The sequence below is a fragment of the Cajanus cajan genome, chromosome 4 (assembly GCF_000230855.2).
Source record: "Cajanus cajan strain Asha chromosome 4, NIPB_CcT2T_4, whole genome shotgun sequence".
Lineage (NCBI taxonomy): Eukaryota > Viridiplantae > Streptophyta > Magnoliopsida > Fabales > Fabaceae > Cajanus > Cajanus cajan.
In genome coordinates this window covers 18,423,016-18,495,104 of record NC_138520.1, presented here as the reverse complement: position 1 = coordinate 18,495,104, position 72,089 = coordinate 18,423,016, and the positions used below count along the sequence as shown (strand labels likewise).

Here is a 72,089-nt window from a genome sequence, read left to right as displayed (position 1 = left end):
CTGTAACCAATTATAAATTCATGGAGTCAAAAAGGTGTGAGCATTGTTAGTGATTGGGGGAGTGTTACGTAAGAATCAGAAACGAAAGAAGAAAAACTGTTATATGAATTTTATTGTATGTATTATTATTCAAAATTAGTTACAGAGCTGAATATATATAAGACCAATTACAACAATCTCCACCTTGGTCTTATATTCAGTAACATTATAGTTTTAACCAGTATCTGTAACATTCAGTAACTTCAAACAAAACTCAAATTTATTTGAAGGTAACGCTTTTGTAAGCATGTCCACTGCATTTTCTTCTGTAGCCACCTTTTCAATCTTTACAACATCACTTGCAACCACATCTCTGACAAAATGGAACTTCACATCAACATGTTTAGTTCTTTCATGATGCACTTGATTCTTTGTCAAACATATTGCACTCTGATTATCACAATAAATCAAAGTAGTTTCAAGCTCCTCACCCAATAGCAATTCCGAAACTAACCCCCTTAACCATAAGGCTTCCTTTACTGCTTCGCATGCTGCCATGTATTCAGCTTCAGTAGATGATAAAGCAACCACCCCTTGCAAATTTGCTTTCCAACTAACTGTGTTTCCAAACACTTTGAAAACATATCCAGTTATGGATTTCCTTGTATCAATGCTCCCCGCAAAATCAGAGTCAACAAAACCTTCTATCTCTGGAACTCCACCTTGACTAATATACTTCAGCCCCACATCAGTAGTTCCACAAAGATATCTCAAGACCCATTTTATAGCTTCCCAATGTGGTTTACCAGGATTGGCCATAAACCTGCTAATGACACTCATAGCATATGTCAAATCTGGTCTGCAACACACCATTGCATACATGATACTCCCAATTGCAGAAGAATAGGGCAGTCTTTGCATGTAAGCTAATTCTTCATCTGTTTGTGGCTCTTGCTCCTTAGATAACTTGAAATGTTGTGCAAGTGGTGTTACCACTGGCTTTGCAGCTGTCATCTCAAATCTGTCTAAGACCCTTTTGATGTAATTTTCTTGAGACAGATACAACACTTTACTGTCCCTTTTCCTCTTAATTTCCATGCCAAGTATCTTCCTAGCATGCCCAAGTTCCTTCATTTCAAATTCAGAATTTAACAACTCCTTCAATCTTTCAATTTCACCAATACTTTGACTCGCCAATAGCATATCATCAACATATAACAACAAATAAATTGGTTTCTCAACTGTATGACCTTTAAAATAAACACAGCAGTCATACTTGCTCCTTCAGAATCCAATCTTCTCCATATACTCATCAAAACGCTTGTACCACATCCTTGGTGATTGTTTGAGACCATAAAGGGATCTCTTCAACAAACATACTTGATTCTCTGTACCCTCCTTGATGAACCCATCTGGCTGTTTCATATAAATTGTCTCGTCCAACTCTCCATGGAGAAAAGCTGTTCTAACATCCATTTGTTCAAGCTCCATATCGAAATGAGTCACCATTGCAAGTATCATTCTTATAGAGTTGTGCTTGACTACGGGTGAGAAGATTTCCTTGTAATCCAACCCTTCTCTCTGTGTGAATCCACGTGCAACCAACCTTTCTTTGAATCGTGCTTTCTCAATTCCAAGAATACCCTTTTTCCTTTTAAAAATCCATTTGCTTCCCACAATCTTTTGTTCCTTAGGCTTGTCCACCAAAATCCAGGTCTGGTTCTTCTCCAGTGAACCCATTTCCTCCTTCATAGCTTTTAACCAACTATTTTTGTCTTTACTCCTCATGGCTTCAGAATACGATTTGGGTTCATCATGATCTTCAAGATCTAATCCCACTGTGAAAGCAAATGAGACGAGATCAGCATGCCCATATCTCTGTGGTGCTTTATGTGCCCTTCTTTCTCTGTCCCTTGCCAAGCTATAACTTTGAATGGACCTTTCTTCATCGTCTAGTTCTTGTTGGAGTATATGTTGCTGCCTTTGAGTTGCAGCTTTAGCCTCTGTTATAACTGTAAACTCCACCTCAATTTTAATTGTTTGATCTTGAGACTTCTCATGAATCTCTACCTTTGATGGCTTCACCAAATTCGCCATCTCAATTTCATTGAATACTACATCCCTACTAATCAAACACTTCTTGTATCCAGGCTCCAAGCACCATAATCTGTAGCCTTTAACTCCTTCGGGATACCCAATGAAAATGAATTTTAAAGCTCTTGGTTCAAGCTTATCTTGCTTAATATGAGCATAAGCAATGCAACCAAAAACCCTCAGTTCAGAGTAATCAACCTTTCTTCCACTCCAAACCTCTTGCGGTGTCTTAAACTCCAAAGCTGTAGATGGACACCTGTTAATACAATACACTGCTGAACTTACGGCCTCTGCCCAGAAACTCTTTGGTAATCCAGCATGATTCAGCATACACCTTACACGCTCAAGGATAGTTCTATTGAACCTCTCAACTAACCCATTTTTTTGAGGTGTGCCTCTCACTGTTTTATGCCTTGCCACTCCATTTTCTCTACAAAATTTACTGAATTTCTCATCACAAAATTCAAGGCCATTATCAGTCCTTAATTTCTTCAAATTCCTTCCTATTTGTGTTTCAACCAGGACTTTCCATTCCTTAAACCTGTCAAACACTTCATTTTTCTGTTTAAGAAAATAGACCCAGACCTTCCTTGAGAAATCATCAACAATGGACAGAAAATACCTTGCTCCTCCGTGAGATTCAGTCCTGGATGGCCCCCATAAATCTGAGTGCACATAATCAAGAACTCCTCCACTCGAGTGTGTGCTTGTTGAGAACTTCAATCTACTTGCTTTACCCATCACACAATGCTCACAAAACTCCAATGGCTCTATCTTATCTCGTCCAAACACACCTTGTTTAGCTAGTTCATCCAGTCCTCTTTGGCTGACATGACCCAATCTGTGATGCCATAGTTTGGTAGCCACATCTGATGTAATAGTTGCATTGGATGATCCTATAACATTAGAAGATCCTACAACTACAGTTTGACCAACAAGAGAGTAAAGCCCATTCTTCCTGACCCTCTTTAATATCACTAATGAACCTTTGAACACTCAAACTTCCTTGATCACACTTGTAAGCATATCCTCCTTGATCCAGAGTTCCAAGAGAAATTAAATTTCTCTTGAGTTCTGGAACATGTCTTACATCTTGTAGCACTCTGTCCATGCCGTCAAACATTCGTAGCCTTACGAAACCAATTCCTATCACCTTACAAGCTTTATTATTTCCCAACAAGACTGTGCCTCCATCAACTTGGCTGTAAGTTTTGAACCAGTCCTTATTTGGGGTCATGTGGAATGAACAACCAGAGTCCAAGATCCATTCTTTGTGTGTGTCTTGGTCTGTAATGGCCAACACCTCAGCACTTTCATAACCATCTTGAGCTACAGCCACATCTCCAATGTGTTTGTTTCGTTCATTGGACCTTTCTCTGTTTGGACAATCTTTCTTGAAATGTCCTTCTTTGTCACAAATAAAACACCTCTTGTTCTTACCTTTGGATTTTGATCTTGAAGATTTCTTTTGCTTGAAGTCTTTCTTTTCTTGCCTTCCTCGTGTGAATAGGCCCTCAGCGACTTGTTCCCCTTTTGAGTCACCGTTTCTTTGGATTTCTTTCGAGTTCAATGCTGCCTTAACTTCTGCCATTGTAAGAGATGCCTTCCCATACAACATTGTATCAACAAAATGCTCGAATCTCTTTGGCAAAGAACTCAGCAAGATGATTGCTTGATCTTCATCATCAATCTTCACATCAGTACTCTTCAAATCCAGGATGATTTTATTAAAATCATCCACGTGTTTCTTCAAAGATTTTTCTTCCTCCATTTGCAGCGTATACAAACGTTTCTTGAGATATAATCTGTTGGCTAAAGATCTCTTTAAGTATAGAGACTCTAACTTCTTCCAGATTTCCATGGCGGTCTTCTCCTCTGCAACTTCATGAAGAACTTCATCTCCAAGGCTGAGCAAGATTGCACTGTAGGCTTTCTTTAAAACCTTAGTGCGCTTCCTCTCCTCCACCTTCATGATGGCTTCATCCGACAATGCAGCATCCAAGCCTTGATGAACCAGCAACGCATTCATCTTTACTCGCCAAAGACTGAAATCATCTAAGCCTGAGAACTTCTCGATTTCCATCTTAGCCATCGCCATTTTTCTCAAACTCAACCAAAGCTCTTGATACCACTTGTTACGTAAGAATCAGAAACGAAAGAAGAAAAACTATTATATGAATTTTATTGTATGTATTATTATTCAAAATTAGTTACAGAGCTGAATATATATAAGACCAATTACAACAGGGAGTGATTCTCAAAGAAGACCTCTTATCAATTTCATGGATGTCACTAAGAGTTATCAATGTTTTTAAAGGTAATAAATTGCTCTAGTGATCTAAAAGACAAGGATTTCATTACTAAGCACAAGAGATGTAATTATAGAGATTGTGCCATCAAATGTGCAAATTGTGACTGATAATGTAGATGTTTGTAAGGTAACAAGTTTGTTCATAGAGGCAAAGTTTCTTCCATATATTGAACTCCTTGTGTAATGCACACTTTGAACCTTGCATTGAAGAATATATATGCAATCAAGAACATTGAAATAAATATTATTTACGAACAATGCTCTTGGATCACACAAATTGTGAATAATGAATCTTATATTAAAAACTATGTCATGGAACATTCTAAGAGATTTTCAAAATGTTCAACAATTTCAACACATTGAAATCTTTTTATTGCTCTGACAAGATTTTCTTCAACCATATTAATGCTTTAGGAGGATTAGAAAATTGAAAATAGTGATCAATTGTCTTCTTATAGGGAGGATGATGTTGACAAAACAAAATTTGTGAAATAGACATTGTTGGATGATATTTGATGGGACAAATTCAATTATGATCCTATCTATGAGTTTCTTAGAAAAAATGATACAGATGCAATTTTTCTTCACTTGGTGTATGAAATGTGGAATCAATGATTGAAAAAGTAAGAAAAGCCAGATACCAACATGAAAGAAAGGAAGAAGTTGAAGAATCATCCTTTATAAGGTAGTAAAGAAAGGAAGAAGTTGAAGAATCATCCTTTATAAGGTAGTATGTTATATATATATATATATATATATATATATATATATATATATATATATATATATATATATATACTTAAATATAGTTATTTTATTTTCAAAATCTATTTTTTTAAATGCATTTTTATAAATTAGTTATATTGATTTATGATTATTTTTTAATATTGTAGATATTATAGTCTTGAATGGCTAAGTGAAGATTCACAGACTGCCCCACATCAAGGATTGGAACTTATTTACTATTGAAAGGAACAAATGTTTTAAAAGGTACTTTGTTGATGTGGAAAGAGACAAGTAAATTTGGAGTTTGCAAATTTTTCCAATGAAAGAGAAAGCTTTGATGATGTTGACTCTTTAAGGGATAGGGGTCAAATTGATGCAAAATCTTGGTGGCTAGTTCATAATGTTCATGCACCAACACTTCAAAAGATTGTCTTTAAGATACTTGGACAATTATGTTCATCTTTATGTTGTAAAAGAAATTAGAGTATGTATTCTTTCAAACATTCTTTGACAAGAAATAAGATGACACTTCAAAGAGCACAAGATCTAGTATTTATTCTTAACAATCTTCATCTCCTTTCTAAAAATTTCACACAATACAATCAAAAGGAGACTAAAATGTGAGACACTGCTAGTGATAAATTTGGTTCTCTTGATGACCATGAAATTTTTAAAGTTACTAACTTGTCTCTTGATTAACCATCTTAAGTCGTGTTTTTTTTAACAATGATGGCCATTAATGATAATTACTCATTGTATTGCTTTATTTGTGAATCTTTATTATGATGCTTTATGTTACATTTTTTGGTTTGGACTATAATATCTCTTAACAATTCATTTATGAGACTTGTTGAGTTATTGACATATCAATATATAATTTTCTTGTTACATTATTTATATTATATTATATTATATTATATATATATATATATATATGTTTTATGTTTTATTTTTATTTTTTTGTATCTTTATGTTAGTGTCGTGTTCGAATTAGTACTAAATAGATAATTCAAATATATAAAACACACATCTAGATTGAGTATTGTGGAAGATGTTGAAGTGAGGATATACTTTAGGAAATTTTTTAAAATGACAGGTGTATGGAGCCAAAGGAACGGGGGGACGGGGTGCAGGAAGCAATTTTCCACATGCTCTTACAACCATTGGTTAGTTATCCACAAGAATATGTGTAATACTAATGATAAAACGAAACTAGTTTGCTTCTAATTGATCACGTTGCTTTTCAGTTTTCATCCAAACTGAACAGCAACTTCTGATTCCAATTATGCAAACCAATCTGCAACTCATCTCATCACCTCATGTGAGAACTTCAATCAAAATTGTGAGCACTTTAAACGAAAGCCACCAAAGCAATCATCAGCAACAACCCTTGTCATCAGGAAAAATTAAACGTCTTGTTCTCACCCAAGAAGGTAGAACAAAGCTCAACATTTACCCCGATAGAGACTTCTATTCATATCCACGATTTGTGACCCATGTAGATGATGGCTTCATTTCTACACTCACCAACCTTTACAGAGAGAGGTTGAGACCTGACACTGAGGTTCTTGATCTCATGAGCTCTTGGGTCAGCCATCTACCCAGTGATGTGAAGTACAAAAGAGTGGTGGGGCATGGGTTGAATGCACAAGAGCTTTCAATGAATCCAAGGCTGGATTTTTTTGTTGTCAAGGATCTCAACCAGGATCAACGGTTTGAATTTGAGAGTTGCAGTTTTGATGCAGTGTTGTGCACGGTTAGTGTGCAGTATCTGCAACAACCAGAGAAGGTTAGTTTAGATTCTCCATGAACCTCTTTATACTGTGAATTTAGGTCAAGTTTGTTTAAGTTTTTATGTTAACACTTGGTAAAGAGAAAGGAAATAGAGAGGAGAGAAGGAAAGAGAAACAACTTGAATAGAAAATAAAATAAGAATTGTGATTGTTTGATAAAAAATAAAAATAAAAGAGGACATGAGATAAATTTTTTAATTGGTTTATAGTAGATTAAATAAAAAATAAAAATTAATATTATCAATTAAATTACATAATTACCTTTTATATACTATTAAACTTATTTCAATAGGAGGGCAAAAAAGTAAAAAAAAAATAACTTTCCACCTAATCTTCTCATATTAAGATGTATAAAAAAAACATGGGAGTCCCACCACAAAATTCCCTCACTCCCCCCTCAAATCTATTACACTAAGTACCCACTAGAGTCATCCTATCAGTGAAGGAGTTGGAGTAGAATACATAAATTCTTAAATTTTTATTTTTGATGCTATTCTTGTAATTTTGATAAATAAAAAAATTATTGCTAAAAACTAAAAAAAAAATCAACTATCGCCCTTTTCCATTCTCTTCTCTCTCTCCTAAATTTCATTACACCAAACACACTGAGAAGAAGATAATCAAAATGTAAAATAAAAATAAACTTCATTACACGAAATACATAATTAATGAAGAAGGAAATTAGAGTAACTATAATGGGAGTTGCTTGTTCCATGAAACAACTCAAGCTCCAGTTTCTTGTCATTGGAAGACTTTGACGTGACAACATGAGTTGATTGAAAAAGAGAGAGTTACTTCCTGAAACAACCGTTCCTTACCATATTTTGGGAACGTTTCGAAAATAATAATGATGAAAATTAATTTCTTATAATATTTATGTATTTACTATTATTTTATTTTATTTTTAATATCTACTTATTGTATATTTTTTCTCGTAATTTATTTTCTTTCATTGTAGTGCAATTATCATTTTTAATAATAATTTAAATTTGGTTCATAAATGATTAGAAAAAAAATTCTAAAAGTTAAATTTCTTAAAGTTTCTTACTATTGGAGTAAATTTGTGTTTGAGTTGCTTAATGCTGACATGGCATGCTAGAGACCATTTTTTTCATTTTTCAATGCATGAAACAACTCAAATGAGTTGCTTCCATTGGAGATGCCTTGTAAAATAAAATAAGTTTAACTTAAAAGAAAGACTTATTTAAGTTGTTGTTTCTTTCTCATGTCAGTATTTTACGAAAAAATTTATACAAATAGAATCAGATATAACATGCACTATTAGCATAAAAGTTTTTACATTTACAAAATCAATCAAAATTTATTTTTGAAATTACTCTTAAGATAATTAATTTTTAAATTAAATTACATTACCGTGCTTATATTATTTCCAAAAGTCAGTTTCTTCTTTATTTATTATCAGTTCAAGTAATTTGGCTACGGGGTAGTCTCATAAAACCCACAATGATTATACCCTAAATACAAAAGAGAAAAAATCACAAGAATTTGTGTTGGATTATAAGTTGATTGATATTAATGAAATATGCAGGTATTTGAAGAGGTGTTCCGGCTACTAAAGCCAGGAGGAGTGTTCATAGTGAGTTTTAGCAACAGAATGTTTTATGAGAAAGCCATAAGTGCATGGAGGGAAGGGAGTGCTTATAGTAGGGTACAACTTGTGGTTCAGTATTTCCAATCCGTGGAAGGTTTCACAGAGGCAGAGGTAGTTCGAAATCTGCCAAATGCTCAAGAGAACAAGTCACCAATTGGTTGGATCCTGAGGCTTTTTGGATTGCTTTCAGGGTCAGATCCCTTTTATGCAGTCATTGCTTACAGGAATTTTAAGCCCATACTTGATGACTGAAATAGAGGCTTGTTATAGACTAATATATAAAGGTAAAAAATTTATTGACATAAACGGTAATAGGTTGAGTTCGGAATTTAAATCTTGATTTTGAATATAAAATAGATTATATTCGACGGAGAATATTCATTATAATATTTATTATTTTTTATAAAAATTAATCATTACTTATGATGATAAATATTATATATCAATATTATAATTAAAAAAATTAAAAGTAAAAAATGTGCTATATTGCTATTTGTCACTAATGAATAAGTTAAAATTATGTTCACGCGTCATAGACTTCCTTTATTTACTTTTTTTAAGAAAATATTTGGTTATAGAAATTGACATTTTGCTGAAATGCTGCAAGTAAATATCATTTTAGCATCAAATTCAGCTTCTCTAGACACTAGCATTAAAGTTGAAAAAAGTGTGGATAAGAAAATTTGATTAATTTCGTGTTGGATGCGTGAGCTCATAAGGCAAGATAGGATTTGGAATATAATCATTAAAGTGAAATTAGGGGTAGTCCCACTGTAGAAAAAATAAATGACAAAGTCTTGTCTTATACGGTTAAGTGGAAAAATCATGTAAAAGCACTAGTAAAGAGGAGTAACATAGAAGATAATTCAATAGTTAGAAATAAAAGATGACCTAAGAATACTGCAAGTCAAATCATTAGAAAAGGCTTTGACGTGAATGACCTACCTTTACACTTAATATAAGACAATTATACCGTTATATGATTCATGTAGTTTATTCCTCCTGAAAATAAAAATTAGTTGTTATTGTCATTGTATTAAATTGTAAAGTAAAACATCTATTTGCATCATAGTACTGATATTTCCTTCCGTTTTTCGCTTCAATTTTTCGTATAACATGATATATATATATATATATATATATATATATATATATATATATATATATATATATATATATATATATATATATATATATATATATATATATATATATATATATTAACTATGCTTTGAGATAAGTTTAATATTAACACTATATTAATTTAGAAGTAGGGTTTGGAGCATGGAGAACCGACCTTAAACCTACATGCCGCCCACCTTGGGACATGAATGAAGTCATCAAAGTAATGAACAGAAATTCCAACATCGATGTATAGTTGGGTACTCATTTCCTTAGCAACCGAACCCAATAGATTGGGCTTTTTGACCAAATTAGGGTCCTTTTACAAGTTTATTACGTAGATGAGGCTCTTTTGAAAGTATTTACGTCTTTGAGACTGTTTACAATGGTGTCGCTATGGGTCATAGCAACATCAATGACACGTGGCAATTTTTTTTTTTTTTGGTGAAGAGTGGACTGGAATGAGCCACATGAGTGTCGTTATGGGCTGGGCCAACACAGTTGATGCACTAAGAAAAATGATGTAGCCCATAGCGACACCCTCTAACAAAAAAAAAGAAAAAAAAGAAAAATAATAGAAATGTAAAATAAAATTAATAAACTGACTTATTTTATTATATATTTATAAAGATAAAATTAAGTTATTTAAAAATGTAATTTTAAAATAAATTTAATGTATTTTTTAATAGAGGCGCTATGGCCCATAGCGACACTTGCATTTTAAATTACTTTTTTGCAAAATAATCACGTTTTATATATAATTATTCGTTTATATATTTTTAATTCAAAGTAAACAAACTGAATAATTAAAATAAAATTATAATATATTAAAAATAATTTAAAATAAATTGTGGAAAAAATAAGTAAATAAAATAACATTATATATATTTTAAATAGTGGCGATATGACCTATAGTGACACTGTGTCACTATGGCCCATAGCGTCACCACCTTTTTTTTATTTTTTTTTAAATTAATAAGTTAAATTTTTTTTTACAATTTTTTTTTTGTTATTCATTTTTACATAAGATTATATTTATAAATGTATGTTTTCTATAATATCTTAATTTTATACAGCTTTTATTCGTTTTTATGTTTTTTTATTAATTTAAAAAGTGGCGTTATGGCCTATAGCGACACTGTGTCGCTATGGCCCATAGCACCACTGTGTCGCTATGGCCCATAGCGCCACCAGCTTTTAATGTTTTTTTTTTAATTATTAACTTAAATTATTTGATACAAATTTTATTTTTTATTATTCATTTGACATAACATTATATTTATAAATGTATGTTTTCTGGTATTTTTTAATTTTAATCAATTTTTATTCCTTTTTATGTAATTTTCTTAATTTTAAAAGTGGCACTATGGCATATAGCGACACTGTGTCGCTATGGCCCATAGCGGCACTATCAGTATATAGACACCCCTCCTAGTTATGTTTTTTTCCCATTTGGAATCAAATATTTAACAGTTACGTTTTGCTCTGATTTAAATTTGTAAGCCAGTTACGTTTGTTTCTGATTGAAATATGTGAGTATAATTTTGTTTTTGTTAATATATAAATTGTAGCTATTTGTACTAATTAATTTTTTTGTTACAGATATTATGGATCAAATGATTGCTTATATTTACACTGGAAAGATGTATGAAGGTGCTGAAGGTGTAACATTTGATGGACCAAGAAAATGAATGTATATTAAACGAGGTATCACTTTGGATATATTAAAGAGAAGGATTCACAACAAATTTAGTCTTAACTCAAATCAAGTGGTATTATCTGTAAGTTACATATTTTTAGTTTCACAAGGTGATAACAACATATATTCTTCATTGGAATTGAGTGACGATGATGATGTATAATGCATGATAGAAGCATTTCAGAGCCAGAATGTGATGCCAATAATGGAATTATATGCTGAAATAGGTATGCAAGAATCTTCTACGTTTTCATTAGAAAATTTGTCAATTGAACGATCACCTTTGATCACAAGAGACGAAGATGAAGATGACGAAGAAGATGAAGACTATCATGTTTCATCATCATATTAATAGTCCAATGGTTGAACCAATTTCAATGTATCCATCTACTGAAGGTAACATCTAAAAATTAAATTTGTCAATAATTTGTTATTTGTTTAAAATAAATTGTTGAAATTGATTATTGAAATTACTAAATTCATTATTATAGGTGGAAGTCAATTTTGGGGTAATTTACCCCACTACACTAACATCAATTGGAATCATCCCGATGAAGAAGATATCCCAGGGATGGATCTGCATAATACTTGGTCAATTGGCCAAGATTTATATGTGGGGTTGGAGTTTGAGAATAAAGATGCGGTTAAAAATGCAGTAAAGCAAAATGCAATGAGAATGCATCAAAGTTTTTATGTGGTTGAGTCGAAAAAGACTAAGTGGGTTGTTAGATGTCCAAATGCACATGATGGATGTCGATGGTACATGAGAGCCATTGAGTCAAAGAGATCTAATAATAAGTGGAAAGTGACTTAGTGGGGTGGACGTCATACGTGTTTGAACATGTCTTTGTCCCAAGATCATGCTAAGTTAGATTCTGAGTTAATTGCAACATTCATACAAGGTAAGTTCTGCAAAGTTTATAGTTTATATTAATAATAATTTATCTTAGTGATTACTAATATTTAATATGTAGGAATGGTTAACCAAGATCCATCAATCAAGATTAGCCTTATCCAAGAGAGAATAACATCTCAAACTGGGTTCAAAATATCTTATAGAAAGGCTTGGATGGCGAAACAAAAAGCAATTGTTAACGTTTTTGGAGATTGGGAAGAATCGTATGCTTATTTACCTCGATGGCTCCAATACATGAAAGAAATTGCTCCAGGGTCATTTTATGATCTGTGTCATGATGAGTTTTTTGTTGGTAATCGTTGTCATCGTGGTTACCGTCAATTTCACATATTATTCTAGACATTCAAGTCGTGTTGTGATGCCTTTAATTTTTGTAAACCGTTGATACAAGTTGATGGCACTCACCTATATGGCAAGTATCGAGGTACATTGCTCATTGCTACAACACAAGATGGTAATAACAACGTTCTTCCTCTTGCATTTGCTATGGTTGAAGGAGAAACATTACTTGCGTGGTCGTGGTTCTTGTCTCATTTGCGGTTACATGTTACAAACAAAGAAAGGATATGTTTAATATCTGATCGACATCGTAGCATTAAATCGGCCATTGACAATGTGGCAATTGGTTGGAGACCGCCAAATGCATATCACAAGTACTGCATTAGGCACATTGCAAGTAATTTTAATACTCGATTCAAGGATGTGAAACTTAAACAAAAGCTTGTGAAGTTAGGCACGTATTGTTATTTTAAATTTTTTAATCATTTCAAAAAAATTTATTGTGCATTATTTATAATTTGTATGCAGGGTATGCACCGTGTAAGCACATTTTTGATCGCAATTTGCAAAATTTTTGTGAATCTAGCCCTGATGTTGAAAGGTGGATAGGAGCGATATCAAAAGACAAATGGAGCATGGCATATGATGCAGATGGTCGAAGATATGGTCATATGACAACAAATTTGTCTGAATGTGTTAACAAGGTTTTAAAGGATTGTAGAAATCTCCTTATCACTGCATTAGTTCGGTCGACGTATACCAGGTGCGCTGAGTATTTTAGTAATTGTGGTAGTCGTGCTTTAGCTGATGTTTCATCTGGGAAGGTCTTCATTTCAAAGTTGGTTGAAGCTTTGCAAAAAAATCAAGAAGAGGCTTGTTCCCACCAAGTTTGTAGATACGACATTCAATCTTCAAAATTTGAGGTTGAAGAGGCCTTTGATCCAATAACACAAACATGAGGGAAGAAATGGGTAGTCAATTTAAAGGAACGATACTGTCAATGCGGAAAGTTTACAGCATTTCATTATCCTTGTTCTCATGTTATAACTGCATGTGGTGTTGTTAGCATTGATTACTACCAGTTTATAGATCCTGTTTATACTAGTGATTATGTTTTAAAAGCCTACTCTGGTCCGTGGGAACCAATCGGAAATGAAGACTTAATCCCTCCGAGTAATGAGAATTGGATACTTGTCCCAGATCCAACATCGGTGCGCGGGAAAGGGAGACCAAAATCCACAAGAATTAGAAACGAAATGGATTGGGTTGAGAGCTCACAACGACGACCAAAATGTAGCATATGCAAACAAGAAGGTCACAACAGGCGCAATTGTCCATCTAAGTCTAATAATCAGTCGATAAGTTTTGAAGATGTTTAGCATTTTTTAAAGATAATGTAATTACTAATGTGTATTCATGATGGTCATTGTATAACATAATGTAATTACTATTGTCTATTCATAATTATACAAAATCTACTCATCATCGTCTTCCTCATCTTCCTCATGATGATGCCCTCTAACAGTAGCAGGAGTTAGAATACACCGTCGTGGTCTTTCCCTTGCAGCCCTTTGAGGATTTCTTCGAACACGTCTTTGTTCTGGCTGTGATGGTTGATGACTAGCCTCCGCAGAAAATTATGGACGCAAATCAACACCTGCAACGTCATATTTGACACAAATTATTAATATTCATAATAATTATAAGAAGAAAAGAATAACAAAATAATAAAATATGAGTAGACCTGATGTATAAGCACGACTGATATAATCATGATCATACAGAATATTAAAAGGTGCTTCCTGACTCGATTGTGTGGCATCCTGTGGCGTACTTGGCTATGGAGTCATTAAAGGGGATTGTCCAAAAATATGATCCATCATTTCTGATGACATAGTTGGTTCCGGTGATGAGTCTAAACCAAGTGACTCACAGATATGTGTAGTAGTCATCGGAACTGATGTCTCAAAACCTGGTGGGCGAGGTGGAGTGTACCAATATGTATATTGGGATTGCGATGGATAAGTGGGCTCTTGAGAAGGAATATAATATAACCCTGCTGCTCTGTCTGGCACTGTACGGTACATCTGATCCATCGCCTCAACTGCCGTTCTTCGTCTAGGTAACCATGCAGCCTCCCTTGACTGTGGAGGAACATTGAAAGTCCCCACGTCATATGAACCAGGGGGAAGGGGTGCTTCCTCAGCTGGCTCAACGAATCTAGCCCTATAGTCATCAGATATCGATAATAATTGATTAGTCTGCTCTGTGACTGCTTCCACAGAAAATTTTGGCCTGCCATGAGGAGATGTCAAGTATGCCAAGCATTCAGTTACGTCTCCCTACATATAGAAAACATAATAAAATTAGTTTACAACTTTATAATTTAACAAAATAATATATTAAAATATGAGTTGTAATATGCACATACCACAATTGAGTCTTTAACTTCATCAGGATCAATGTACAACTTCCCCTTTCTACGATACCACCTATAAACCGTAGTATCCAAGCTCGAGCATAAGGAAGCAACTGATGTAGCTCCTGTAGATCATCTGCAATCTCATTAAAATATGTTGCCAACCAAGATAGCTTCACCCGATGTCCTTTAATTTCTGACTCAGGTGGAACAACACCTAAAAAATCATGAGCTGCATAAAATAAAACAAATTATTTAGCAATTTTTAATATTATAAAACACAATTACTATAACAAAAAAATAAAACTTAAAGTATAGTTATTTTAGTACCTAATTCGAATATATTAGCACTGCCTCGACTTAACAGTGCTTCACCGTCAACAGGAAGACCAACAATCATACCAACATCTTGGAGAGTAATTGTGCATTCTCCAAATGGCATGTGAAATGTGTGTGTTTCTGGTCTCCATCGTTCTAGCAAAGTAGTTAATAAACCAGGACTAATTTTGATATAACTCAACCGAGCAATCCATCCAAATCCAGCTTGGTCTAATAACGAAACTATTTGATGTGGAATTCCGTCAATTCCATTGCGTGTTGGTGCAGCACGCCGTGCTAATAATCTCCTATCATCTTCTCTATTCCAAACATGTTGTGAAACATGTATGGATTGCAATGACAATAAATCATCCTCAACGGGTCCACAACTCACACCCATAGATGTAGAAGATGATGTCATCTATAACAAAATTTAACAACACATTATTTCATACATTATATAAAATATAAATAAAATAATATAACAACTTAAAAATCATTACAGAAAATTAAAAACATTATATAAATATAACTAAATTATACAGAATCAAATTAAAAAATAAACAATTTATATTAATTTATATATTAAATTAAATTATTAAAATGATATATCCGTATAGCAAGTTTACAATCATTACAGGAAATTAAATTAAATGAATTTATAATTTAAATTAATTTCTTTTCTAAATAAATTTACATTACACAGAATTAAAATAAATCAATTTAAAATTTAAATAACATTATTTTTAAAATAAAGATAAATTACACAGAAATAATCAGTGTTTTAAAACCCGGACCGACCCGGCCGGTCGGACCGGTTGGACCGGGAACCGGTGGTCCAGCCGGTTCGAATCTTAAGTTGGATCGGTTATGCAGTTGACCCGTTTCAAACTGGATTGAACCGATCAATTTTCAGGTTCAACCGGTGAACCGGTGGGTCAAACCGGTTCAACTACTTTTTTTTTTTTTTAATAAAATTTTTTAAGGGACCATAAATCACAAAAATAATAATAATAATTGAATCTCTTAATGAAAAAGTAAGGAGTCTTATTAAATATAACAATAACTACTTCTAATATATTTGTTTGTAACATATACAACTTAAATAACTTTTATAGTATATTATTAATTTTAAATTATATATTTAATAATATAATATCTATGTAAATATTACATATATTATTTTGTGATATTAATTGCAAGCATATTATATATGTAAATATTATTTATATTTTTAATTTGTATTAATATACCGTTCAACATATAATTTTTTATGTATTTTTTTATAAAATAAAAATAAAAATAGTTTTAAATAAGATAGAAAAATTAAAATTTAAAATAAGATATGAATTTATTAAAATTTATAAGTATAAAATATATTTAATATGAATATTTTTTTAATATAAATAAATAAAAACCGAGTCATGCGGTTCAACTAGTGACCCACCGGTTCAACCTTTGACCCACTGACCCAGTACCTTAACCGGTTCGATGACCGGTCCGGTTTTTAAAACTATGGAAATAATTTAATTCAATTTAAAATTTAAATAATTTTTTTTAAAATAAATTTAAATAACACGTTATTAAATTAAATGAATTTATAATTTAAATTAAATTCTTTTCTAAATAAATATAAAATAAACAGAATTAAAATAAATCAATTCAAAATTTAAATATCATTATTTTTAAAATAAATATAAATTACACAAAAATATAGCTAAATAAATTATTTATTTAAAATGAATTAAATTTCATAAATTTAAAATTTATTTATAATTTTTTAAAAATAAATTTATTTAAAATGATATAGACTATAGCGACTTCCCACAGAAAAAAATATACTCATAATTTAATAATTACACAGAATTAAATTATAAAATATAAAATTTAATTAAAATCAGTTTTTATATAATTTATGTGAAATGACGTAGCCCACAGCGACTTTCAAATAATTACACAAAAAAATATAAATATATCTAATTAAATTACAGTAACTATAAAAATGAATAAAATTAATTAAATTACAGAAACTAATAAAACATAAAATACCTGAAACCTTGAATAAATCTGGAGCTCTGCGGAAATCCAAAAAATACAAATTAACCTGAAATAATAATTAAAATATCTAAACGTTACACAAAATTTAAAAATAACTAAATAATTTTAAACTAAATTCAACACATAAATTAAAAAAAAAAAAAAACTTACCTTGATTCAAGGAGGCAACGGTGAAAACAAACGAGGAGGAGACCATCTGAGGGTAAAAACCCTTATATAGGGAAAAAAAAATTTATTGTTCGAAGTCCACGTGTCAAATTACTAGTGGTTGAATCTGCGGTAATCTGACACGTGGCCACTGTACTTAATTTTTCAACCACCACCTGTGTCGCTATGGCCTATAGCGACACTGTGTCGCTATAGGCCATACCATATTTGAAGTTTTTTTTTTAAAAAATTATTAAATAAATTGTTTTTTATCACATTTTAATTTATTTACGAATATCATAAAAATATATATTTATATATTTACCTATTTCTGTTTTTTCTTTATTTTATACATATTTATTTTTATATTTACGTTTTTTAATTTTTAAAATAAGTGATAGGCCATAGCGCCACTATATTTGAAGTTTTTTTTTTAAATTATTAAATAAATTGTTTTTTATCACATTTTAATTTATTTACGAATATCATAAAAATATATATTTATATATTTACCTATTTCTATTTTTTTTTTATACATTTATTTTTCTATTTATGTTTTTTAATTTTTAAAATAAGTGGCGTTATGGCCTATAGCGACATAGCGCCACTATATTTGAAGTTTTTTTTTATAAAAAAATTATTAAATAAATTGTTTTTTTTTATCACATTTTAATTTATTTATGAATATCATAAAAATATATATTTATATATATACCTATTTCTGTTTTTTCTTTATTTTATACATATTTATTTTTCTATTTACGTTTTTTAATTTTTAAAATAAGTGGCGCTATGGTGTCGCTATAGGCCATAGCGCCACTATGTTTCACCTTTTTTGTTTTTTAAATTATTAAATAAATTGTTTTCTATTTTATATATATTTATTCTTTTTAAATTATTAACTTAATTAATTTTACACACATTTTCTTTATTTATTTACTTATATTTTTTTAAAACAGTTTTTTTATATTAAATATGTGGCGTTGTAGGCTATAGCGAGTTTAGTGAAGCTGTTTTGTGGCGCTATAGGCTGTAGCGACACTATCAATATGGCTTTCATGGCTTTCATGGAGTTTAAAAAATGCCACGTGTCACTGATGTCGCTATGGCTCATAGCGACACTGTTGTAAACATCCCCAAAGGCATAAATATTTTCAAAAGAGCCCCATTTACGTAAAAAAAGTTTGTAAAGGACCCCACTATGGTAAAAAACCCCAATAGATTGGTTGGTGTAATTGTTAAGTATCATACCTTCCCATGTGAAATTTAATCTAAATGGCAGAAAATTCATGTTCCATCTATGTTGTATGCAAATACTTGTTAGTTGATTTGACAAATGGGTTAACCTATCCTACAAAGTCTTAGGGCACATGGGTTAGGACATAAAAGTCTAAAGGATAAAAAATTCCACAAAGTCCTTTGGGTAAGGGTCGGTCCATGGGCCAATTTTTTATGTTAAAAAATATAAGTTTAGCTAGTAAAAAATTATCATAATTCATTATATAAACTAACTTATCCCATGTACTAATTAGAAATAAAATTTTAACCAACATTACTGTTTAAAAGAATCAATATTTAGTTAAGATAATCTTATTCCATGTAGTAGTGAGCCCAAGAACACGAAATGAAATAGTCCATAGAATGTAAGTGGTAAATGAGCACTAACCCTAAGTTTACCTTTCTAAAATGTAGTACTAAAATCCACTTGGCCACCCTAACAAGAACCAACATTGTTCCATGACCCATAACAAGCTTCTCTTGTTATTTCTCATTAAAAAAAAATTAACATTATAATTGACATGTTCCATATTTTACATCAAGTATGTAGACCAATACTTTTTTTAATGTGGCAAGTAGGAGGTCAAGCTCTATTTGGCCCTTAACCCCTTTTTAGAGGCTTGTGAGTTAGAGACTTTTAAGTTCCTTCATTTTAATGAAACTTTTGTATGAGAGGAGGCATGGGCCAGTCCCGGAGCCATGGGTCTAATAGATAGTTGCAAAACCAACAACAAAATATTGTGAGCAGACTTAGTCTTTGGCCTAGTGGATACAAAAATACCCGTGATTGGAAAAAAGTAAATAAATAAATAAAAATAACATGCTTACCTTTCACGCACAAAATAGATATAAAAAAAAAATCTTTTTCTTGCGTATAAGTTTTAAAATGATTTCTTAATCAAACTCGCTTTAATTTAAAATTAGTAATTAACCTTGATATCGACATATCTCCGGCTAAACATCACGTTTTGCTATCAATTCGAGATGCATTTCTGACTTGAAACATATATCCTACAACAATCTGGGACGATACATATTTGGTGACTTAAAAAAATGAACACTAAATGCTATACACTTTAGGTATTGGGCATTTACGTCCCAGTAGATGGCCAAAAGTATCCTAATGTCGCAAGAGGTAAGCATTTTGGAAATCTAGAGATTCTAGAGTAAGTTAGATGAGAAAAATCTATTTGAATTTTAATGAACTATCATTAAGGCTCAGAGGCTTTCAAAAGCATTCGGAAAACTAGGCCTCTTGACTACAAGAAAGGCTTTTGGCTTTCTCAACCGCTTCAACATAGTAATACAGTCTCCAGAGTGTAGCATTGTCCTGTAGAAAATCCACATTGTAAGCATCTTCTAATGCTAATCAAGTTTGTAACCATAAAACCAATTAAACTGCAGACATAATAATGCTAATATGTATGTATACACACAATTATAGTACTACCTCTTTTTCCAAATCAACAAATATTTTGTCGCAACTTTGTTCTTCTACTGGCCTATTTCGACAAATTAACTCCACCACACGGTCTAGATTTCTTGCTGGTAGCTTCTGAATCAATCTGTGTAGCTGTTGTTTCTCAGCAAGGGTCATGGACCTGTAAATAGGAATCAGAATGTGTACTTTTATAAGAATATGTTCGATACATACTAAACTGAAAGGAGAAAAAGAGCAACGGGGTAGGCTAGAAGCCCTTTTCAGGTCCTCAACAAGATGCTCCGAGCATTCAACAAGGCAAAGGCTAGGTGCAAAAGCAAACATGCATTTGGCTAGACCAGAGACACTAGAGAAACAAAATTTAAGTTCATTGTCATGAAATTTGAATAAAATTCATGTTCAATTAACTTTATAAAAATATTTCACAGTGGAGTTAACATGTAGAGAGACCATGCTTGTATGCAGAGTGCAGACCATATACAAAAACATATTATAATTAAAAATTATTTTATTATGTTTTAGTGCTTCATAATAAAAATTATTTTATCATGTTACTAACCACTTCATTTTCAAGTTCTTGATAGCAATTTTTGGCATGCATGACCAACTTGAATATGTTTCTTGACTACAATTGATTTGTTAAAATTCACACTTTAATTCAATAATTGCTGAGAAAGAAAAAACAGCAAGAGAACAAAAGAGAGACAAGTGTGTGCGTGCGTGCGTGAATTACACACCGAAAGATACATGTTATCTATAGAAGGAATCATAATTACGAGAATTTACAAAATATGCCTAATTGCCATAACCACATAAAGGCAATCCCCAAATATCCTTGCTAACTAGATTCCCCTTCAAGCAAGGGCATATAAATCATATGCATCCAACCTATTACATATACAATCAATCCGAGGACCTCTCAATTACTTGGTAAAGACATCTGTTGATTCATTATTAAAATTTACAAAGGTATTTGTAATGTCTCCAAATAAGATCTTTTTGATATAAACAGAATTAGAAATGAAAGAAAAAAACAGAATACCAGTTGAAAGAAACTGGATTAGAAATGGAAGAAAAACAGAATTTCTTTTTGATAGGGTGTATCTCTACAAAGAATTTCCTGGACATTCGAGAGACCAAGGCCCCTCCCTGGTCTCAATTCTATTTCATTAAAATGATTGATTCTTCTTCTCAACTTCTCTTCCTATTTATGGCAGCTACTGCTATGCTAACATAAACCTACCCTTAACAGGCCTAATCTGTTGCTTACCCATTCCACTAATTAATAATATAAATAACTGACCTAAAATGAAATGACAATCTACCTCGATGTGTCATGACATACTGGATTTGAGGGAATTGAAGCAATATGCTAGGTTACCTGATTATCATAGACATAAACAAAGGTCACCTATGAGATATCTTCAAACCTCGATTCTTTAAGCAATTGTTTAAGCCAAATAAGTTCACAAGTGGATGAAGCAGTAGCTCTATATCTATACTCTACATTTGCACTTGATCTTACCACAACATTATGTTTCTTGCTCTTCCATGAGATCAAGTTATCACCACTAAAAACACAATACCATAAGTAAATTTCTCGTCAGTGGGAAAGCCCACCCAATCTGCATCAAAATATCCCACAATACAAGTATGACCTTTGCCTTCATATAGGAGACCTTATCCTGGAGCTCCCTTGATAGATTTTAGAATACAAATAATCCCTCCTTGAAGAGGAGGCCAACATGACTCAACTGCTACTTATAATTCTCTGTTGTGAAGACTTCACAAAGCAATTTATGGACTCAAACAAGCTCATGGTGTTTGGTTTGAGAGAATCAAGACTACCTTACAAAAGTTTGTCCCTATCGTCTCCTATGGTTTGTGGTTGCAAGCTATCAAAACAGGGAGCTGAGTTACTGCATGACCCATCTATCTACAGATCTGGGGTGGGGGCTCTGCACTTTATATCTACTCTTTAGTGTGGTCTTCAGCTATACCCAGCAGCTCCTCATAACCTCTGTCCATTCGAGCCTTCTGTGGTTCTGATTGGGCAGCTGACCCTGATGACATAATATCTACATTTGAGGCCACTATTTACTTGGGACCTAATTTGGTTTCTTGGTAGCCAGAACAAGCACAAAGACTCAATACAACAGTGTTTCCATAGCCAAGGCCAACCTTCTTTGGATTTAGACCATATTCAATAAATTAGCTGTGCCTCATCACACCCCCTTAGTCTATTGTGACAATCTTAGTGCAGTCAACCTTCCTCCCAATCCTATTCTTCACACTAGGACCAAACACGTCACATGAACTTGATCTATTCTGTGTCAAAGAAAAGGTGTTGGCCGAGAAACTTGTTCAGCACATTCCTGGCTTTGTTCAGTGGGCTGACCTTTTGTCACTAAGCCTCTAGCTCCTACTTGGTTTTTCGTTTTTGAGAAACAAGCTCAAGATGTTTGAGTTCACCTTGGTTTCTCACCCACATTGGGCATATAGGAGGGGTGGGGGTAAGAGAATAAACTACTCAATAACTATATCATATATGTTCTCATTTTTTCTTTCCAAACTTGTAGTGTTATAACTTGCAAGACAGTTATTACTAACATCTCTCCTAAAAGAACTTATTCATTATATATAGGAGTTGTAACAAAAGATCATAAATTTTGTACATTTTATAATTTCAATAAAGATTTCAGTTCAGACCTCTCTCAGATTACTTCAATACTCGATAAGTGGTGGTTGTCACATAGCACAAGAAAGATTGTTAGATGCGGTTGATGATGGAGGCAGACGTGTATGAAGCACGACCACTAGTCAGTACTCGCGTGTTCGCGTGTCCAACACCTGTACAACATGTGGTGGACACAGCAGAACAGTGTCGGATTAAAAATTATTTTTATGGCTCCGACACTTCATGACACGGCTGCAACACAACTCAAGCCAAAAAGGGACATGGCTTCTACAATTAATATTTTTATTTTAAAAATTAAAAAAAAATTAAAAAATTAGGAAGTTAGAAAGATAGAATGTCGAAACTTAATGCGTACGCTTCTATTTCCCCAAATTCCCTCTCCCATGCTGGTGTGTGACTTTGATAGATCTCAACTGGGTATTAAGAAAGATTTGAAAGAAACGAAAGATTGTTGTCAAATTGTTCTTGAACCCTTGCTGGTCAATACAAACTAGAAGGAAAGAATACAGTGATACAAGGGAAATTCGAGAGTGCCTATCTCTCTAGAATTATTTCACTATTTTCCTACCTACTTCTATGATTCTCTCATATTTATACAATTTAACTGCCTCCCCAGAACAGCTATCAGTTAGTTAACATAATAACTAACTGTCCCCCCTTTTTCCTCAACATAGACCCTCTTAACTATGGGCCTCTATCAATACTCCCCCCTAGCGCAATCACCTTGTCCTCAAGGTGGAATTGTGGAAATGTCGTATTCATCTTCGCAGCTGTCTCCCACGAGTTCTCAAAGTCTGGTTGGTTGTGCCATCGGACAAGAACCTCTAGTTCCGCTGCTTTGCTATACCTGTAGGATAAAATTTCTGTTGGTTGTGGCTACAATTCCCATTCAACAAAAAGCTCCATCGGAAGGGATTGCACTTGCGTTTCAGGTGGAATGGCCTTCTTTAACTTGCTAACATGAAATACCGGATGAATTCTACTGCTCTCTGGTAACTGCAACTTATAAGCCACTGTACCGACCTTATCCACCACTTGGAAAGGACCATAGAATCTAGGAGCGAATTTCTCATTCCTCCTTTTCGCCAAAGACTTGAGTCTATATGGTTGTGCCTTCAAATAAACCCAGTTTGCCACCTCAAAATTAACATCTCTTCTTTTCTTGTCAACTTGTTGTTTCATCCTGGATTGTGCCTTACAAATGTTAGCTCTTAACTCCTCCAAAACTCCATCCCGCTCTTCTGGCAATAAATTCACTGCCTCCACTTTTGAAGGAAAAGTTTGAGCTTTAAAAATGGATGGGGGATCTCTCCCATATACTGCTTTGAATAGTGTCATATCTGAAGACTGATTATAATGCGTGTTAAAGCAAAATTCTGCCCAAGGTAACCAACTGGGCCATTGTTTGGGTTTATCCCCAACAAAACATCTTAAGTAATCCTCCAAACATCTATTAACCACCTCCGTTTGCCCATCCGATTGAGGGTGATAGGCTGAAGTATACTTCAATCTAGTGCCTGCCGACTTAAACAATTCAGACCAAAATTGACTCAAAAATAATGTCTCTATCCGTTACAATAGACTCGGGAAACCCATGTAGTCGGACCACTTTTTGAATGAATATTTTAGCTACCTCCTGAGCTGAGAAAGGATGTGATAGAGTTAAGAAATGGGCATATTTAGATAATTTGTCTACTACCACCAGCACTGTATCTTTGCCCAAAGCTCTTGGCAGTCCACAAATGAAATCCATAGAAAGGTCACTCCAAATTTAAGTAGGAATTGGCAAGGGTTGTAGCAACCCAACTGGAGCCAATGTTTGATATTTATTGGTATGGCAAACATGGTATTCGGTCACAAACTTAGTGACATCCTTCATCATCCCCTTCCAAAAAAACACAGCTGGCACCCTCTTGTAAGTTCTAAACACTCCAGCATATCCTCCCATAGCCGTAGCATGAAATTCTTGGATGATTAAGCTAGAATTCTTAAGCAATACCAGTTTATTTTTAAAGAATAATTTCACCTCTTTCAACTCATATCCCTCATGTTGGTCAGGATTAGTGATTAATTTCTGCATCAAAGCTTGCAGTTCAACATCTTCCATGATTTCTTCTTCCCATTTCTTCCATTCCTCCATTTCTACCCTTGAAATGGCAGCATACATCATCTGCCTTGAGAGTCCATTTGCAGCTTTGTTCTCATAGCCAGGTTTATATTAAATCTCAAAATCAAATCCTAATAACTTGGTGGTCCACTTGTGATGCTCCTCCCCAAATAGTCTCTGCTCAATGAGAAATTTGAGGCTTCTCTAGTCAGTTTTAATAATGAATCTCCTACCTATCAAATAATGTCTCCACTTCTGTACAACCACAACAATTGCCATTAATTCTCTCTCATAAACCGATTTCTTCTGTGCCTTTTCTGATAGTGATTTGCTCATGAAAGCTAATGGTCTGCCCTCCTGTAATAACACTGCCCCTATTCCTCTGCTGGACGCATCCGATTCCACTACAAACTGCTTGGAGAAATTTGGTACTGCCAGTGTGGGTAATGCTGCCATGGCCTGTTTTAGTGCCTCAAAAGCTTTAGTAGCTTCCTCGTTCCACAAAAATGCTTCCTTCTTTAACAATTCAGTCAAAGGCCTAGACAGCAACCCATATCCTTGCACAAATCTCCTGTAGTATCTAGTCAATCCTAAAAAACCCTCAGACCTTTGAGATTTGTAGGGTAAGGCCAGTTAAGCATGGCTTCCACCTTGGAAGGGTCTGCTGCTACTCCACTGGCAGAAATGACATGACCCAAGTATTCCATGTGGAATTTAGCAAATTCACACTTCTTCATTTTAGCCACTAATGAATTTTCCTGCAACAAGGTCAGCACCTGTCTTAGGTGGTGTTGATGATCTTCCAAACTTCTGCTGTATACTAAAATATTATCAAAAAATATTAATACAAACTTCCTCAAGTATGGCCTCAATACTTTATTCATTAACCCTCATGTGTTCTAAAAGTTGTCTTTTGAACATCTTCCTCTTTCATTCGAATCTGGTGATAGCCGGATTTCAAGTCCAATTTAGAAAATATGGTGGCCCCAGCCAATTCATCCAAGAGCTCATCAATGACTGGAATTGGAAATTTATCCAGTATAGTTACCTTATTCAATGCCCTATAGTCCACACAAAACCTCCAGCTCCCATCCTTCTTTTTAACTAAAATAATAGGACTAGCATAGGGACTAACCCTAAGCCTAATTATTCCAACTCTCAACATGTCTTGCACCAATTTCTCAATCTCATTCTTTTGATAATATAGATACCTATAAGGCCTCAAATTCGGAATCTCTGCCCCCTCCTTTAAGTTGATAGCATGGTCTTGCCTTCTTGAAGGAGGTAGCCCTTGGGGTTCTTGAAAAACATACTCAAACTCTTCCAGAATCTGTCTTATGCAATCTGGAATTGTTCTCATCCTTTCCTCTGGTTCCATTGCAGCTAAACAACACTCCACCCAATAAATCTCCTCCTCCACTTTCAAGTGTTTGAGGGTACCTTTTAACGGGGCTTCTAATACACTCAAAGAAGAATCTCCCTTAATGTGATAGACTTCTCCCCCTACCTTGACTTTTGTTGTGATTCAGGAATTGTGTGTATTGTTGTACACATACCAATCTTATTTATAGAGTGAATACAATAAATGATAGAGATACTAATCTCTAATATTATGGAAACTAATCTAATCATATCCCTAATTGATAGTGAGGATAATAACTATAATATATATATCCACAATATCTGTAATATATTCACAATATCAGTAACAACTTTCAAGGTTAATTTATCAAAATTAGCCTTGATTTCCCCCAGTCCTCTTAACCATTTCATTCCCAATATCATGTCAACTCCATCCAAAGCGAACAAATAAAAATTGTGTCAAGGGAACCCTCTACACCACCAGCTCCAAATCTGCACACATCCCTTGAGCCTTCACACTATGACCATCTACTACTTTTACCCAATATTGTTATGTTCTTTCCACAGGCAGCCTCAATTTCTTCACAACCGATTTAGCAATGAAATTGTGGGAAGCTCCACAATCAATCAAAATCAAAATTGGGTTATCTCATAACTCTCCCCAAAATTTGAAAGAGTGCTTAATACTCCGAAAATCTAAAGTAGTGGTGGAAGGCTTACCACTCCATTGAATTTCCTCTTCTTCCTCGAACTCTTCCACTCCTTCCTCCAGCAACATTATTCTGATTTGTTTGTTCTTGCACATATGCCCAGGTGAGAATTTCTCTTCACATCTGAAACAAATTCCTTTTCTCCTCCTTTCTTGGTATTCTGCATCAATCATATTTCTCCAATTCTGCTTTCCTTCTATCTTCCTACTATTCTCCATTTTTGTCTCAGCTTTCTCATCATTCCCCTTTTTTTCTTCATCCCTCCTGCTACCATAAATGCTCCTAGTCCAGCCCCCTTTGTTTGAGACATTTGATGGTCCTCCCACCTCCTTTTTCAAAATAGAATTTCTAGATTCTATCAAGAGGGCTAAATCCATAATTTCTTCCAAAGAACTAAGCCGATGCAACCTCAACTCAGCTTTAACCTCCTCTTTAAGGCCATTCAAGAAAATGCCCTTTAAATAATTTGTATCTCCAATCTTGAGAGGTCCTAAATTTGTCTCAAATTTCTCCCTATATTCAGCAACACTTCCTTCTTGCTTTAGACCCAACAACACCTCAAAAGGGTTTTGTGCCACCGCTGGCTGGAATCTTCTTAACAGGGCATTCTTGAAACCCAACCAAAAAGGGTTTTGATTTCTTCCTTCCCACCATTGAAACCATGCCAACACTTTCCCTTGCAACGCCACCATCGCAACCTCTACCTTCTCCTCCTCCAACACCCCCTTCAATCTGAAATACCTCTAAATTTTTCCTACCCAACCCAGCACTTCATCACCCTGAAACAGAGGAAGTTCCAGATTTTGCCACTTCCAGCCATTATTTTCAGGTTTTTGACCCCGAGGACATCTCGTCTCCCTCCCGCACATTTTTTCCCGTTGTCCCCATTGTCGATCGCAACTCTTTTAATTGGTCCAGCATCTCGCGCGTCGCTCCTTCTATGTTGCGACGCCACTCTATTTCTTCCGCAACGTGTTTTTGCATGTCTTGCAAGCCCCTTTCCACCTGCTCCATCTGAATCTCCATTTTCTTCTCCATTCTTGATCGCCTTGGGTTCGCAACCAGCTCTGATGCCAGTTGATAGATCTCAACTGGGTATTAAGATTTGAAAGAAACGAAAGATTGTTGTCAAATTGTTCTTGAACCCTTGCTGGTCAATACAAACCAGAAGGAAAGAATACAATGATACAAGGAAAATTCGAGAGTGCCTATCTCTCCAGAATTATTCCACTATTTGCCTAACTACTTCTATGATTCTCTCATATTTATACAATTTAACTGCCACCCCAAAACAGCTATCAGTTAGTTAACATAATAACTAACTGTCCCCCTTTTTTCCTCCTAACATAGACCCTCTTAACTATGGGCCCCCTATCAGACTTCCATAGTCTCCAAGGATCTTCTTTGTTTCTCATTCTTGAATACAGTAGATCCATTGTTTCCGCAACAAGTGGTTGGCTGTCGCTTGTTGATTGGACCTTGCTTCACATAGTTGTTTGGTTTCGACTCCGGAAACAAAAATGCGGGATGTAGCCGGAGATGATTTTATAGTTCACTAGATGATTTTGCCTTCATATGAACCGAGTTAGAGAGTGTCTTTTTTCAATAATGATGACCAACATGGGGGTGGAATGTCTTAAAGGGATTAGATCCTTTTTTAATTATCGTTTTTTAGATAGATGGGGTGAAGTGGATTAAATGGATTGGATCAACTTTCGGTTTTTAGATGGATGGATGGATTAGATCCCTTTTAGCTTAAGGAAACCATGTGCTCAAATTGTAAATGATGTCTCTTAGTATTTAGATAAGGAAGAGTTAGACCGTTGTGGATCCAATTGTGGGATAGTGTGCATGTGGTGCCAAATGGTATCCACATAAGAGGCGTGGGTGGCATGACAATGATATTAGAGGGGTAAAAATCAAAAGTTGAGGAACTGAGGATTGATGTTGGTAAAAGGAAGTGGTAACACATGGGTGGGAAAATGAGGGTGGGAGGTCAAGTGAGGAAAACAATGGTGTAGATTGTGGCACTTAAATCTGAATGATTTTCATATTATTGAATTGATGGGTACAATAAAATAAATAGGCATAAAACATAATCAATCCCTAAAGTTTAGGGATTTAGATAAAACTGACTAAGGAAACTAAACTAGGAATTAGGAGAATTTAAACTAGTATATCTAAACTATATCTTATAGAATTATCTTAACACTCCCCCTCAAGCTGAAGCATATATATCATATGCATCTAGCTTGTTACATATATATGTTATCCTAGGACCTCGTAAAGATTTAGTAAAGATATCTGCAAGTTGATCCTTGGAGCAAACTGAGGAGGTCTTGATGATACCAGAGAAGATCTTTTCTCTGATGAAATGGTAGTCAACCTCTATATGCTTTGTTCTCTCATGAAAAACTGGATTAGAGGAGAGGTATAAAGCTGACTAGTTATCACAAACTAGTTCCATATGACCAACCTTGCAAAATTGCAACTCTTGAATTAAGAATTTTAGCCACAAGAGCTCACATGTGGTGTGAGCCATAGCACGGTATTCTGCTTTTGTACTTGATCGTGCAACAACACTTTGTTTTTTACTCTTCCATGAGACAAGATTACCACCCATGAAGACACAATAACTTGATGTTGACTGTCTATCACTTGCATCACCTGCCCAATCTACATCTAAATATCCAACAATGTCTGTATGTCCTCTACCATTGTAAACAAGTCCTTTTCCTGGTGATCTTTTGATGTATGTAAGGATTCGAACAACTGCAAGCCAATGACTCTCACAGGGAGAGTTAAGAAACTGACTTACAACACTGACAGGAAAAGATATATCAGGTCTGGTCATGGTAAGATAATTCAATTTTCCCACTAAACTCCGATATCTCCCTGGGTCAGGATAAGGCTCCCCCTGATTAGGCATAAGCTTCACATTGGGATCCATGGGAGTGTCAATTGGCTTACAATCTGTAAGTTCGGTCTCTTCTAGAATATCAAGGGCATATTTTCTCTAAGAAATAGCAATACCGGACTTTGACTGAGCGACCTCAATCCCAAGGAAATAACGTAGGGGACCTAAATCCTTAGTTTGAAAGTGTTTAAATAAATGTTGTTTCAAAGCCTTGATGCCCTCCTGATCATCACCTGTAATCACAATATCATCTACATGAACAACAAGATAGATAAATCTATGTGTTAATGAGGGTGTAAAGAAGACACAGTGGTCTGCCTCGTAGTAGATCATAGTAGTCAATCCCGGATAGCGGAGCGGAGCGGTCGATCCTAAAACTGGGATAGCGGGATGACGCGGAGCGGGATAACCGCTATTTTAATATTAATTTATATATATTAAATAATTAATAATATATATATATATATATAAGCTAAAAAATCAAAAAATAACTCTAAATTAAATTTAATCAAAAATTAAAAATAAAATTTTCTGAATTAAATTTAATCAGAAATTAAAAATAAAATCAGATGAATTAAATTTAATCAGAAATTAAAAATAAAATTTTCTGAATTAAATTTAATCAGAAATTAAAATAAAATCAGCTGAATTAAATTTAATCAGAAATTAAAAATAAAATTTGTTGAATTAAATTTAATCAGAAATTCAAATAAAATTTTCTGAATTAAATTTAATCAGAAATTAAAAATAAAATTTGTTGAATTAAATTTAATCAGCAATTAAAAATAAAATTTTCTGAATTAAATTTAATCAAAAATTAAAAATAAAATTTGTTGAATTAAATTTAATCAGAAATGAAAAATAAAATCAGCTGAAATAATTTAATAAAAAATTAAAAATAAAATTATGTTGCATAAAAAGAGAAGAGCCGAAGACATGAGAAGTGAGAATAGAAGATAGACTATGCGGACGGAGGCGCGTCGGAGCTGGAGGCGCGTCGGAGTTGGAGGCGCATCGGAGTTGGAGGTGCGTCAGAGCTGGAGGCGCGTCGGATCGGAGCTGGAGGTGTGTCGTTGCTGGAGTTCGTCGCCAGAATGGACTGCGCGTCCACGATCGCCAGAGAAGAAAGAAACAATCCGAGAGAGAGAGAGGAGAGGGAGTGCGAGAACTGAAACCGCGAGAGGGAGAAGGGAGCATTAGGGCAAAAAAAAGCCCACTTGAAAAGACTGACTTACCCTTAATGAAGGGTATGTCGAAATCGCAGCGCGATTCCGCGATTTTGTGCCGCTTCGCTCCGTCACCGACGCGGCCGCTCCGGCCGCCACGCAACAGCAACGAGATTGCGGGGTCAGGCCGCTCCGCTCCAGAGCGCCGCGATAGCGGCCGCTCCGCCCGCTATTAACTACTATGTAGTAGATCATTCCAAATTCCTGTATAACTTTGCTAAACCAACCAAACCAAGCACGAGGTGATTGTTTGAGGCCATACAAGGACTTTTGTAATTTACATACAAGACCAGACCCCCCCTTGAGCAACAAACCTAGGAGGTTGATCCATATAAATCTCCTCCTCCAAATCACCATGTAAGAAGGCATTTTTGATGTCTAATTGAAACAAAGGCCAATGCCTCATAGTAGCCATGGCTAGGAAGAGACGAACTGAGGCCATCTTCGCAACTGGAGAGAAAGTGTCACTGTAATCCAAACCATATACTTGCATGTATCCCTTAGCTACAAGACGAGCTTTCAATCTATCCACCTGTCCATCAGGGCTCACTTTAACATTAAATACCCACCCACAACCAACAATAGATTTTTCAAGCAGAGGTGGGACAAGTACCCAAGTGTGGTTGGAGTCTAAAGCTGTCATCTCATCAATCATTGCTTGTCGCCATCCTGGATGGGTTAAGGCCACCTGTACTGTCTTGGGAATGGTAATAGAGGAAATAGCAGAGACAAAAGCATAATAGGTAGGAGACAAACGATATGAAATTAAGTTATAAATAGGATGAGGATTACAAGTAGAACGTCTACCTTTACAAAGAGCAATGGACAAGTCAACTGAGGTAGGTGGGGCCAGAGTAGGTGAGGAGACTAAAGCAAGAGTAGAATCACATGGCTCAATTGTAGAATCATTGGGAGGAACAACAGTATGTGATTGACGCTCATAGGTTATCCCAAACCGGTGTAGAGGATGGTCAGACCCTGGTAGTGTGGGAGGATCTGGTGCCTCTAAAGTAGCAGGTGTGGTAGGAGGCACACTATGATCAAAATGAGGAATAGGCAATACTTGAGAGAGGAGATCTGAGTCAACCGAAGAGACATCTATGACAATAAAATATGGTGTATCTTCAAAGAAAGTGACATCTGCACTAGTGTAAAATCGATGCATAGCAGGAGAGTAACAACGGTACCCCTTTTGGACACGAGAGTATCCTAAGAACACACATTTGATGGCCCGAGCAAACAACTTAGACATCCTGAGAAAAGATCATGGACAAAACAAGTACAGCCAAAGACACGAGGATGAACAAAGTAAAGGAGATCCAATGGGTATAGTAGGGAATGAGGTACTTGATCATTCAAGACAGACAATGGCATTCGATTTATTAGATACCCTGCAGTGAGGACAGCATCGCCCCACAACTTTGGAGATGCATTGGCATTCAATAAAAGACTACGAGCAGTGTCCACAATATGTCTATGTTTTCGCTCAGCTACACCATTTTGTTGAGGTGTATGAGGGCAACTAGATTGATGTAAAATGCCATGAGAAGCCATAAATGATTTGAAGCAATCTGAAAATATTCTTTAGCATTATCGCTTCGTAAAATCCGAATTACTTTGCCAAATTGAGTTTTGATCTCCAAATAGAAACTTAGAAAAATATTGAATAACTCGGAACGATTTTTCATTAAAAATATCCAAGTACATCTAGAAAAATCAATAAAAGTGACGTAACACCTATGCCCCAAAAGAGAAGGAACACGACTAGGACCCCAAACATCAGAATGAATAACATCAAAAGGAGACATAGCTCGACTATTAATATTATTAGAAAAAGAAGCTCTAACATGCTTTCCTAATTGACACGACTCACTCTAAAAACTCTAACCGTGAGAGATGAGGTACCATTTTCTTTAATTTATTCAAGCTTGGATGACCTAGGCAACGATAGATTAAACCAGGAGACTCAATAGATGCACATACGATAGAGGTAGAAGACTGAAGGTAGTAGAGACCATGTGATTCAGATCCGTCTCCAATCGTCTGTCCCGTACTCCGGTCCTGTATCAAGAAAGAATCAAAAGTGAAGGTTATGACACAGTTTAGTGACCGAGTCAACTTACTTATAGAAATCAAATTAAAGGGACATCCAGGAACTAGTAAAACAAATTTTAATGGTATTCATGGGAGAGGTGATATTTGGCCAATACCAGTGGCTTGGACTTTTGACCCATCTGCAAGAGTGATATGATGTGGAGTTTTAGGTGATGATAGGTTACGAAAAAGGGAGACATTACCAGTTAGGTGATCAGAAGCACCGGAGTCCAAAACCTAAGGTCCAATAGACGTAGAATGAGAGAGACAGACCGTAGAATTACCAGTATGAGCAACAGTGATGGAGGAAGGGGCCTGTTTAGTCGCCTTCAGTTGAAGATACTCTTTGTAATCATCGGCAAATAATATGATTGGATGATTGCTCTCGGGTTCAATCATGACTTCTAGAGCCGAAGTCGGAGATTGAGCCACATTAGCTGTCTTGCTCGGAAAGCCATGCAAGGAATAACACTTGTCTCGTGTATGTTTATCTCTTTGGCAGTAGGTACAATGGAGGTTTCCTCTACCCCCTTTACCACGACCACGACCTCGACCACGCCCTCGACTTCCACGGTCAGTTGTACTATAGATAAAAGCAGGTGTGCCATTCTTGGGAATCTCTGCCATGAAGAGAAAAAGAAGAAGAACAGCAAAAACACCTCCAAACAATCCCGAAAGACCTCCGAGACAGCAACCAAACAGTCTCGAAATTCTGTGGCAGCAACCAAACAACCACGGAATTGCAAGCAACAACCAAACGACCACCTACAGTGTGACCCACAACTTGAGAAGGCTCGAAACAAGAAAAGGAGGGCCGGCGAGTCCAACGGTGCAAACAGCATCGCAAACGGAGGCCTGGAGGGCGGCACGTGAACCCCACGCGCTGGCGAGCTTTTCTGACAAAAAACCGCACGTGAGAGCGCGTGAGACACCAGTCTGGAGGCGGCTCGCAACGGAAAGGCCGATCGGTGACCTCTGAACACTCAAGCAACATCAACTCCGACCACTGACAAAATTCGAAAAACCCTAGATGCCTTGGTGGCAGCTGGGTTAGGGTTTCCAAACCAGGACCAAAATGCTCTGGTACCAACTTAAATCTGAATGATTTTCATATTATTGAATTGATGGGTACAATAAAATAAATAGGCATAAAACATAATCAATCCCTAAAGTTTAGGGATTTAGATAAAACTGACTAAGGAAACTAAACTATAAATTTGGAGAAGATAAACTAGTATATCTAAACTATATCTTATAGAATTATCTTAACAATGGCAAAGAGACATTTGGAGTTCCAAAGTCAACTAACACTGTAAAAGTTGAAGGAATGGCAAATGGGTTTGAAGTAGTCATAGTAGCCACGAAGTCACTGTCATTTGTAACTAAGTCTTGTTGAGGGACAAAACTCATGTCCATGAGGTGAGGGGGGAAAGGCTAAAAGGGTGAGTTTGGTGGGCTACCTTTGTGAGGTCACAATAAAGAGACATGAACCAACAAGTGATTACAAGGCTTGTGGAAGTTGGAGCTAATACAAAATTGTGTTGATGCGATAGTATATTTGATACAAACCAAAGTAGTGTTGAGCAAGATTTTGTGAAGGACATCAGGAGATAGTGTCCTAGCATTGAGGTTGGAGTTTAAGAAGACCCCATCCCCTGGTGAGAAAGTCCTATCAGAGTCCTATCAGAACGGTGTATATTCACTTGTTCTTGCATTTGTTGTCTTGCTATTTAAGATTGTCTTTTAATTGTTGCAATGTTTTGTGGTGGTGTTATAAGGTGTTGTTCAAGAAGCTAATGAAGGATTATCTTAGAACAAAATCAATCTTGGAAAGGTAGTCTCTATATGGCAGAGTGAACAACAGGGTTGTACTAAAATTTTGCAAAAGGTATTTATACCATTGGCAAGGATGATTAAATATAGTACATCGATACTATATTTAAAGAAGTTCCTTTTAGTTGAAATAGATGTTTCCAAAAGAGCTGAGGAAAAGTGGACCATTGCAAAAACGCTATGAATTTAGGGCGTCCATGATGACAACAAGTGTCTACTCAAAATCGATTGGCAAGAGTAGAGGCGGAGAACATGGTTGGTAAAAAATGAAGCGGGCATACTTGGTTAAGCAATCATAAAATACCCAAATGACTTTATGACAAAAAGAATTGGGAAGGTAACTAATAGAATTCATAGTTAACTCCTTGAGCAAGATTAGTGGATCACCATCAAATAGGAATTCCTAATCTGCGTGTTGTGTTCTTATTGGAGGGAATTTGATTTTATGAAGGAGCAAAAAGCAAAACATAATTGCTAGATCCAATGTAGAAGCTTAACATGATGTTATGGCAACAATGGCATGCGAGATTACATGGCTTAGGCAACTTCTCCAACAACTAAAGTTGGGAGACACTCGAGATACCAGATTGATATGTGTCAATCAAGTTGCCTTCCACATTGCATCCAATCTGATCTTCCAAGAGTAGACTAAACACAAAAATTGATTATCACTTTGTAAGAAAAATGGTTATCTCAGGAGAAATCACTACTGATTTTGTCAACTCTTCTAGTGGCCAACTGGTAGACATGTTTAATAAATCTCTCTAGGGCTTTCGTGTTAATGACATTTGTAACAAACTTAATTCATATGCCATATATGCTCTACTTGAAAGGGTGTGAAATATATGTTTTTGTTATGATTTTATATTTATGTAAATAAGGAAATATGGAAACTTGTATAGCTGAAAATTGGGGATTACATTTGTTATTTTGTTTCCTTAGTTGTAGCATTCATTGATTATATATAAAGCTAATATGTGTGGTCATAACACACATTTTCTGTAAATATGATATATTCAAAAATTCAAATCCTAGTCATTATTACATCAGAGTATGTTTGTTTCATGGATTAAAAACCCACTCCTCAGGATATGGAATTCGGAATGTCATATTCCCATATTTATTTGGAGTTTTGAAAAGGTATTCCCATAAATGATTTATTCTTGGATGGTAATTGCTACGTGATTTCTTTCATTTTGATTCCCATGGTGGAGAATGGAAAAGTTGTATTTCTATAGGAATGTGGGAAGTTATATTTTAATCCACTTATTCAACTCTTATTTTTTATTTTTATTATTTTAATTAATTTAAAATTTAAAAATCTTCCTAGGAATGTTAAAATCTTGCCAAACACATTTTTAAATATTCCCAGAAATAACAGTCCAATAATAATATTCCTAGGAATGTGATTCTTGAGAATGTAATAACATACCTTGAAACAAACGCCTCCTTAAGGATCAATATTTGGTTTATGACATGTTCTAGATAATTGGAGATTTCAAACCAGCATTGGCATAAAATTTATTGTATTATTATATTAGTGCCAGCTGATTTGAATCTATATATCACAAACTACATCAAGCGATAAAGCATGCAACAACAAACGGTTATTCCTCTAAATATTTACATAAAAGTATCACAAAATACCTGCACTTGAACATTATAGCATCAAGAAGCAACTCAAGTTGTTGTTCCATATACCCTAGCTAAGAGTCAACATTAAACACAAATTAGACAACAACATATCACAAGCCTATTTGGATAAAACTTTTCATAAACACTTATTAGAGAAAAATAAGGGAAAATGAAATAAGTTTCTCCCATTAGGTAAAATTAGTTTATACACAAGTTAAAATCATCTTTTGGAGAAGTTAATACAAGAAAGTTTATACGAATTAGCTTATAGGAAAAGCTTATTTAATTTTTTCTTATTATATTTTTCTTTCATAAGAGTTTATGAAGAAGTTTAAATAAACATGACCAATATCATATAAAACAAAGACTACAGTATTGCTACTCTTAGAATGAGGGTTTAATCTAAACTCAACCTTATAAAACTGACTTATAAGGCGAAGATTATTCCCCACTTATACACTTTTTGTTGGCCTTATCTCTAGTTGATTTGAGTTTAGGATTTTTTCCAATACACCCTTTCATGCCCAACACTGTTGAACTTGGCGTGCGGATAAATGGTAGAGACCCTTTTTAATGTTCTAAAATAGGTAGGACTTGGATTCTTCCCTATACACCCCTCACACTTAACATTATTGGACTTGGTGCGTATATAAATGGTGAGTTGCTCTTTTAGCAAATTTAGGATTGCTTTGATATCATCTTAGCAAATAGGTGGCCCTTTTGGCTATAATATGGTATCAAAGCGCATTTTAGTGAGTGTTGTTAGGCTTATCAAGCCAACCAATATCGGGCCATTATCAGACCACCCAAATGTTCAATCTTGCAAACTTTACGATGGAAATGTCCAATCTTCGACATGAGAGATTGTATATAAGTGAGGAACAATCCTTACCTTACAAATTGGTTTTGTAAGGTACAGTTAGGCTCAAACCCCCATTATAAGAATTACTTTATGAGAAATAAGAACTAGGCATTAATTACTATGACTTGGATACACACATATCAAACATTAAAGATAATGATAACAATTTTGAACACAGAGAAGTTTGAGAAAATTACTGTTCTAGTTAGCTCATTAGAATATTTCTTCACCATCTCTGCAACCTCCACACCATCATTCTCTAGTAGGAATTGAATATCATCACTCTCCTAAAAATTACAAAAAAATGGATGAAAGTTAGTTGCCTTTTTGAATCACATTTTTGTGCATGTCATTACATGCATTAGGAAATATGAATACAATTAGACTTTTGAGCATGTATTTGAATTATAGTGTGCACACAGCACACCCTTAGCCTTAGTACACGAGTGTAAACAAAATTTCATCCATAAATGATATCTTTGGCAAAGTTATGATTGTCTGAACATGATTTTTGGGTTATTAGCATATTACTAAACCTAGCTCAACCTTTTCAAACTTAGATAATCTTGCCTTAACCTCATAAAAACAGTCACATGCTAGTCATGTGACTACTTATTACAAATAAATAAATAAATAAATAAAAACTCAAAATAAAGAGCTTAAAAGTAAGAACATTAAATAAATTGTTCATCAACCCCTCCCTAAGAAGAGAAGTTCGTGCATAGAAAAGTTTAGATTGTGCAGATCAATACAATACCACTTGGGACATAAAATAGTTGTATGACACAATGGTTTACGTAATTATTTAATATAAAGTGATAATGTGCTTGTTGCCGATTGGTTTAATTATCTATACAACTTACGCAGATGAGATCTATACAAATTATTTCTCCATAAAAAAAGACCAATAGATAATGCAAAGAGCTTATAAATTTTAGCATTATTATGGAATCAATACATTGCAATTCATCTTTGGCCACATGCACTATTAGTGGTAGGAGATATCTCTAATAGGTAGTTACTTACCACTACCTAGATCAATTCTCGTAAAATAGCGATATAGATCTACTTGAGAGGGGTGGAGAAGAGCCTTAGAGAAAGCATAATACATTTAGAGGGAGCCAAACTTTATATTACGAACCTTTTTCCATGTAATTTTTTGTTTTTCTTTGTATTTGGATCTTGGGCCTTGTTTTAGTATTTTTGGACATAGTTACCGGATTCTTACGATTCATGATTCAAATCTTACGATTTGATACAATTTGGCTACCTACCAATATGTATCATAAGATGAATCTAAAATGACTTTGTATCTTACAATACATGAAGGAATCTATGCAATTTTGTATCATCGATTCAATTCAAACGATTCATTATTTTTTTTTCTTTTTTCACCTATATTTCATACAATTCATTATCTTGCAATACATGAAGGAATTTATGCAATTTCATATCAACAATACAATACATATGATTCACTCCCTCTTATTTGTTTTATTGTATGTGTTCTAAGAAGTGGTATCGAGAGCTATCATGATCATGGGCTTGTGAGGCTTTTTGTTGTGAGAAAGAAACTCTTTCTTGTGTGGCTGTTTGAATCTTTTGATTAAGGAATATTTTGAAGAGATCAAAGGGTGAATATGGTTGGTTTTAATGGGTCTTTTTCTACCAACTTGCATATTCTAGATGGCAAGAACTTTGAACAATGGTGTATCAAGATGGGTATCATCTTCGATTTTCAAGAAGTCTTGAAAGGTGCTACAAAGGTGTAGAGGGAAGCTAATAGGGAACAGAAGAAGAAAGACTACAAAGCTATCTTCTTGATCCATCAATGTGTGGATTCTACCAATTTCGAGAAAATAGCTTTAGCCAATTCAGCTAAGGAGGCATGTGATATTTTGAATAAATCATATGGAGGTGCTGATAAATTCAAGAAAGTGAAGGGGATTACTTTACAAGAATTTAAGTGTTGGTCAACTCAATGAAGGCTTGCGGAGAGAAATTTTCAGATCAGCAAATAGCGGACTAGGTTCGAGAACTTTGACCCCCTAATTTTACCACATTATGATGGCAATTGAGAAATCAAAGGTTCTTGAAAAGATAAGGGTCAAGGTGTTGCAGAATTCTCGAAGCTCATGAAGAAAGGCTTTTTGAGTGTTTAGGGGGCCTTTGGTACATGGCAAATTTTTTCATGCTTGTTCATAAGAATCATAAATCCAAGGAATCATGATTCTTAGCAATCATTAAAATTTGTTTTATTGGTTATAAATGTTTCTAGGAATGTTTATAAATGTTACATGGAATCAAGGATTTTTACTATATTAAGCAAATAAAGGTATCATGATGTTTTTACCGCATTAAAACTTTACTTTTACCTTGGGAAAGTTACTTTCCCAAGAATAATTTTGTAGGAACCTATGCAAAAACCATTCTTGGGAAACAATGCTTCTTGTGAATGTTTATTAAATAACAAAACAAGCATGAAAAACTAATATTCCCAACATCAAATTCCTAGAAAAGTAAAATTTTCCCATGTACCAAACATCTCCTTAGGAAAATGAAAGAACAAATCAAAATATTCTGGTGAAGGGCCAAGCAAGGTCTCAAATTAGAATTCTGGTGTTGACAATTAGAAGAAGAATGGAAGTCATGGAAAATTTGGCAAGGGAGTTGATCAAAATAGAAAGGGGCAAAGGAAATTTGATAAGACAAATATATAGTTAAGCTTGTCAAAAATAGGTCACATTGCAGATGAGTGCTACAATAATGAAGGAAAGCAATTTAAGGGGGGTGAAACTCAAATGGCACAAGGTGATAGTGATTATTCGAATCATGTCCTTCTAATGGTGACAAATTAGATTGTTCCAAATCTAATTATTGGTATTTGGACACTGGTGTTCAAATCACTTGACTGGGAAGTGGGAATAAAGGGTGGTTTGCAATCTTGATGAAAAAGTAAAAAGAATGGTGAAGTTTGTTGATAATAGCTGAGGGGAGGGAAAGGCTCTGAGTCAAATGAAAGATGGAAAAAGGACATTTATAACAAATGTTCTTTATGTGCCACAAATGAAGACCAATCTATTATGTCTAGGTCAACTATTAGAAGAAAAAAAAAGCTATGTAACAAATATGGGGCATAATTTGATGGTGTAGAACAGCAAGAGAAAGCTGATTTTGAAGGCACCATTGTCAAATACAAAACCTTTAAAATAGAAATTCATATTGGTTAAAAAGTCACTGTTTTGCAATTGTTGCAAAAGATTAGAATGGGCTTTGGCATCTAAGATTTGGACATCTATATTTAAAAGCCTAAGTCTACTGAGAAAGAAATGAATGGCTCATTGTTTACCATAGGAGTTATGTGAAGAGTGCCCCATAAGCAAACAAACTAGAAATTCCTTGAAGTCCAACATTCCAACAGCAAAAGCACCATTGGAAATTGTCTATTCAGATGTGTGTGGTCTAATGGAGTTAGCTTCACTTGGAGGTAATCATTAATTCATTTCCTATGTTGACGACTTTACAAGAAAGTTGCGAATCTATTTGATTACAAGAAAAGGAGATGCATTTGAAGTGTTTAAAAGGTTCGAGGCAATGGCAAGAAAGTAATGTGGGGGACCCATCAAAGTCTTTAAAATAGATGGGGGTGATGAATACACCTCAAATGTTTTTCACTGCTATTGTGATAAGTAAGGGTGTTCATTGATTTGGATCAACCCAACGATCCTAATGATCCAAACCGAACCAATTAAATTGGTCAGGATATCTTTTCTTGTTTGGGTTGAACCTAAATCAAACCAATTTAGATCAATGTTGATTGGTTCGAGCATGAAATTCACACTTTCGAAACTTGAACAAACCCCAACCAAACTAATTTTTATGTATTATTTTTTTTTAATGGTTAACATAGTAAATATGTGACTTTGTGTAGTTTTACAATTATGAGTATGTTGGTGGATTTGGCTTCTATTAGACAATTTGATGTTAAACACTTTGGCTTGTGATGGACATTTTTGTTAATTTTCTTTCTATTGTTATAGATGGAGTGGTATGATTTAATCAATTATTCATGTGTTATTTTTTTATAATTTATGTTGTTATGTAATTAATGTAAGTCAATTATACTCAAATATGTATTTTATATACTTTTATGACAACATTATTTGTCAATTTTGAGATAAAACCATGTTTATTTTTTTCATTGAACATCCGATTACATGAAGCGAACCAACCCATTCAACATTGGTTTGGTTTGGGTTAGACAAAATATTATGAATTCCAAAACAAACTTAACCAACTAAAATTAATTAGTTCGAATTTCATTTTCCCCTAAATATGAACCAATCGACCAATGAACACCCCTTTGTGATAAGGAAGGAATAGCTCATTATGTTACAACTCCATATAACCCACACCATAATAGAAAGGTTGAAAAGAGAAATAGAACATTGATGAACAGGCTAGATGTATGTTGAAAGGTAAAAATATGCCAAACTAGTTTTTGGGAGAAGTTGTATTCCCAATAGCCTACATTCTAAATAGATATCAAACTAAGAGTCTACATGATGCGACTCCTAGGGAAGTGTGGTCAAGAAGAAAACTTGCAATGAGTCATCTTTGAGTATTTGGTTTTCTTTGTTTTGGACATGTACCAGATGAAAGAACGAAGACGGATGATAAGGGAGACTACAACTAAAAGTGATAAAGTGATTGTACCAATTTACCTTGATATGCAATATGAAAATTGTGCAGAAATAGTTCAAATCCAGCCACATAGACCTCAAATAACTAGAAAGCCACCTCAAGACTATAAATCTATTCCCGACTTTACAGTGACAATTAAGGAATCAAGACAAGAGGCAACAATGGAGGAAGAGATGAGTGCTATAGAGAAGAACCATACATAGGAGTTGGACACATTACCTCACAACAAATGGCCTATTGGAGTGAAATGGGTCTAAAAAGTGAAGGTAAAAACAATTAGAGAAGGTACAAAATACAAGACTAGACTGATTACAAAGGGGTTTTGCAAAAGATTGGTTTGGATTATAATGAAGTGTTTGCACCTGTGGTTAGAATTGAAACCATCAGACTACTATTGCTACAACATTTTTAAAGGTTGGTGATTACATCAATTGGATGTCAAGCCAACCTTTCAGAATAGGCCGCTAGAGGAGGAGTTTTATGTCTGTCAACCTCTTGGTTTTGAAGTGACTAGATATAAAGGCATGGTTTATAAGTTGAAGAAGGCTTTATATGGGTTAAAGCAAGTTCCTCAGGCTTGGAATAGAAGAATAGATTGCTTCCTTTTGCAGTTGGGTTTCAACAAGTGTACATCAAAATATGGAGTTTATGTGAGAGCTACAACAAGTGATTTAATGCTTGAATGCTTGTATATAAATGATTTTTTGGTTACTGGTAGCAATGCAATAGAAATTGATGAGTTTAAAAGGGGAATAATGTTGGAGTTTGAGATGACATATATGGGATTACTATCCTATCTTTTGGAGATGGAACTTTCATGCATCAAAAGGAGGTATGCAATAGACATATTGAAAAGATTTCACAAGCTAGATTGTAATTCTTCCCGCACACTAGTTGATTGTGGAACAAAGTTGGAGAAGGAAGGAAGTGACAAGTTAACTAATGCAACCTTGTATAGACAGATTGTTGATTCATTGAGATTTTTGTGTAGCAATAGGCCTGGCATAGCTTATGGAGTAGGATTGACTAGTAGATTTATGGATCATCTGATGTTGTCTCGCCTACTTGCAACTAGGAGGATACTGAGATATGTGAAGGGCACTATGGACAATGGATCATTGTTCCTAAACAATGGTAGAAATGTTTTTGAAGAAGTAATTGGCTACTATGATTTATATTGTTGTGCTGACAAAAGTAATAGAAAGAGCACAACATGGTATGTGTTTATGATGTGTGAAGCACCTATTTCATGGTGTTCTAGGAAGGAGTCAGTGGTGGCATTGTCCTTGTTGAGTTTAATGTATTTTATAGTGTTAATTATTACCTTCTTTTTGTGACATCCTTTCACTGATGTTGGGGGCTACATCAAGGATCAGATTGCTATCTCTCCCTTTTTGTCTTATCTTGTACTTTCTAGATACACACACACACATATATATATAAGTTTTGGAGCTAAGTGTATTACATACACTTCAGCTTTTCTCTCAAATTTCTTCAAGTTCTTCAACTTGGTATTAGAGTAGGTTCGACCCGCTCTGCCTGTCATCGTCCACTTTCACTATTTGCATCCCCGACTGTCGCTCGTCGTCTCCGATTGTCATCCACTGCCGACCATTTTTTGGCAAACCCTAGGAGTTGATATGCCTTGTCAAAAACAACCCAACCCAAGTGGTCACAGGGGCAAAAGTCTCTTCACATCTCACACACTACATCTTTGGGGGCGGCTCTACCAGGAACGTACTGTTCTTACACTTATCTCCAGCCACCGAAAAATGGCCACGCCATCACCAGTTCTTCATTGGCACCTTTTGGGTCTATTTCAAAGTTATCCTTCCTATTTTCTTGTCTATTTGGAGAATGGGTCTATTTCTCTTTTTCTTTTGGGCCTTTTCATCTATTACAACATGACAAACTTTGGCCCTACTTTTTCCATTTCTGGAACTCCCACAATAACCTTGGAGAAACTAAATGGCAAGAACTACCTATCTTGGTCTGCCTCTGTGGAGCTATGGTTTCTTAGTCAGGGATATCATGACCATTTGGAGAAGGCTATTGCTGAAATACCCTTCGAGAGTCAAGAACAGTGGAAAAAGCTTGATTTCCAACTGTGTGCTTTGTTGTGGCAATCCGTAGAGCCCAACATTTTAGGAATCTTGAGGAACTCCAAAACTTGTCATTCCTTTTGGAAGAAAGCCCAAAATATAATTGTCAATGACATTATACGTCTATATGATTCAGCTCACAAATTAGCATCCTTCAAACAAACTAATGATGACATGGCCTCCTTTGTTGCCCAAGCACAATTAACAATTAAGGAGCTAAAATTGTTTTTAGAAGTTGATTCTATGGAAGAGATGAAGAAGAAACTTGATAAGTTGTGTATGGTGTTGATTTTGCGTGCCATGAACTTTGATTTTAATCATATTCATTATTAGATTTTGACAAGTCAGGAAATCCCTTCAATGGAGAACATTGTAACGCGTCTTCTTCGTGTTTCAAGTTCAAAAGATAGTGGAAGTTTGGCAGAACCTACTGAATCTTCAACAATGGTTTCTACTCAAGGAAGAGGAGGTTGTGGAAATCATGGAGGACATGGTGGCAGGAGTGGTCTCCCCCAATGCTCATATTGTAAAAGAATGGGTCATACTCAAGAGACTTGTTATTCATTGCATGACTTTCCTGGAAAAACTGCCAATGTCTCCAAAATTGAGACTCCAAATCTTATCAGAAATTTTTTGAGGATGAATATCAAGAATATCTTCAGTTGAAATCCAATAGTCAAGCTCAATTTTCCTTTGTTCCTAATATTTATCAACATGCATTTCTCAATCCATGGAGAGTCAAGGTCCATATGTATAGTAATATTTCCTTGTTATCTTTTATTTCCTTACCTAAAGTTCCACATTCCATCACCTTGGCTAATGGATCCAAAGTCATTTCCCAAGGAGTTGGCCAAGTCTCTCACACCTTCCTTAAACTTAAAATTTGTCCTCTTTGTTCCTAAATGTGCCTTTAATTTAATTTCTTTAAGTAAATTAACCCTTATTGAATTGTTTTGTAACCTTTGATGCTAATTCCTTTGTTCCATTTCTTGAGTCAGTATTGACCTCGTCTCCTGAAACTTCCAACCAAAACATAGATCCAAATCCTTCTCTAACTATCAGCCCACCTGAACCATCTTCACCACCTTTCATCACTTACCAACGAAGGACATAAAGGGGCAACTCAACACATCATGGAGAGCCATCTGTTTCATGTTCTTCACAATCAACTGCACCTACCACAATTCCCAATGATGAAGATTCTAGTTGGCCAATTGCTCTTCGAAAAGGTATTCGATCTACTCAAAATCCTCATCCTATTTATAATTTTTTTGAGTTACCATTGTTTATCCTCTTCATATTTTTCCTTTGTTTCATCCTTGTCTTCTATCACCATTCCTAAAAAATATCAATGAAGCACTTGCTTATCCTAGATGGCAACAATCCATGGTTGTTGAAATGCAAGCTCTTGAAAGTAATGGGACACGGGAATTGGTCCCTCTTCCACCTAGGAAAAAAATAGTTGGTCACAAATGGGTTTATGCCATCAAAGTTGGGCCTAATGGTGATCTTGATAGACTTAAGGCTAGATTGGTGGCCAAAGGATACACTCATATCTATGGCCTTGATTATGGTGACACTTTTTCTCTTGTGGCCAAAATCACTACTATTCGGCTCTTTCTTGCTATGGTTGCTATTCGACATTGGCCCCTCCATCAGTTAGATATTAAAAATGCCTTCCTCCATGGTGATTTGGAAGAAGAAATCTATATGGAATAACCTCCTAGATTTGTTGCATAGGGGGAGTGTGGATTAGTTTGTAAATTGCATCAATCTCTCTATGGGCTCAAACAATCTCCACAAGCTTGGTTTGGAAAATTTAGTCACGTTGTATAGATTTTTGGGATCACTCAGGTTTTTATTGTCATACCTCTAAAATGTGTTTATCTAATTATGTATGTTGATGACATAGTTATTACAAGAAATCATTTTGTCAAGATTTCCCAGCTGAAAAGGCATTTAATCGGCCACTGAGACCAAGGATCTCGGTTGTCTTAAATACTTTTTTGGTATTGAGGTGGCTAAATCAAGGGAGGGCATTGTTATTTCACAAAGAAAGTATGCTCTACATATTCTGGAGGACACAAGCATGATTAATTGCAAGCCAATTGATAGTCCTATGGACCCAAATAAAATGTTAGTGGCAAACCATGGTGAGCCATTCTCAAATTTAGAGGGATATACAAGGCTTGTTGGAAAACTTATTTATCTCACGATCACCAGACCTAACATCTCCTTTGCAGTTGGAGTTGTCAGTTAATTCATGCAAGTTCCTTATATTGATCATTGGAATGTTGTGATTCACATTCTTAGGTACATCAAGAAGTCTCTGGGACAGGGACTATTGTATGAGGATAAGGGAAACACCCAAATTTATGGTTATTGTGATGCTATTAGTGTATAAAATCAAAACAAAAAGGGAATATTTGTTTTGATTTTATACACTAATAGATGCTGACTGGGCAAGATCTCCTATAGACAGACGCTCTACTACAGGATATTGTGTTTTTATTGGAGGAAATATCATTTCTTGGAAGAGCAAGAAATGATATGTTGTTACTCAATCTACTGAAGAAGCAGAATATAGAGCTATGGCTACAAACACTTGTGGGTTAATATGGATTAAGAAACTCCTTCAAGAATTAAAGTTTTGTGATATTAAGAAAATGAAGTTGTATTGTAACAGCCAGGCAACTCTCCATATTGCTTCCAACCCAGTGTTCCATGAAAGAACAAAACATATAGAAATTGATTGTCACTTTGTTCGACAAAAGTTGTTATCCAAGGAGATTGGTACTGAATTCACCAGTTCAAATGATCAACTAGCAGATATTCTTACCAAGTCTTTGAGAAGGCCTCAGATTAATTTCACATGTTCCAAGCTTGAAGCATACAATTTATATGCTCCAACTTGAGGGAGAGTGTTGAGTTTAATGTATTTTATAGTGTTAATTATTACTTTCTTTCTTTTTGTAACATCCTTGCAAAGATGTTGGTGATTGTATCAAGGATCAGACTGCTATCTCTCCCTTTTTGTCTTATCTTGTACTTTCTAGATACACATACATATATAGAAGTTGGAGCTAAGTGTATTACATACACTTCAGCTTTTCTCTCAAATTTCTTCAAGTTCTTCAAATGTCCTCATGTGAGGTTGAATACATTTCAGCCTCAATGGGTGCTTGTCAAGCCTTGTGGCTTGAGAATTTGGTGACAGAAATGAAGATTAGAAGAGAAAAACCTATGAAGTTGCTAATAGATAATAAGTGAACTATATGTTTGGCTAAACATCCTTTTGCTCATGGTAGGAGCAAGCATATTGAGACAAGATTCCATTTTCTTAGAGATCAGGTCAATAAAGGGAAGCTAGAGTTGAAATATTGCAACACAGATGAACAAGTGACTGATATTTTGACAAAACCTCTTAAGGTTGAATGTTTCAAGCTATTAAGAGATGTGATTGGGGTGAAGTCTATTGCTAATCTGGATTGAGGGAGAGTGTTGTGGATTATTTAGTTAGTTAGTGCTTTTATGTTAGGTAGTTAGTGGGTTGTTAACTAATTGCATGTAACTCTGTACCACAAATATTGCTGCTATATGTGACAAATAGATTGTGAGAAATATTAAGTGTCAAATTCAGCACCATATCTTTATCTCTCTCTCCCTCTTCTTTGTTTTTTTTTCTTTTGTGTGTTATAACACTTGTTATATAAATTATTGACTCAACAAACCTATGCAACATGATAAACAAAGCATACTTAACTACCATTTCCCAATAAGATGCTACTCCAACATTCACCCAAATACATTCATTCTATGATCTTATATTGTATGTTCATTAATCCATTTTACTTAAAAGTATAAAATAAATAGGTTAAATGGTGAACCTTAGAGATCAATTTGCCTTGAAACATTGTCATCTCTTTTTATTAATTAGAAAAATTATTAGACATTCTGGAAAAGTACAAAGGAAATAAGGAGGAAGAATTCCCATCAGTGGTAGCATAAATATTTTATCCAATAAAGATTTTATGACTTAAGGGGAAAAGGAAAGGAAAATAAAAAGATCAAATATATTCCTTCATAAAAATTATACCTTCAAATTGCATTGGGGATTGACATTGCTAGTTTGTTCAAGAAAGTTGGTAGAAGATGAGGACACCTTTGGCTTTTTACAAGGAACTTGCACTACATTGTCAGACGCAATCTTGATATCATTCAAGGAATGTGATTTACTTCTTAGATTGGATTGCAAATGATATGTGGCAAAAACGGGGTCTACCACCTGTTTTATGTTTAAATAGTTAGTAACATGTCTAAATACCATAAATAAGAGTGTGCTTGTATAAACGTTCAAACTTCGTTGAAGATCAATCCTTAAAATTCCTTGGTCACAATTTGTTTATAAGAATGTGTGGAATGGATGTTCAAACAATAAAACAAATATGCACTAAATCTTCAAGACATCAAAGCATATTGCATAACAATTAAAGTAAGTAAACACATGCAAACTTTGAAATGGAAGCCATGATAAATAAATTAAATAGAAATTGTTGAATTCAAAGATTTTAGATAGTGAAGGAGAAAAGGAGATCATAGAGAATCAAAATAATATAAGATTGATATTATTATGATGTAATGAGGTGATTATAAGTGATGACCCAATAACCCTATTTATACTAAATATAGAATCCTAGTCCTAATTAAATGAAGAAACAAATCACAAAATCACTAGGGGTGAAAAGTTGAAGTAATATGTACAGAGTCCTCGATTCGAACCCTATTATGGTCATCATTGTAATTCCTATGGATAAAAAGAAAAGAAACAAATCATAAAATATAAAAGAATAAATCCAAAGTGATGAGGGCAATGCATCTAGGACAAAGGTTGAGCCATTGCATCAAGGACAAAGACGAGACCAATACAAATTGCAAAATATATCCCAAGAAAGTCAAAATACCATGTTGAGGTGGTGAATAGATGGGCATTATAAATGAACAAAATCTGCTTGAAATTCACCTGAAAAGGGGAGGATAGCTAACGAAGGAGACCATGAATCAAATGGAAAGGGAAATTAACATAGCCACAAGAAACATGTAAAAACCCAAAATGGCATGCGCACAAGCTTCTCACTCAAAAAAGCCTAGATGGGGCTAAAAATGGTTGGTCTTGGTTGGCCTTGATATGGTGACCATGACACAATGAGCAACAGTTGAAATGGTTGGATTATTGCCCAACAAAATTGTAGGATGCCCATGAAAAGGACAACAACATTGTCAATGGGGAATGTGTCAATCTTGAGGGATACACCTAGTGGTGTGGTCAGTTGCTAAAGATGTAACAGGAATAGTGGGCGACTAATGGTGGCAAATGAAAGGGAAAGCCATATGAAAAACATAGTTTGACAACATGAGCAAACAAAGGTGACTAGTTGGAGCACCAAAACTTTTATGTTTTGTTATTTTGAGTGGTGTAATAGTGATGAAACAAGTCATGAAGCATGATACTGCTCTAATACCATGTTGAATTTGAAAATTTTAGGTAGGTTGGAAGAAAATGAGATAGTAGAGAATCAACATAATATAAGATTAATATTATTATGATGTAATGAGGTGACTACAAAAGACAACTCAATAGTCCTATTTATTCTAAATATAGAATACAGAGAAACAAATCATAGAATATAAAAGAAGAATAAATCCTAAGAGATCATCTAGGATACTCTTATAATATTTGAGATATAAAAAAGATATCAAATATTTCTCAAATTTTCTAACAAAAATAATCAAATATTCACATTTAGAATTCCCTAAACTAAATCCTCACTTGAATATTGAGAGATTTGGTTTTAGGGAAAATTGGTGTGTATGTCTTACTCCACTAATGTATATATCTATATATATGAAGTTTGAAAAGGAAGGTACAAATAGAGAAAAAGGCTACAACCTATGTCACCTACTCCATCACCTAGATAAAACAAAAGGAAGCTTTTATAAAGGTGTACAACAGATATTAAAAGACTATTTTAACTCCCCCTCACGTTGGAGCATACATATTGTATGTACCAGGCTTGGAACATAAAAATTGGATTTGAGGTCCCCATAAAGATTTAGTCATAATATTCCCATGTTGATCAATAGAGTTAACAAATTCAATCATAATCTCCTTGGACAGCAGCTTCTCCAACAAAATGGAAATCAACCTCTATATGTTTAGTTCTCTCATGCAACACTAAATTAGAGGTAACATGAAGGACAACCTGATTATCACAATACAAATTTATTGGTTGAACTCCACAAAATGTTAACCCCTAGAGGCGTTGATTAATCCATACAAGTCCACAAGCAACCAAAGCTATAGATCAACATTTTGTTACAACATTGGATCGAGCAACAACATTTGTTTCTTACTCTTCCAAGGGATGAGACTTCTACCGGTGAATACTCAGTATCCAATAGTAGGACATCAATCTATAGGACATACTGCCAATAAGCATCAAAGTACCTAGAAACTTGATTGTATCCTTTGTCCTCATACAACAACCCTTGTCCTAAAGCCATTTCGATGTATCTAAGAATGCGTATAACAACATTCCAATGATCAATATGAAGGACACATATGAATTGACTAACAATCCTACTACAAAAGAAAGATCAAGTTTTGTTATTGTAAGATAAGTATGTTTAACAACCAATCTCCTATATCTCTCCGAGTTGTGAATGGTTCACCGTGATTAGCCATCAACTTTTGATTAGGATCCATAGGACTATCATTGGGCCTACAATCAATCAATGATGTTTCCTTCAAGGTCTAGAGTTTACATCTTTCGTGAAATCAAAATATCTTCCTTCGATTGGACAACCTTAATACCCAAAAAGTATTTTAATATCATTTGTCTAAAAATGAAAAAATAAGTGCTTTTTCAACTGAGAAATTTTAGTAGCATCATTCCCTGTAATCACTGTCATCAACATAAACAATCAGATAAACATAGTTCCTAGGAGAAGTATGACAATAGAAAACTAAATGGTCTACTTACTTCTCGTTAACCCAAAGTCCTACACCACATAGCTAAATTTTCTAAACCAAGCTTGAAGAAATTGTTTGAGACCATAAAGAGAACTCCATATCTTGCAAACTAAACTAGACTCCCCATGAGCAATAAACCTAGGGGTTTTCCATCTAGATCTCTTCATCTAGCTCACCATGAAGAAAAAAAATTTCAATGTCTAATTGGAGGGGAGGCCAATGGTGAATAGCTAACATAGCAAGTCAAGTTGTAGGGATTTTGGTCACGGGAGAGAAGGTGTCACCATAATCAAGACCATAAATTTCAGTGTATCCTTTAGCCACCAATCTGGCTTTGAGCCAATCATCTACACCATCAGGGCCAACTTTAATGGCATAAACCCATTAGCATCGAACTAGTGTTTTGTCGGAAGAAAGTGGAATCAACTCCCATCTACCACTATGCTAAAGGGCCTACATCTCAACAATCATGACATGTACCACTATCAGGTTTTTTATTTATTTTATCAAATCAATCATCATCTAGAACATTTTTGGTTCTTCCACTATAACTTGAGCTTTAGCAATGTGAGAAATCATTTCATGGTTAGTCTATTTGAGAAAGGCTAATTTTTGGGCAGCATCATACAGCCATTGAATATCCCTTGCATAAATGTTTTGAGCCTTCTTCCAAAAGGAACAATGGGTTTTGAAAGCTCTAAGAGTTCCCAAAATATTTGGTTCGATAGACTACCACAACAAAGAATATAATTGAAGATTAAGCTTCTTCCATTGAGCCCAATTTTTCATTCGATCCCTCAATGGCTTCCCTCCCTAGATGATCATGGTGCCATTGACCAAGGAACCATAGTTCCACAAAGGAAACCCTAGATGAATAATTTTTACCATTGAGTTTCTCTGTAGTTATGATGGGAGTACTAGAGACGAGTAAAACAAGGCCTTGGCGACAAATAGAATTGAATCGTCAGACAACAGCTAACAACAACAAACTATATGGAACAGCTGTGTAGGATCGTACCTACTCTTATACCAACTTGAATATCGAGAGATTTTGGTTTTAGGGAAAATCAATGTGTATGTCTTACTCCACTAATATATATATATATATATATATATATATATATATAAAGTCTAATAAGAAAGGTACAAACTGAGAAAAAGGTTGTAGCCTATGTCACCTAGTCCATCATCTAGATACAACATAAGGAAGCTTTTATAAAGCACTATAATAGACACAAAAAGACTATTTTAACATGATCCATCAATATCATGTAACATTTTGGTATTTGGAGGTGAAGGGACCTATGTAGGGGAGGGGAACAGGTGGCTTGGATGATTAAAATTCATCTTAATGAATGATGGAATGAGAAATAAAGCTATAAAACAAGATTAATAGGAATATATCATCAAGATTGTTGAAATGTACAAAACTAAAAGCAATGAGTTCTATTTTGCTAATGAAGAAAGAAGTTACAGTGTCATTGACAGCTCCGATATTCATAAACAACCAAAACAGGATCAAGATGCTTAATGTACCTCATCAACTTCGGACGAAAGTGCAGTGACACTCTGTCTCAGCAGTGATTTTAATCTGTCCTTTTTAAAGTTTGAAATCCCAGCTTCAACACCATTACTAAACAATGGGCCAGAACAATTATCACTCTGATTGACTAAATTCTTCTTTTTTCCCTCTTCATATTTTCTTTCAGGTAGCTTGGGTGTTTGAGTAGAAACAGGAAAAACATCTTCATCTTGTGACAATAGATTTACTATTTCAGAATAGTAATATCCAAAGTAATCAGGTCCTACTCTTTCACATTTATCAGATGCAGCGAAACTTTTTGAGGCATTTGACATGGCAGAGAAGGGTGAAGCTCAACAAGATTCAACTACATTAATCACAAAAAACATGAAATTAATAGATATAAATATATACTGAACAATGAAATTAAAGAGCTTGAAAATGCTCATCCAATAAAAACCTAAATTAAATTTAGATAAAGAGAACAAAAGTTTTGCATAATTGTTTTAAGAAATGATCATAGGTTATTATACTCACGCATAAACTTCTCCACTGTGCATAATCAAGCAGTCACCCTAGATCTGGGTCAAACACCAAATCATTTGTGTCAGTCTAATTAAAACACTCAAATTGGCAAAGTTTTTAAAGTTTATATAACAACAATTAAATTACAAAAGCAGGAAGAATATGAAAATTTGTTGAGTATAAATAAATAAAGGCACCCATATATATTAAGGAGCCTAAATCAATAATACCTAGCAAATGTGTAGGATATATATAGCCAAAATGCCAGTACTTTTTCCTTTTTCAATTTAGAAAATAAAACTGATAAATATGTTTGATAACATTATTTAAGAATTTTGGGATTAATTTTAAGAACATAACCTGTCAAATGCCGTGAAACACAATTTCCATTCTCTGTCGCCGTTCGTTCCTCTGTTTCTTATATGCTCTTCCATCTCTTCATTTGCCTTGTTCACACCCCTTTTAGGTTGTATGTTGCAATTCCAATAATAATAAACACGACCTAATCTAATAAAAGTATAGTATATACACGTAGGTAATGTAAAAAAATAAAAAGAATTGTCGAATGAGACCAAGAGGTCGTTGGTGGTCACCGCAGATGACTGAGACAGTCGGTGAGCGTCACCGGCGATGGCTATAACAGCAGCGGGTAGTGCGGTGGTCCGGAGATCTCGCTGGGTGCTGGGGTGGTCCAGGTTTATGCGATTTTGAAACGACCCTATCGATATTCTTTTTCTCTTTGTCTAAGGTTTTCTAACCACAAGTCTCTTTAATTAATTGTTTGGGTGGGTGGGCTTCCTTGTACCTAATTTTAAAAAGGCTAAAAACTTATTTTGGTCCTTTATAATTCTTTTTTGTTTCAATTTAATCTCTTATTAATTTTTGATCTCAATTTGGTCCCAAATTAATTAATTGGTTTCAATTTAGTCCCAAATTAATTAATTAGTTTCAATGTGGGACTTCTGTCTAAATTATTTAAACGGAGTTAACTTTTGGCCACGTGGATGCCACGTAGATGCATACGTTGCATCCACGTGGATGAGAATTTTTTTTGAAAACACCTGGACCGGAACGGCCCGTTCTGAAACCGGAACGGGCCGTTCTGATTGCAAAATTAAAACACCACCAGTGAAGCAGAACGGGACGTTCTGAAAATAGAACGGCCCGTTCTGCTTTCAGAACGACCCGTTCCAAAACTATGAACAAAATATTTTTTACTTAATTGTGTTTTTGATATTATAATTATGCAATTTTGATCTCTAAGGTTTTAATTGAGTAATTTCAGTCCTTAAAATATTATAGTTGTGTAATTTTAGTCTCACAATTTTTAATTGAACAATTTTAATCTCTCAAATATCATAATTGTGCAATTTTAGTCTTTCTCATTAAAAATTTAATAATTTTAAAATTTTAATATATATATATATATATAATATTTTAAAACTATATAATTGTTTGTTTATTTAAATTAACGTATATTTTTTTTTTAATGTATCAAATGATATATATTTATTATTACTAAATAAATAAAATTTATATATTATTAGTATTTTAATATTACTGATAAATTAATATCAATAATATTTTTACTATATTTATAAATAAACTAATAATTTGATAAATATAACTTAATATATATTAATATACTTTTACAAAAATATAAATATATAAGATCATATATATATTTCTAATTAATATACTTATATTTTTGTAAAAATATATTAATATATAACAAGTTATATTTATCAAATTATTAATTTATCTATAAATATATTAATAATATTATTAATATAATATCGAAAATTATAATATACGTTAATTTGAATAGATAAAATAATTATTTAATTTTAAAACATTATATAAATATATATATATATATATTAAAATTATTAATTTTTAATGGGAGAAACAAAAATCATACTATTATGATATTCGAGGGACTAAAATTGTTCAATTAAAAATTGAAGGACCAAAATCGCGCAATTGTAATTCTTTAAGGACTAAAATTATGCAATTAAAATCTTGGAGATCACAAAACTGCACAATTGTAATACTTGAGAGATAAAAAATGCAATTAAACAAATATTCTTGATTAATTTTATTAAAAAATATAATAATTTTGAAAAATATTTTTTTATGGTAAAAATTTTAAAATTACTTATTTTTATAAAATATAATTGTCTTATAAATAGAGTAATAATTTTTTCTTTTTCTCTTTCTATTTGAAGAAATATTTAAATATCACTTTATAATTTTTTGCAACTTATTTAAGATTAAAAGAATAAAATGATAAAAATTAATAAGATAAACATAATAAAATAAAAAAAAATATTAATATATTTATTTTATTAGATATAATAACATAATTAAAATATAATTAATAATATATATTTTATAAAATTATTAATATTCTATATATAAATAAATAAACCGGAACGGCCCGTTCTGAAACCGGAACGGGCCGTTCTGGTTACATTTTCAGTGTGTTAATTTTGCACCTGGAACGGGCCGTTCTGGATGCAAAATTAATACACCAAAAGTGCACCCAGAACGGCCCGTTCTGGTTTCAGAACGGGCCATTCTGGATCCAGGTGTTTTCAAAAAAATTCTCATCCACGTGGCATCCACGTATGCATCTACGTGGCGTCCACGTGGCCAAAAGTTAACACCGATAAAGCAATTTGGACAGAAAGTCCCACATTGAAACCAATTAATTAATATGGGACTAAATTGAAACCAATTAATTAGTTTGAGACCAAATTGAGACCAAAAATTAATGAGGGACTAAATTGAAACAAAAAAATATTATAAGGGACCAAAATAGGTTTTTAGCCTTTTAAAAATTGGATTGATTATGTTAGGATACCGAAAATTACTGATTAAATTGCATGAGATTTTTATTAATTTTTTGAAAAAATATTTGTATTAAATGTATTTTTTATTTTAAATTTTAAGTTTTATTTTATTTAAAATTATTTTTATTTTTATTTTGTATAAAAAAATATATAAAAAAAATTACATGTTAAATTATATATTAATATAAATTAAAATATAAGTAATATGTACATATATAATATATTTGTAATTGATATCACAAAATAATATACGTAATATTTATATAGATATTATATTATTAAATATATAAATTAAAATTAATAATGTATTACAAAAGTTATTTAAGTTGTATATATTAAAAATAAATATATTAGAACAAGTAGTCATTGTTATGTTTAATAAGATTTTTTGCTCTTTCATAAACAGGATTTAATTTCTATTATTATTTTTGTAGTTTGTGTTCCCTTAAAAAAAATTTAAAAAAAATTTGGTTGAATCGTTTTTTACCCACCGATTCATTTGTCGAACTGAAAAATTGACATGTTCACTCCTATTTGAAATAGGCTAAATGCATAACCGATCCAACTCAAGACTTGGATCAGCTGGACCACTGATTTCCAGTTCGACCGGTCGGTCCGATCCAATTTTTAAAACACTGCTTCTCTTTATAATTATTTTAAAATTACTAGATTTTGAGTCATACGTGACAATTTTTTTATTTTGATTATCGAGATTTGTTATTAGTTGAAAAAGTTATAAAATTCATTAATAAATTAAAAAAATTTGATAATTAATATATAAGAAAAAATGAAAAGTTATTAAATAAATTGTTTTATTTTAAGTTTTTAAAAATAATTATAAGATGAATATGAAAGGTTTAATATATTAATGGGTTTAATATATTCTTGTTCCTCTAAAATTTGACTTTATTTGGTTTTAATCCCTCAAAAAAAATTTCTTGATTTTATTCCTACAAATTTATATAATACCTATTTTTAGTCATTTTTTAAACACTATTAACTTTTGTTGTTAAAATAAGTCACTCAATATCCAAATCATCATAAGTTTTATTAACATGAAATTTTTTAATCTAAAATATTAATTATTTTATGATTAAGTTAAGATTTAAGATAAAAACTAATTTTACACTTAAATTTTTTTACTATTCACTCTTGACCGGAGGTTCCAAAAGTACTCTAAACCCTAAAACTTCAAAATAATTTTACATTTAAAATTTTTCACTATTCACTGTCAATCTTAGACATGGAGGTTCCAAAAGTACTCTATTTTACTTTTTGTTTCTCTATTTTGCTTTCACATTCTATGGAGGAAGCTAAGGGCCTCTCATTTCTAAAAGGCAACATCTTAAAACTTGAGAAGGGAAAAGAATGAGCGTTGTTTAGAATAATTAAGACAGTGAGAGCTTCAAGAGTCGCTTAGGGTGAAATGGTGTTGTCAAAAATTGAGAATTTGGAGGTTGTCAATAAAGACATAAAACTAAATGTTTATGGACACAGTGATGACAGTGGAGAAAAAAAAACTTTATTTGAGTTTGTGGGAAGATTTTATTAGATTTTGGTTGGAGAATCTTTTTTTAGAGTAATTAGCACGTTGAGAGCTTCAAGAGCTCCTTAGAGTGAAATGGTGTTGTCGAAAATTAGGAATTTGGAGTTTAAAGGGTTATCGATGAAGGCATATATTCAATAAGATATTTACTAAAAAAATATCTTAAAAATATTCAATAAAATATTTAACTATACATTTTAATTATTTGTAACAGTGTTTTTTATTTTAAAAGTTATAAAAATCTGCATAATTTTTTTTTTTGAATATTATAACTAAAATTCAAATAAAATTTGCATAGAAAAAGTTTGAAGATTATAAAATTCAAATTCAAATATTTTATATAATTATACTAATAAAAATAAGTAGATTTAAAAACTGAATTTTAAATATTCAATCGTATAAGTTTGAAGTTTAAACAATAATTGTTAAAATAAAATATTTTGATAACACATAAATTAAAATAAAAGATAATAAAATACAATACTTAACTTCTATAAGTCTAAACATAATCAAATTCATACATGTTCAAATAAAATCAAATTCATACAAGTCCAAATAAATTGATTATTAGCAGGTACACGTATCCATAGTACGAATTTTGATACTCATACCCTGTGTGTTAACATGCGGGTAGGGATGGGAATAAGTTAGAACAGACTTTGAATATACTAGTTAGACTTGTTTTGCAAAATTAAAGTCTACGTTTGATCTATTATCTATCATAAATTTTTTTTATAGGTCTGGCCTGACCTTTTTGAAAGTCTGGTCTAACCTATTAGCCTATTTAAAAACTTATTTAAATTATTAATATTAATTAGGTCAATAAACTTAATTTTTAAAAATCAAAAAAATATTTTAAAATATAATTTATTCAATATTATTAAAAATTAAATTAAAAAAATATAGGAGAAAAATTAAATCATTTTCTATTGAAGGAACAATTTATGTATAATCATGTATGTTAATGTACATTCATGCACAAATCGTAAACTTACAGACCTATAATGAAAAAAATATTTGTATAAAAATATTTTAAATATTGATAATTTATTTTTACTTTATAAATTTATTTGTTTATTTATATTTTTAATTATATATATATATATATATATTATATAAATAAATAGGTTGATCTATCAAGACTAAGATGTTTTTATATAAGTTTAAGCTTGACCTTTTTATATAAATAAACTTTTTTAAAAGTTTAAGTATGACATTTTTATTAAACAGGTCAGACTAGCTAGAATTTAAAGAGGAAAGGTCATACGCCTCTATTTAAAATCTGGCCTAATCCTATTTCTACATGCGGGTATAAAAAATATTAGTATCCGTTACTCGTAGGTACCCGTTTACAATATTTGTAACACCCAGTTTTTTTAACAAAAAATGGCATTTTCGTAATTATTGATGGCATTTTCGTAATTTTAATAAAGGAATAAGGGTATTTTTGGGTGTCGGAACGGGCCGTTCCAAATGCAGATCGGGTCGTTCCAAAAGAAGGAATATGCTTGTTTTTAAAGACCCAGAACGGGCCTGGAACGGGCCGTTCTGATATGGAGAACGGGCCGTTCCGGAGGGAGAACGGGTCGTTCTGCTGAGATTGAGAACGGGCCGTTCTGGTTTCAGAACGGGCCGTTCTGCTTTTTTGGGAACGGGCCGTTTCGATTTTGGAACGGGCCGTTCCAGTTGAGAAATTTGCCCATGTTTGAAGGATCCGGAACGGGCCGTTCCGAAATCAGTACGGGCCGTTCCGGGTGCGTCAGATTGCCTATAAATAGGAGGCAGGGGGTGAAAATTTTATACTGAAGTGAGAAGTGAAATCTTAGAGAGAGAAAGAGGAAGAGAGAGAGAGAGAGAGAAAGAAAGAGAGAGAGAAAGGAGGAGGGAATCTAGAGGAGGAGACTTTGCCCAAGTTTCAACTTCTGCTTATCCAGGTAAGGGGGGGAGTGAGAAACCTCGCTCGGGGGTGTGGGGATAATTGTTGGATAGTTTGTTTGTCGGATTGGCCCCCAATCCCTTGCCGTTGTGCTGTCTTATTTTCTGTTTGCTCTACTTTATTCCTTGTTGGAAATAATAAATGATTATGTAATCCCAATCCCTTGTCGTTGTTCTGTTTGATTTTCTATTTACTTTATTTTGTTCTTTGTTGAAGATGTCGTTGTTCTGTTTGATTTTCTATTTACTCTACTTTGTTTTTGTTGAAGGTGTCGTTGTTCTGTCCGATTTTCTATTTATTCTACTTTGTTCTTTGTTGAAAGTAATAAATGAGTATGAAATTAATGTTAATAATAAATGAGTTTTAATATGAATAAGAATGCTCTCTGAATCTCTGTGAATACCTATGCGGACCTTATGAGGAGTATTGATGACATGACCATGTGAAATATTGCAGATAATACCGTCTAATTAGATGAATAATTATAAAATTTGAATTTATAATTAATTATTATTAAATGTAAATTTAATATCAATTACAATATAACTGTTATTTTTGTAATAGATTTTTTTAGAATTTACATTTATAATTACTTATCATTAAGTTTGAATTTAGTATCAGTTACACTATAATTGTTATTATTGTAATCAATTTTATTAGAACAATTAAGTGTGATTGAATGTACTTAATTATGTAAAATTACTGAATTTGTCACGAATTTGTTAGATAGAAAAATTAAAGTAATAAAAATATTATAATTTCATCATACATTTTAATAAAAATCAAAAAATTATTTTTAAAATATAATTTATTCAATATTATTAAAATTTAAATTTAAAAAAAAATATAGGAGAAAAATTAAATCATTTCCTACTGAAGGAACAATTCATGTATAATCATGTATGTTAATATAAATCATGCATAGATCGTAAACTTACAAACCTATAATAAAAAAAATAATTATATAAAAGAATATTTTAAATATTGATAATTTATTTTGTTTATTTATATTTTTAATTATATATATTATTTTTATTATTATATTATATAAATAAATAGGTTAATCTATTAAACTTAAAGTGTTTTTCTATAACTTTAAGCTTGACCTTTTTATATAAATAATCTTTTATAAAAGCCTAAACCTGATTTTTTTATTAAATAGGATAGGTCAAGCTAGACTTTAAAGAGATAAGGTCATAGATCTCTATTTAAAATCAGGCCTATTCACATTCCTACATGCAGGTATAAAAAAAATCCGTACCCATTACTCACAGGTACCCGTTTACAATATCCATTTTCTACCTATTTTAGATTTTATCCATAGATACCGATGGATACAAAAAAATTTTTTGACATCTCTGGTGATATAATTTAACTAATTGAAATCAATTTGTTTTAATTAAATCTAATTAATTTGATATATTTTTTAATTTAGACAATTGTTTATAATAAATAATTATGTAAGATTAATAATTGTTGATAAAATTAATTAAAATCAGTATGAAATAAATATTGCATATAATACCGTTTAATAAAAATACAATTACTTATAATTAAAAGACATTAAATAATTATTTTTAGATGAATAATTATAAAATTTGAACTTATAATTAATTATTATTAAATGTGAATTTAATATCTATTACAATATAACTGTTATTTTTGCAATAGATTTTTTTTAAAAAAATTATTTATAATTACTTATCGTTAAATTTGAATTTAGTATCAGTCACAATATAATCGTTATTATTGTAATCAATTTTATTGAAACAATTAAGTGTGATTGAATGTACTTAATTATGTAAAAATTAGTTTGAATTTGTCATGAATTTGTTAGATAGAAAAATTAAAGTAATAAAAAATATTATAATTTCATCATGCATTTCAATGAAAATAAAAAAAATTATTTTTAAAATTTAATTTATTTAATATTATTAAAATTTAGATTTTAAAAAATATAGGAGAAAAATTAAATCATTTTCTATTGAAGGAATAATTCATGTTTAATCATGTGTGTTAATGTACACTCATGCATAGATCTTAAACTTACAAACTTATAATGAAAAAAAAAATAATTGTATGAAAAAATATTTTAAATATTGATAATTAATTTTTGTTTTATAAATTTGTTTGTTTATTTATGTTTTTAATTATATATATATATATTATTTTATTATTATATTATATAAATAAATAGATTGATCTATCAAGCCTAAGATATTTTCTATAAGTCTAAGTTTGACCTTTTTATATAAATAAACTTTTTTAAAAATCTAAACTTGACCTTTTTATTAAACAGGTTTGGTTAGGCTAGACTTTAAAGAGGCAAGGCTATAGACCCCTGTTTAAAATTTGGCCTATTCTCATTCTTACATTCAGGTATAAAAGATATTCGTACTCGTTACTCGTAGATATCCGCTTACAATATCAATTTTCTACATATTGTGAATTTTATCCATAAATATCCATGGGTACAAATTTTTTTTTGACATCTCTAGTGATATAATTTAACAAATTGAAATCAATTTTTTTAAATTAAATATAATTAATTTGATATATTTTTTAATTTAGAAAATTGTTTAAAATAAATAATTATGTAAGATTAATGATTGTTGATAAAATTAATTATAATCAGGTATGAAATAAGTATTGCATATAATACCTTCTAATAAAAATACAATTAATTATAATTAAAAGATATCAAATAATTATTTATAGATGAGTAATTATAAAATTTGAATTTATAATTAATTATTATTATTAAATGTGAATTTAATATTAATTATAATATAACTGTTATTTTTGTAATAGATTTTTTTTTTAATTTGCATTCATAATTTGTGACACCTTCTACCCCAACATTAATACACAATAAATGTAAACAATAATTTTTTTTTCTTTTTGAGAGAATAAAATTTTCCATAGTTTGATAACATCTTTCATGATAAAACAAATGTCTCAAATCATAAGGTAGAAGATTCACATTCATAACTCATAAATCATCACTCCAATGTAGAAATTATAAGAGAAAAGAAGTTAAGATTTTCAATACAATTTAGTGAAAAATAAGAAATCATATATATATATACAAATAATAATAAAGGAAATATAAATTAACTACAGTAAAGGTGGCAGTGCCTCCTGGTTAGGGATTAATTTATAACTTCCAAATCATGTAATAAAAATATAACAAAGATGCACATTTGGATCTTTTATTGGATTATAAACTTTATCTACGTTATCTCTTCGTTAGAAATTACAAAAGAAGAGAAACTAAAGTTATTAAAGCAATAATATATTAAACTAAGCTAGCTATGCCCCGATGTCACATCCTATCAGAGCATGCCCAACTGAAGCCTTAAGCCTCATCAATCACATCCTCATGATGATGATCGCCTGCAACATAATTTAAACACATACAAAAGCAACAAAGGAGTGAGAAACATCTCACTTAGTTTTAGGTGAAGAAATAAAGGTTAGATAGCACACACACGCACAACAAATATAAGTCACATGTAAACAATACACATAAATAATCAATATTACATATATACTCATTTATCATGCTTATGATGTCATGGACTTGACTCATAAATGCATGCATGTGGCGCCATACGGAAGATTCACAATTCATCATTGTAGACACCCAATTTCGTCCGGGAGGTACAAAACAACAATATAGGACGTCAGGGACCCAAAAGATAAATTAGGGATTTTTAGGGGCCCAGAACGGGCCATTCCGAATTCAGAACGGGCCGTTCTGGTTCCCCCGGAACGGGCCGTTCCGATTTCAGAACGGGCTGTTCTGGTTACCCCGGAACGGGCCGTTCCGATTTTGGAACGGGCCGTTCTGGCCCCGGAACGGGTCGTTCTGAATCCAGAACGGGCCGTTCTGGTCCCCCTTGGAACAGGCCGTTCCGATTTCAGAACGGGCCGTTCTGGGGTACAAAATTTAGGCACAACGGCCATATCCAGAACGGCCGTTCCAGTTTTGGAATAGGTCGTTCTGGACCCCCTCCCCGAAGCCTATAAATAGACAGCTGGGGCTCATTTTTCAAGACTCCAAAATTTCGTCCCGACTCCCTAGAGCACGAAATTTCTCTCTTTTTCTCTCTCCTCCTCTCTTTGTATTTCTTGAGATTTTTTGTGAGGCATTGTAGTGTGAAGGGTTGCCAAAAAACACCCAAATCTCCATCTTTGAAGATCAATAGAGCTCGTTCAAGAGGTATTTCAGCTAATTTTCTTCTCTTTATTTTATTTCTTATTTTTAATAAATATTATTTATAATAAAAATAATCATGTAGACATTTTAGGGTCAATCGTATAATTTAATTTTTAAGCATGTAAATAATTATTAATAAAAGGGGATCTAATATTTAATTTATTATTTCTTATTACGTTAACTTCATCATAGGGTACCGATTTAGGGCGTTGTAGGGGTGCTTAATACCTTCCCTACACGTAACCGACCCCCGAACCTAATTCTGGTTATCAAGGCCATTATTGGACTTTTAAAAATCTTTTCTTTTTCCAATGTTTTGAGTAAAACATTGGTGGCGACTCCATGAACTCATTTTTCAAAACTATTAATTAAGGATTAGTCTGGTGTCCGGGCATTCCTTAATTGATGAGATCTTTAAAAGGATGTCTAAACCATTAGTCGCGAGATCAGAAATTTTCGGGTTGCGACAGATGGCGACTCCACTGGGGACGTTTAAAGAGGGTCAGGCCCATTTAATTGATGATGTTAATAAAATAAAAAATAATAATTTAAATATTTTTCCCCTTTACCTTGTTTGTTTTCTTTGTTTGGCTTTAATATCTGTTTGCTTATTTAAATTTCGCAATTTCGCACCTGTTTGAAATAAAATTGTACACAAACCTTTGCACACAATAGTTCCCCCTACACCCGGGGGCATGAGGGTATTAAACATAGGGAGTGGTTGACGTACGACTGGCCCAAGTTTGGCCTTGGAGCCTGCGAGCCTTGTCGAAAATCACACTCAAGGTGATAACCGGTTACTCTAGCCCGAAATACTGCGACAGACCTTAGAGTTTGCCAGGTGACGGCGACAGAGATACTGGGTCCCTATAATGGGGGCACCTTGGGGGCCTTAAAGACCAGTGAGATTAGAACCGTCCTATACAACGCACTTTTCTTGACAGGGACCACAGACCAAGGATTTGATCGTGATCGTTCGTGGGTGTACGTTGATTGAGCATATGTGTGTGCATTTGTTTGTATTATTTTGTTCTAATAGGATGGATTGAAATTTTATAATAAGCAAACAATAAAGGTAATAATAAAAAATAATAATAATAAAAATCTTATACCCCTTTGTACATTCTTAGGTCATCATTCCATTAACATCATATAGGTAGTTTCCTTTTTGTAAATAAAAAATCAATAAAAGAAATCTCATCTTTACCATGCATCATTCCCCTTTAAATAATAGAAACATGATAAAGAGTAGAAAAAAAAACATGCATATCATATATTTAGGATCACAAGGGGATTTGTATCAAAGACAAGAAATCAGTGTGACCTCTGTAACATCATAAAATATTATGAAGAGGAACACCGATAACTCACCTCACAACAAGGATGAGCCATCGAATCTTTGTTAGGAATTCCCTTTCATGCATTTACATCCAAATAGTTTAATAGAAAAAACTATTCATTGTCACTCGAAGGTGTCTCCTAAACACTCCATATTCACAAAGCTCAAGGGGAAAGATTCATGGAAGCTCTACAAGAAGGAAGTCGTGTACTTTTTATGGAGTTCATACAGCTCAAACAACAAATGACTAAGATGATCGATGCCATAACCAAAATGCAACACGACATCGACCATACTAGAGGATGTCTGAATGCTCTAGAAGAAAGATTGAGAGCTTTCGAAACACACAATTTTGACGGTGAAGAAGCTGTTGAAATCACAATACTCCCACGGTCTGAGGATATTCAATCAAAAGGGATCTATGGGAGAAAAGGAAAGGATGCCACCACCCTCCCCGTCTTTCCTCGGAAGCTTAAAACAGTCTCAAAAGTACAAAGGACTTTTCACGAAATTCCTATGAGCTATGCAGACTTGTTTCCTCAAATGTTGGAGGCCTCGATGTTGGTAAAAGCCCCACCGCAAAGAAAGCAACAACCGCCTTACCCCTTATGGTATAGGCCCGAGGAAACCTGCGATTATCACGCCGGGGCAGTAGGGCATTCTATTGAAAATTGCAAGGCCTTGAAGCTTCGCGTACAAGAGCTTATCGACACTGGGCGACTCAAGTTTGAGGCCAACAGACTAGACATCAACGAACGACCATGATAAGTAGTAATCTGGGAATGGTTTATTGAAAAGCTGTTGAGGGTTTTCTCTTCAAAAAAAAAAAAAGGTATTATTACTTTAAGTTCATGCTCAACTCATGACCTTTGCCCACAATCATGAGTTCAAAATAAGAACTTGTTTTTTTTACATTCATCAATAACATACGTCATTTCTATAAAACCCTTGCATCTATTCTTTTCTCTCTTATGTCACACATTAAATTCCAAAATCAATCACCATAAAAAAAACATGACTGAAGATAATAAAATTAATCAAAACTCCGAACATCTAGGATGCATTGTCTGAGTCTAAGGTAGATAAGAAGATCACCTCCTCGAAATACACAAAAATGAGAAAGTGATCAAAGGAGTCTTACACAAGCTTCTCATTGCATAAGAAGAGTCTTGCAAAAAAAAAAAAAAAAAAAAAGACAACAACTTTCGCTCAATTTGGCCGACAAAGGAAGCACAAATCTCGGCTTATGGAAGAACTCTCTTTCAACACCCTAGGTTGAGGCAACATCTTTCTCCTTGGTGTACGTGAATGAGGGGCAGTGTTAATCATCAAAGACGCTGGTCCTCCCAAACGCGGATGACAGGAGATTTTGTCAAAGCAAAAATTGTTATGCCTAAAAAATAATATCACTTGCAAAATACTGCTAGGATAAAAACCCGCAAAGGGCATCTTAGGCAAAAAAAAAAAAAAAATCGAAAGTTCCCTCTAGGACACGTCCTAGGCAAAATTAGGGATCTAAAAAAGATAAAATAGCAAGTGATGATTCTCATAGTTGAAAGCTAAAAGGCGGCTTGAACACTTCTACAAGGGGCCAAACTCTGCGAAAATTTTGCCTGAGACTCAGATGTGTAGTTCAAGATAATTAGGAGAATGATTATAATAATTATCCAAGGAAATGTTTGTGAAAAAAAAAAAAAAAACTTAAACACTCATCTACCTCCACTACTCATTCATTTCAAATCATTCTACCTCCGCTACCCATTCATTCTAAATCATCCTACCTCCATTAACCATTCATTCTAAATCATCTTTTTCTTTCCTTTCTATCTTGTCCAATCTTAATGACGTATATTGTTGATGGTTGTCAAAATTTAAACAAGTACAAAAAAAAAGAGAAACAAAAAATGAAAATGACCCGCTGGGATGAAAACCCGTAAAGGGCGTCCTAGGCAAAAATTAGGGCAAATAAAAAGAGCAAAAATACCCGCTAGGATACATCCTAGGCAAAAGTTAGGGTTTTTGAAAAAAAAAAAGAGAAAAAGAGAAAATCCCGATGCAGTTTGATACCAAGTGGCCAATACAACTGAAGTTATGCATTAATCAGAGCAGTTTATTCGTGAGAAGGATAAAAGAAAAGCCACCTTCTTTAAAAAAAAAAAATTTAAAATCAAAACATGCATTGCATGCATCCAACAAGCATTTCACAATTATAAAACTTTCTTTATCCAATGGAAATTATTCAAAAAATAAATAAATAAATCTTGCATAAATAAGCATTAGCATAGAAGCCATCATTGCATAACATGCATATGACACAAGCGTGCACAAAAGGGTATAAGTTCAAATTAAAAAAAAAAAAAAATAATCCAATCCATTCCTACTTTGCATTTTTCTTTGCATTCTTGCATTCTTTGTGTGTGTCTATCCATCACTTGTCGGAGGAATCAAGAGGCCAAAGCACTAGTAAAAAGATCAACAGTTGGACAGTGTCTTAAGAGCCAAGTTCATGTCAAAAAGCCTAGCCCTAACAAGGGCATTCCATACAAGTTGGTTTCATATAGCCACCAAGAAAAGAAAGACACTTCAACAACAAGACGGGATATAACTAGGAGAGGAAGAATAATCAAGTCCACAAGCATGAAGAAACCACCAAGCTTTATTCTGTCTTCGACCAAGTTATACTCCTCCAACCGAATGATGGAAGATTCATGAAAATGCCAAGACCAGGAATGACTTCCTAACCAAAGCCAGGAGTGGCTTCCAAAATAATACTCATCAATAAAGAGCAACAGCAACAACATGAGAAAAAGGCAAGCTTCGCACATGTTGAAAAAGTCGAAGCATTAAAAAAAATAGCAGAAAAAAGGCAAGCTTCGTACATGTTGAAAAAGCTGAAGCATTTAAGAAAATCACAGGAAAAGGCAAGCTTCAAATATGAAAAAGCCGAAGCTAAACAAAAATGAAATTAAAAAAAAATCTACCACAAGCAAGCGCCTGGAGAGGCATCATAATACTCGCATGGCAGGGGATACACCAGAATCCCTGTCAACCATCTACTTCTCTGCCCACCAACACAGGGGCACATCAAACATCTCCTGCCCGTTCACTTAGGGGCAGTCTTTCATTCCAACAAACACCAACAAGAAGACACCAAGTTCAACAAAAAAAATGGGTTACCTGACCTTAGAGGAGGCCGGCTGAAGCCTTAAATATCAGTCCAGCTTGGAGAGGCTGAGCTACGAAACTACTTTAACAAAAAAAGTGGGTTACCTGACCTTAGAGGAGGCCGGCTGAAGCCTTAAATATCAGTCCAGCTTGGAGAGGCTGAGCTACAAAACTACTTCAACAAAAAAAGTGGGTTACCTGACCTTAGAAGAGGCCGGCTGAAGCCTTAGAATATCAGTCCAGCTTGGAGAGGCTGAGCTACAAAACTACTTCAACAACAAAGTGGGTTACCTGACCTTAGAGGAGGCCGACTGAAGCCTTAAATATCAGTCCAGCTTGGAGAGGCTGAGCTACGAAACTACTTTAACAACAAAGTGGGTTACCTGACCTTAGAGGAGGCCGGCTGAAGCCTTAAATATCAGTCCAGCTTTGAGAGGCTGAGCTACAAAACTACTTCAACAAAAAAAGTGGGTTACCTGACCTTAGAGGAGGACGGCTGAAGCCTTAGAATATCAGTCCAGCTTGGAGAGGCTGAGCTACAAAACTACTTCAACAACAAAGTGGGTTACCTGACCTTAGAGTGGGCTAGCTGAAGCCCTAAATATCAGTCCAGCTTGGAGAGGCTGAGCTCAGAATATACTCCCTCGTTAACAAGCCACAAATAAAGAGACACACTACCATGAGACAAGCAGAAGCAGTAGGAAGCGTCTATATCAAGACCAGAAGCCTAGATGTTTCGGTTTACCATCCTTATCACCCGACGGAGCATAAACCAACACTCAGTTACTCTTAGGGACAAGGATACAGGTAAACACCATCTACCCGAAAGGAATGATGTGGGGGCATCTACACTACTGAAGTAAAGGAGAGGATTCAGACACAGAAAGCGACATGGGGCATTCACATGGATCTTGAAGGCTGGATGTTTCGGTTTACCATCCTTAACACCCAACGGAGCATACAACCTAACACTTAGTTGCTCCAAGGGGCAGGGATATAGGGAACACCGTCTACCCAAAGGAAACAATGTGAAGGTATCCATTGTCAAAGCAAGAGTGAAGATTCGAATTTTCACCTCACTATCACAAGAAAAACAATGGAGCTTCTACTCGAAGACTGAAGATCAGGTGTACAATTTGTCAGCCTTGTTACCCAAGAGTATGCAACTGCTCTAAATGGTGATGATACGAGCAAATACATCTATCCAAGGGAAGCAACGTAGAAGCATCACACAAAGAGACAAAGAGAAGACCCGGACGAAATGTCTACGTCTTTACTTGCCTTTGAAAAAGCAATACAATCATTCCAAAGTACAAGTAAAGAGGGGCAGCTGTAGACACCCAATTTCGTCCAGGAGGTACAAAACAACAATATAGGACGTCAGGGACCCAAAAGACAAATTAGGGATTTTTAGGGCCCGGAACGGGCCACTTCGAATTCAGAATTTCAGAACGGGCCGTTCTGGTTACCCCGGAACGGGCCGTTCCGATTTTGGAACGGGCCGTTCTGGCCCCGGAACGGGCCGTTCTGAATCCAGAACGGGCCGTTCTGGTCCCCCCCGGAACAGGCCGTTCCGATTTTAGAACGGGCCGTTCTGGGGTACAAAATTTAGGCACAACGGCCATATCCAGAATGGTCGTTCCGGTTTTGGAACGGGCCGTTCTGGACCCCCTCCCCGAAGCCTATAAATAGACAGTTGGGGCTCATTTTTCAAGACTCCAAAATTTCGTCCCGACTCCCTAGAGCACAAAATTTCTCTCTTTTTCTCTCTCCTCCTCTCTTTGTATTTCTTGAGATTTTTTGTGAGGCATTGTAGTGTGAAGGGTTGCCAAAAAGCACCCAAATCTCCATCTTTGAAGATCAATAGAGCTCGTTCAAGAGGTATTTCAGCTAATTTTCTTCTCTTTATTTTATTTCTTATTTTTAATAAATATTATTTATAATAAAAATAATCATGTAGACATTTTAGGGTCAATCGTATAATTTAATTTTTAAGCATGTAAATAATTATTAATAAAAGGGGATCTAATATTTAATTTATTATTTCTTATTACGTTAACTTCATCATAGGGTACCGATTTAGGGCGTTGTAGGGGTGCTTAATACCTTCCCTACACGTAACCGACCCCCGAACCCAATTCTGGTTATCAAGGCCATTATTGGACTTTTAAAAATCTTTTCTTTTTCCAATGTTTTGAGGAAAACATTGGTGGTGACTCCATGAACTCATTTTTCAAAACTATTAATTAAGGATTAGTCTGGTGTCCAGGCATTCCTTAATTGATGAGATCTTTAAAAGGATGTCTAAACCATTAATCGCGAGATCGGAAATTTTCGGGTTGCGACAATCATTGGTGACCCTAAGGTACACCTAGTTACATCACTGGTGACCCTAAGATACACCTTGTTAGCATGTTACATCGTGGGTGACCATAAGGTACACCTAGCATGTTACATCGTGGGTGACCCGAAGGTACACCTAGTTAGCATCGTTGGTATGCGGCCTCAGCGACACACCTGGAGTAATATATGCATATGATGCATGTCATACCTTCATTATTTCATGGACTCAACATTTAACTTATTACAGAATTTCATCGAGTATATCATGTCATGATTTTCCATATTCTTATAATCATAACTTGTCTCAATAGTCCATTCTTAGGTCTCATGTCATTTGTCCATATTTCACATGGTCATGTCATAAATACTCCTCATAAGGTCCGCATAGGAATTCATAGAGAACATTCTTTTTCATATTAAAACTTATTTAGTTTTAGCATTAATTCCATATTCATTTATTACTTTCAAGGAATAAAGTAACAAGGAACAAAGTAACAAGGAACAAAGTAACAAGGAAACAAAGTAACAAGGAACAAAGTAACAAGGAACAAAGTAACAAGGAACAAAGTAACAAGGAACAAAGTAACAAGGAACAAAGTAACAAGAAACAAAATAGAGCAAACAGAAAGACAGAGTAACAGGCAAGGGATTGGGGGCCAATCCGACAAACAAACTATCCAACAATTATCCCCACACCCCCGAGCGAGGTTTCTCACTCCCCCCTTACCTGGATAAGCAGGAGTTGAAACTTGGGCAGGACCTCCTCCTCTGGATTCCCTCTTTCTTTCCCTCTCTTTCTTTCTCTTTCTCTCTCTCTCTCTCTTCCTCTTTCTCTCTCTAAGATTTTACCTTCTCACTCAGTATAATTTTTCCACCCCCTGCCTCCTATTTATAGGCATTCTGGGGTCCCCGGAACGGCCTGTTCTGAATTCGGAACGGCCCGTTCCGGATCCTTCGAATATAGGCAAATTTTTTCACTAGAATGACCCGTTCTAAAATCGGAACGACCCGTTTTCAAAGAGCAGAACGGCCCGTTCTAAAATTAGAACGGCCCGTTCTGGGATTCCTTTTTACATAGATTAATCATAAGTGGAACGACCCGTTCTCAACACCAAAACGGCCCGTTCTTAAATCAAAACGCCCCGTTTTGGGGATGATTTTAAC

At 34.0% G+C, this 72,089-nt stretch overlaps 2 protein-coding genes and 1 long non-coding RNA gene across 5 annotated transcripts; 1 reads left to right on the top strand and 2 right to left on the bottom strand.

Moving 5' to 3' along the window:
* The first annotated feature begins 6,224 nt into the window (after positions 1-6,224).
* LOC109802846 (S-adenosyl-L-methionine-dependent methyltransferases superfamily protein) lies at positions 6,225-8,890 on the top strand. Its single transcript, XM_020364248.2, has 2 exons — positions 6,225-6,899; positions 8,453-8,890. The coding sequence occupies exons 1-2, from the start codon at positions 6,396-6,398 to the stop codon at positions 8,765-8,767; spliced, it is 819 nt and encodes a 272-aa protein (XP_020219837.1). The 5' UTR covers positions 6,225-6,395; the 3' UTR covers positions 8,768-8,890.
* Positions 8,891-13,804: 4,914 nt separating this feature from the next.
* On the bottom strand, positions 13,805-16,182 carry LOC145956751 (uncharacterized). Its single transcript, XR_014432985.1, has 3 exons — positions 14,963-16,182; positions 14,276-14,873; positions 13,805-14,188 (listed from the first exon to the last, which is right to left on the bottom strand). It is a non-coding gene; the product is annotated as an uncharacterized LOC145956751 (long non-coding RNA).
* A 3,535-nt stretch (positions 16,183-19,717) lies between these two features.
* LOC109802074 (uncharacterized) lies at positions 19,718-54,287 on the bottom strand. Of its 3 annotated transcripts, XM_083072355.1 has the most exons (9): positions 53,880-54,285; positions 53,532-53,575; positions 53,009-53,361; positions 48,539-48,727; positions 37,834-37,923; positions 36,787-36,845; positions 33,196-33,273; positions 20,202-20,352; positions 19,718-20,081 (listed from the first exon to the last, which is right to left on the bottom strand). In XM_083072355.1, the coding sequence occupies exons 3-9, from the start codon at positions 53,327-53,329 to the stop codon at positions 19,998-20,000; spliced, it is 972 nt and encodes a 323-aa protein (XP_082928481.1). In that variant the 5' UTR covers positions 53,330-53,361; positions 53,532-53,575; positions 53,880-54,285; the 3' UTR covers positions 19,718-19,997. The 3 variants fall into 3 exon arrangements, with proteins under 3 accessions (XP_082928481.1, XP_020218873.1, XP_029127896.2); XM_020363284.3 differs by lacking the exon at positions 33,196-33,273 and having other exon boundaries at positions 53,880-54,282; XM_029272063.2 differs by lacking the exon at positions 19,718-20,081 and having other exon boundaries at positions 20,203-20,352; positions 33,228-33,273; positions 53,880-54,287.
* Between the last annotated feature and the right edge of the window lie 17,802 nt (positions 54,288-72,089).

Excerpts from the sequence above, each read along its gene's own strand:
- LOC109802074 (XM_083072355.1), bottom strand. The coding sequence starts at position 53,329 with ATGTCAAATGCCTCAAAAAGTTTCGCTGCATCTGATAAATGTGAAAGA. Across the intron at positions 37,924-48,538 it reads ATCCCCAATGCAATTTGAAG|GAGAGTGATGATATTCAATT; the intron begins GTATAATTTTTA and ends TGTAATTTTTAG. Across the intron at positions 36,846-37,833 it reads CTAATGAGCTAACTAGAACA|CTAGGGTATATGGAACAACA; the intron begins GTAATTTTCTCA and ends GTTGACTCTTAG.
- LOC109802846 (XM_020364248.2), top strand. The coding sequence starts at position 6,396 with ATGCAAACCAATCTGCAACTCATCTCATCACCTCATGTGAGAACTTCA. Across the intron at positions 6,900-8,452 it reads ATCTGCAACAACCAGAGAAG|GTATTTGAAGAGGTGTTCCG; the intron begins GTTAGTTTAGAT and ends TGAAATATGCAG.